We start from the raw sequence: 72,089 nt of genomic DNA, 5'->3' as shown, positions 1-72,089 counted from the left end.
TTGACATTGTCCAGGTCAAGTCTTAACTCAGTCGGATGAAACGTGGAGAAGAAGTGGGCAAAAGTATGCCCCCTGTAAATGTGCAAAAATCATCAAAAATGGGACATTCAAAAATGCGTAGCTCACTTCCTGTTCATTTTAGCATATGGGTCCAAGAGACTTTTATGTAGGTCTTGGGCTCCCTCATACACCTAAAATTTTTCGTAGATCTTGCTTAAACGTACAACCGGGGCTGCTTCGTTAAAATTTTCTAGGGGTCGCTATTGAGTCATTTTTGTAAAAATAGCACAATCAACATTAAAATATTGCTCATTTTACCAGGCCAGATGTGTGTGCCAAGTTTCATGAGTTTCTGTGCATGTTTAGACCCTCAAAACCGGCGTTGTTTTCTTGGCGAACAGCGCTTAGCCACGCCCACAGCAATTCACGAAAACTCACAAACTTCGTGTTGTGACATCATGAAGGCCGAAACCCTCATCTGAGCAAATCTGAGGTAGGTCCAGTTAACGTGTTTGGACAAAAACGTAGAAGAAAATTCGTAAGAAAAAAAAAATGCCACTAGGTGGCGCTATCAGTAAGATGAAATATAAGTTCGTAGATGTCTTTAGGGCTGGACTCTCATCAAATGTGTGAAATTTTGAGAAGATAGGATCATCTCGGTCAAGTTAATGCAGCTTTTATTGTCACGAAAAATCTTCAGACTTTGCGTCACCGTAGCGGCCACGCCCTTTGGCGAAAAGTTACAATATTCGGTGTGGGGCATGATCAACATCTTAAGGCTTTTCTGACCAATTTTCAACTGGATCCCTTCAACGAGCTCAGCACTGTAGCTAAAAACGTAAAGTATGACATTTATTGTTACCACTAGGTGGCGCTATATGTATAACTGAATTTTATCATATAGATGTTTTCAGGCCGTGACTATTACGTTTTCTGAGAAGTTTGAGATTTTTCGGAGCTTGAACATGGGAGTTATTAAGCATTTGCTCTTTCTGGACAAATGAAATTTTCAAGGCAATATTTGATGCCCCGCCCCCGTCATATAGTATTTCAAAAAGTCAAGGTTTTTTGCCCAGTTGTTGTCTCAGGTCTTGAGATGATAAATGCCAATTTTGAAGTCAACTGGATGAAAAATGTTTGCAAAGGGGGAAAAAGCATGACCACAGTGAATGTGCCAAAATAGGCCAAAATTGGACATTAAAAAATTCATAGCTCATTTCCTGTACATTTTAGCTACATGGTCCCAATAGACTTTTTTGTGCGTCTCGGGGTGCTACACGTGCCTGCCAATTTTCGTTGCTCTAGCTCAAACGTGCCGGGCTTGGTTATTATTTTTCTACGCTAGGGGGCGCTATAGAGTCGCGTTGTTATGACGCCTTCATAATATCAAATTTTTCGCCGGGCCCGAAGAGTGCGCAAAGTTCGGTGAGTTTTCGTGAATGTTTAGGTACCCAAAATCGCGATCGTTTGCGGAGAATAAAGAAGAAGAAGAGGAAGAATAATAATAACTAGAGCTGCGAGCAGCTATAAAGGGCCCTCGCAGCCCGGGCCACGTTGGGGTCCTTGCATGTTGGGGTACTTGCACGTTGGGGTACTGGCATATTGGAAGCAAAATTTCTTTGAAAATGGCATAATAAACGTTTACATGTAGAATATTTTTTTGCCAGTGTGTGTGTCAAGCTCAACGGGTTTTGGTGATTGTTAAGACCTGCAAAAATCAGCGTCCTTTTTTATTTTTAGGCAATGAGTTGCCCTGATTGGTATTTTTTTGTAAAAGTGTATATACACATCATCGCTCGTTGTACTCATTGCACAATGTTACTTTTATTGTCTAAAGGGGCAATCAAAAATGAATAAAACAAAATGGAAACGTACATACGTTTGGATCGGTGTGAAGCCAGTGAACAATTTGAGTGGTGGAAACTAAAAGAATATTCATAAATGACTTAGTTATCACACTTAGAATGAGTGTACATTTTTTGTACAAAATACCGTATGTGGGGTATTTTTTTTTCATGCCTCAAGGGCTAGGTGGCGCTGCATATATAACTGAATGTTGTCATAGAGATAACTTCAGGCCTTGACGATAAACATACATGTCAAGTTTGGGATTTTTTGGAGCATGTCCCGGGGAGTTATCAAGCATATCCTTTTACATTGCGAAACACAAATTTCGATGCCCCGCCCTCATCATATAGTATTTCGAAAAGTCAAAATTTTTCCCCCTGTCGTTGGCTCAGGTCTTGACATGGTCCAGGCCAAGTCTTAACTCAGTCGGATGAAACGTGTAGGAGAAGTGGGCAAAAGTCTGCCCCCTGTGAATGTGCAAAAATCGTCAAAAATGGGACATTCAAAAATTCGTAGCTCACTTCCTGTTCATTTTAGCATATGGGTACAAGAGACTTTTTTGTAGGTCTTGGGCTCCCTCATACACCTAAAAATATTCGGCGTTCTTGCTTAAACGTACAACCGGGGCTGCTTCGTTAAAAATTTCGAGGGGGCGCTATTGAGTCATTTTTGTAAAAATAGCACAATCAACAATAAAATATTGCTCATTTTACCAGGCCAGATGTGTGTGCCAAGTTTCAGGAGTTTCTGTGCATGTTTAGACCCTCAAAACTGGCGTTGTTTTCTTGGCGAACAGCGCTTAGCCACGCCTACAGCAATTCGCGAAAACTCACAAACTTCGTGTTGTGACATCATGAAGGCCGAAACCCTCATCTGAGCAATTATGAGGTAGGTCCAGTTAACGTGTTTGGAGAAAAACGTAGAAGAAAATTCGTAAGAAAAAAAATTGCCACTAGGTGGCGCTATCAGTTAGATGAAATATAAGTCAGTAGATGTCTTTAGGGCTGGACTCTCATCAAATGTGTGAAATTTTGAGAAGATAGGATCATCTCAGTCAAGTTTATGCAGCTTTTATTTTCACGAAAAATCTTCAGACTTTGCGTCACCGTAGCGGCCACGCCCTTTGGCGAAAAGTTACAATATTCGGTGTGGGGCATGATCAACATCTTAAGGCTTTTCTGACCAATTTTCAAATGGATCCCTTCAACAAGCTCAGAACAGTAGCTAAAAACGTAAAGTATGACATTTATTGTAACCACTAGGTGGCGCTATATGTATAACTGAATTTTATCATATAGATGTTTTCAGGCCGTGACTATTACGTTGCCTGAGAAGTTTGAGATTTTTTGGAGCTTGAACATGGGAGTTATTAAGCATTTGCTCTTTCTGGACAAATGAAATTTTAAAGGCAATATTTGATGCCCCGCCCCCGTCATATAGTATTTCAAAAAGGCAAGATGTTTTGCCCAGTTTTTCTCTCAGGTCTTGAGATGATAAATGCCAAGTTTGAAGTCAATTGGATGAAAAATGTTTGCAAAGGGGGAAAAAGCATGACCACAGTGAATGTGCCAAAATAGGCCAAAATTGGACATTAAAAAATTCATAGCTCACTTCCTGTACATTTTAGCTACATGGTCCCAATAGACTTTTTTGTGCGTCTCGGGGTGCTACACGTGCCTGCCAATTTTTGTTGCTCTAGCTCAAACGTGCCGGGCTTGGTTTTTATTTTTCTACGCTAGGGGGCGCTATCGAGTCGCATTGTTATGACGACTTAATAATATCAAATTTTTCGCCGGGCCTGAGGAGTGTGCAAAGTTCGGTGAGTTTTCGTGAATGTTTAGGTACCCAAAATCGCGATCGTTTGCGGAGAATAAAGAAGAAGAAGAAGAATAATAATAATAATAATAATAATAATAATAATAATAATAATAATAATTTTTACAAAAACAATAGGGACCTCGCAGCGGTCGCTGCTCGGGCCCTAATAATAATAATAATAATTTTTACAAAAACAATAGGGACCTCGCAGCGGTCGCTGCTCGGGCCCTAACTAGAGCTGCGAGCAGCTATAAAGGGCCCTCACAGCCCGGGCCACGTTGGGGTCCTTGCACGTTGGGGTACTTGCACGTTGGGGTACTGGCACGTTGGGGTACTGGCATATTGGAAGCAAAATTTCTTTGAAAATGGCATAATAAACGTTTACATGTAGAATATTTTTTTTGCCAGTGTCAAGCTCAACGGATTTTGGTGATTGTTAAGACCTGCAAAAATCAGCGTCCTTATTTATTTTTAGGCAATGAGTTGCCCTGATTGGTATTTTTTTGTAAAAGTGTATATACACATCATCGCTCGTTGTACTCATTGCACAATGTTTACTTTTATTGTCCAAAGGGGCAATCAAAAATGAATAAAACAAAATGGAAACGTACATACGTTTGGATCGGTGTGAAGCCAGTGAACAATTTGAGTGGTGGAAACTAAAAGAATATTCATAAATGACTTAGTTATCACACTTAGAATGAGTGTACATTTTTTGTACAAAATACCGTATGTGGGGTATTTTTTTTATTTTTTTTTATATAAGCCTCAACGGCTAGGTGGCGCTGTATTTATAACTGAATGTTGTCATCGAGATACCTTCAGGCCTTGATTATAAGCATACATGTCAAGTGTGGGATTTTTTTTGGAGCATGTACCGTGGAGTTATTAAGCATATCCTTCATTCACGATATTGCTTTTAATGTCCATAGAGGCTATCAAAAATAAATAAAAATATATATATGTTTGGATAAGTCTGATGCCAGTGAACATTTTGAGTGGTGGAAACTAAAATAATATTCATAAATGACTTCGTTATCACACTTAGAATGAGTTTACATTTTTTGTACAAAATACCGTATGTGGGGTATTTTTTTTTCATGCCTCAAGGGCTAGGTGGCGCTGCATATATAACTGAATGTTGTCATAGAGATAACTTCAGGCCTTGACGATAAACATACATGTCAAGTTTGGGATTTTTTGGAGCATGTACCGGGGAGTTATCAAGCATATCCTTTTTCATTGCGAAACACAAATTTTGATGCCCCGCCCTCATCATATAGTATTTCGAAAAGTCAAAATTTTTCTCCCTGTCGTTGGCTCAGGTCTTGACATGGTCCAGGCCAAGTCTTAACTCAGTCGGATGAAACGTGTAGGAGAGGTGGGCAAAAGTCTGCCCCCTGTGAATGTGCAAAAATCGTCAAAAATGGGACATTCAAAAATTCGTAGCTCACTTCCTGTTCATTTTAGCATATGGGTACAAGAGACTTTTTTGTAGGTCTTGGGCTCCCTCATACACCTGAAAATATTCGTCGTTCTTGCTTAAACGTACAACCGGGGCTGCTTCGTTAAAAATTTCGAGGGGGCGCTATTGAGTCATTTTTGTAAAAATAGCACAATCAACAATAAAATATTGCTCATTTTACCAGGCCAGATGTGTGTGCCAAGTTTCAGGAGTTTCTGTGCATGTTTAGACCCTCAAAACTGGCGTTGTTTTCTTGGCGAACAGCGCTTAGCCACGCCCACAGCAATTCGCGAAAACTCACAAACTTCGTGTTGTGACATCATGAAGGCCGAAACCCTCATCTGAGCAAATATGAGGTAGGTCCAGTTAACGTGTTTGGAGAAAAACGTAGAAGAAGATTCGTAAGAAAAAAAATTGCCACTAGGTGGCGCTATCAGTTAGATGAAATGTAAGTTAGTAGATATCTTTAGAGCTGGACTCTCATCAAATGTGTGAAATTTTGAGAAGATAGGATCATCTCGGTCAAGTTAATGCAGCTTTTATTGTCACGAAAAATCTTCAGACTTTGCGTCACCGTAGCGGCCACGCCCTTTGGCGAAAAGTTACAATATTCGGTGTGGGGCATCATCAACATCTTAAGGCTTTTCTGACCAATTTTCAACTGGATCCCTTCAACGAGCTCAGCACAGTAGCTAAAAACGTAATGTATGACATTTATTGTAACCACTAGGTGGCGCTATATGTATAACTGAATTTTGTCATATAGATGTTTTCAGGCCGTGACTATTACGTTGCCTGAGAAGTTTGAGATTTTTTGGAGCTTGTACATGGGAGTTATTCAGCATTTGCTCTTTCTGGACAAATGAAATTTTAAAGGCAATATTTGATGCCCCGCCCCCGTCATATAGTATTTCGAAAAGGCAAGACTTTTTGCCCAGCTGTTCTCTTATGTCTTGAGATGATAAATCCCAAGTTTGAAGTCAATGGGATGAAAAATGTTTGCATAGGGGGAAAAAGCATGACCACAGTGAATGTGCCAAAATAGGCCAAAATTGGACATTAAAAAATTCATAGCTCACTTCCTGTACATTTTAGCTACATGGTCCCAATAGACTTTTTTGTGCGTCTCGGGGTGCTACACATGCCTGCCAATTTTCGTTGCTCTAGCTCAAACGTGCCGGGCTTGGTTTTTATTTTTCTATGCTAGGGGGCGCTATAGAGTCGCGTTGTTATAACGACTTCATAATATCAAATTTTTCGCCGGACCTGAGGAGTGTGCAAAGTTCGGTGAGTTTTCGTGAATATTTAGGTACCCAAAATCGCGATTGTTTGCGGAGAATAAAGAAGAAGAATAATAATAATAATAATAATAATAATAATAATTTTTACAAAAACAATAGGGACCTCGCAGCGGTCGCTGCTCGGGCCCTAATAATAATAATAACTAGAGCTGCGAGCAGCTATAAAGGGCCCTCGCAGCCCGGGCCACGTTGGGGTCCTTGCACGTTGGGGTACTTGCACGTTGGGGTACTGGCACGTTGGGGTACTGGCATATTGGAAGCAAAATTTCTTTGAAAATGGCATAATAAACGTTTACATGTAGAATATTTTTTTGCCAGTGTGTGTGTCAAGCTCAACGGGTTTTGGTGATTGTTAAGACCTGCAAAAATCAGCGTCCTTTTTTATTTTTAGGCAATGAGTTGCCCTGATTGGTATTTTTTTGTAAAAGTGTATATACACATCATCGCTCGTTGTACTCATTGCACAATGTTACTTTTATTGTCCAAAGGGGCAATCAAAAATGAATAAAACAAAATGGAAACGTACATACGTTTGGATCGGTGTGAAGCCAGTGAACAATTTGAGTGGTGGAAACTAAAAGAATATTCATAAATGACTTAGTTATCACACTTAGAATGAGTGTACATTTTTTGTACAAAATACCGTATGTGGGGTATTTATTATTTTTTTTATATAAGCCTCAAGGGCTAGGTGGCGCTGTATTTATAACTGAATGTTGTCATAGAGATACCTTCAGGCCTTGATTATAAGCATACATGTCAAGTGTGGGATTTTTTTTTGGAGCATGTACCGTGGAGTTATTAAGCATATCCTTCATTCACGATATTGCTTTTAATGTCCATAGAGGCTATCAAAAATAAATAAAAATATATATATGTTTGGATAAGTCTGATGCCAGTGAACATTTTGAGTGGTGGAAACTAAAAAAATATTCATAAATGACTTAGTTATCACACTTAGAATGAGTGTACATTTTTTGTACAAAATACCGTATGTGGGGTATTTTTTTTTCATGCCTCAAGGGCTAGGTGGCGCTGCATATATAACTGAATGTTGTCATAGAGATAACTTCAGGCCTTGACGATAAACATACATGTCAAGTTTGGGATTTTTTGGAGCATGTACCGGGGAGTTATCAAGCATATCCTTTTTCATTGTGAAACACAAATTTTGATGCCCCGCCCTCATCATATAGTATTTCGAAAAGTCAAAATTTTTCCCCCTGTCGTTGGCTCAGGTCTTGACATGGTCCAGGCCAAGTCTTAACTCAGTCGGATGAAACGTGTAGGAGAAGTGGGCAAAAGTCTGCCCCCTGTGAATGTGCAAAAATCGTCAAAAATGGGACATTCAAAAATTCGTAGCTCACTTCCTGTTCATTTTAGCATATGGGTACAAGAGACTTTTTTGTAGGTCTTGGGCTCCCTCATACACTTAAAAATATTCGGCGTTCTTGCTTAAACGTACAACCGGGGCTGCTTCGTTAAAAATTTCAAGGGGGCGCTATTGAGTCATTTTTGTAAAAATAGCACAATCAACAATAAAATATTGCTCATTTTACCAGGCCAGATGTGTGTGCCAAGTTTCAGGAGTTTCTGTGCATGTTTAGACCCTCAAAACTGGCGTTGTTTTCTTGGCGAACAGCGCTTAGCCACGCCTACAGCAATTCGCGAAAACTCACAAACTTCGTGTTGTGACATCATGAAGGCCGAAACCCTCCTCTGAGCAAATATGAGGTAGGTCCAGTTAACGTGTTTGGAGAAAAACGTAGAAGAAAATTCGTAAGAAAAAAAATTGCCACTAGGTGGCGCTATCAGTTAGATGAAATGTAAGTTAGTAGATGTCTTTAGAGCTGGACTCTCATCAAATGTGTGAAATTTTGAGAAGATAGGATAATCTCGGTCAAGTTAATGCAGCTTTTATTTTCACGAAAAATCTTCAGATTTTGCGTCACCGTAGCGGCCACGCCCTTTGACGAAAAGTTACAATATTCGGTGTGGGGCATGATCAACATCTTAAGGCTTTTCTGACCAATTTTCAAATGGATCCCTTCAACAAGCTCAGCACAGTAGCTAAAAATGTAAAGTATGACATTTATTGTAACCACTAGGTGGCGCTATATGTATAACTGAATTTTGTCATATAGATGTTTTCAGGCTGTGACTATTACGTTGCCTGAGAAGTTTGAGATTTTTTGGAGCTTGAACATGGGAGTTATTAAGCATTTGCTCTTTCTGGACAAATGAAATTTTAAAGGCAATATTTGATGCTCCGCCCCCGTCGTATAGTATTTCGAAAAGGCAAGATGTTTTGCCCAGCTGTTCTCTTAGGTCTTGAGATGATAAATGCCAAGTTTGAAGTCAATTGGATGAAAAATGTTTGCAAAGGGGGAAAAAGCATGACCACAGTGAATGTGCCAAAATAGGCCAAAATTGGACATTAAAAAATTCATAGCTCACTTCCTGTACATTTTAGCTACATGGTCCCAATAGACTTTTTTGTGCGTCTCGGGGTGCTACACGTGCCTTCCAATTTTCGTTGCTCTAGCTCAAACGTGTCGGGCTTGGTTTTTATTTTTCTACGCTAGGGGGCGCTATAGAGTCGCGTTGTTATAACGACTTCATAATATCAAATTTTTCGCCGGACCTGAGGAGTGTGCAAAGTTTGGTGAGTTTTCGTGAATATTTAGGTACCCAAAATCGCGATTGTTTGCGGAGAATAAAGAAGAAGAAGAAGAATAATAATAACTAGAGCTGCGAGCAGCTATAAAGGGCCCTCGCAGCCCGGGCCACGTTGGGGTCCTTGCACGTTGGGGTACTTGCACGTTGGGGTACTGGCATATTGGAAGCAAAATTTCTTTGAAAATGGCATAATAAACGTTTACATGTAGAATATTTTTTTGCCAGTGTGTGTGTCAAGCTCAACGGGTTTTGGTGATTGTTAAGACCTGCAAAAATCAGCGTCCTTTTTTATTTTTAGGCAATGAGTTGCCCTGATTGGTATTTTTTTGTAAAAGTGTATATACACATCATCGCTCGTTGTACTCATTGCACAATGTTACTTTTATTGTCCAAAGGGGCAATCAAAAATGAATAAAACAAAATGGAAACGTACATACGTTTGGATCGGTGTGAAGCCAGTGAACAATTTGAGTGGTGGAAACTAAAAGAATATTCATAAATGACTTAGTTATCACACTTAGAATGAGTGTACATTTTTTGTACAAAATACCGTATGTGGGGTATTTTTTATTTTTTTTTATTTAAGCCTCAAGGGCTAGGTGGCGCTGTATTTATAACTGAATGTTGTCATAGAGATACCTTCAGGCCTTGATTATAAGCATACATGTCAAGTGTGGGATTTTTTTTTGGAGCATGTACCGTGGAGTTATTAAGCATATCCTTCATTCACGATATTGCTTTTAATGTCCATAGAGGCTATCAAAAATAAATAAAAATATATATATGTTTGGATAAGTCTGATGCCAGTGAACATTTTGAGTGGTGGAAACTAAAAAAATATTCATAAATGACTTAGTTATCACACTTAGAATGAGTGTACATTTTTTGTACAAAATACCGTATGTGGGGTATTTTTTTTTCATGCCTCTAGGGCTAGGTGGCGCTGCATATATAACTGAATGTTGTCATAGAGATAACTTCAGGCCTTGACGATAAACATACATGTCAAGTTTGGGATTTTTTGGAGCATGTACCGGGGAGTTATCAAGCATATCCTTTTTCATTGTGAAACACAAATTTTGATGCCCCGCCCTCATCATATAGTATTTCGAAAAGTCAAAATTTTTCCCCCTGTCGTTGGCTCAGGTCTTGACATGGTCCAGGCCAAGTCTTAACTCAGTCGGATGAAACGTGTAGGAGAAGTGGGCAAAAGTCTGCCCCCTGTGAATGTGCAAAAATCGTCAAAAATGGGACATTCAAAAATTCGTAGCTCACTTCCTGTTCATTTTAGCATATGGGTACAAGAGACGTTTTTGTAGGTCTTGGGCTCCCTCATACACCTAAAAATATTCGGCGTTTTTGCTTAAACGTACAACCGGGGCTGCTTCGTTAAAAATTTCAAGGGGGCGCTATTGAGTCATTTTTGTAAAAATAGCACAATCAACAATAAAATATTGCTCATTTTACCAGGCCAGATGTGTGTGCCAAGTTTCAGGAGTTTCTGTGCATGTTTAGACCCTCAAAACTGGCGTTGTTTTCTTGGCGAACAGCGCTTAGCCACGCCTACAACAATTCGCGAAAACTCACAAACTTCGTGTTGTGACATCATGAAGGCCGAAACCCTCCTCTGAGCAAATATGAGGTAGGTCCAGTTAACGTGTTTGGAGAAAAACGTAGAAGAAAATTCGTAAGAAAAAAAATTGCCACTAGGTGGCGCTATCAGTTAGATGAAATGGAAGTTAGTAGATGTCTTTAGAGCTGGACTCTCATCAAATGTGTGAAATTTTGAGAAGATAGGATCATCTCGGTCAAGTTAATGCAGCTTTTATTTTCACGAAAAATCTTCAGATTTTGCGTCACCGTAGCGGCCACGCCCTTTGATGAAAAGTTACAATATTCGGTGTGGGGCATGATCAACATCTTAAGGCTTTTCTGACCAATTTTCAAATGGATCCCTTCAACAAGCTCAGCACAGTAGCTAAAAACGTAAAGTATGACATTTATTGTAACCACTAGGTGGCGCTATATGTATAACTGAATTTTGTCATATAGATGTTTTCAGGCTGTGACTATTACATTGCCTGAGAAGTTTGAGATTTTTTGGAGCTTCAACATGGGAGTTATTAAGCATTTGCTCTTTCTGGACAAATGAAATTTTAAAGGCAATATTTGATGCCCCGCCCCCGTCATATAGTATTTCGAAAAGGCAAGATTTTTCCCCCAGTTGTTCTCTCAGGTCTTGAGATGATAAATGCCAAGTTTGAAGTCAATTGGATGAAAAATGTTTGCAAAGGGGGAAAAAGCATGACCACAGTGAATGTGCCAAAATAGGCCAAAATTGGACATTAAAAAATTCATAGCTCACTTCCTGTACATTTTAGCTACATGGTCCCAATAGACTTTTTTGTGCGTCTCGGGGTGCTACACGTGCCTGCCAATTTTCGTTGCTCTAGCTCAAACATGCCGGGCTTGGTTTTTATTTTTCTATGCTAGGGGGCGCTATAGAGTCGCGTTGTTATGACGACTTCATAATATCAAATTTTTCGCCGGGCCTGAGGAGTGTGCAAAGTTTGGTGAGTTTTCGTAAATGTTTAGGTACCCAAAATCGTGATCGTTTACGGAGAAGAAGAAGAAGAAGAAGAAGAAGAAGAATAATAATAACTAGAGCTGCGAGCAGCTATAAAGGGCCCTCGCAGCCCGGGCCACGTTGGGGTACTTGCACGTTGGGGTACTTGCACGTTGGGGTACTGGCACGTTGGGGTACTGGCAAGTTTAGGTACGGCACATTGGAAGCAGAATTTCTTTGAAAATGGCATGATAAACCTTGACATGTGGATTTTTTTTTTTTTTGTAAAAATACCGTTAAGTTGGTGTATTTTTTTTTATGCCTCTAGGGCTAGGTGGCGCTGTATATATAATGGAATGTTGTCATAGGGATACCTTCAAGCCTTGACTCTAAACATACATGTCAAGTGTGGGATTTTTTTGGAGCATGTACCGTGGAGTTATTAAGCATATCCTTCATTCACGATATTGCTTTTAATGTCCATTAGAGGCTATCAAAAATAAATAAAAAAGTACATGTTTGGATAAGTCTAATGCCAGTGAACATTTTGAGTGGTGGAAAGTAAAAGAATATTCATAAATGACTTAGTTATCACACTTAGAATGAGTTTACATTTTTTGTACAAAATACCGTATGTGGGGTATTTTTTTGTTTTGCCTCAAGGGCGAGGTGGCGCTGCATATATAACTGAATGTTGTCATAGAGATACCTTCAGGCCTTGACGATAAACATACATGTCAAGTTTGGGATTTTTTGGAGCATGTATCGGGGAGTTATTAAGCATATCCTTTTTCAGTGCGAAACACAAATTTTGATGCCCCGCGCTCATCATATAGTATTTCCAAAAGTCAAGATTTTTCCGTCTGTTGTTGGCTCAGGTCTTGACATGGTCCAGGTCAAGTCATAAGTCAGTCGGATAAAACATGTAGGAGAAGTGGGCAAAAGTATGCCCCCTGAAAATGTGCAAAAATCGTCAAAAATGGGACATTCAAAAATTCGTACCTCACTTCCTGTTCATTTTAGCATATGGGTCCAAGAGACTTTTTTGTAGGTCTTTGGCTCCCTCATACACGTAAAAATTTTCGTAGATCTTGCTTAAACGTAGAATCGGGGCTGCTTCGTTAAAAATTTCTAGGGGGCGCTATTGAGTCATTTTTGTAAAAATAGTACAATCAACAATAAAATATTGTTCATTTTACCAGGCCAGATGTGTGTGCCAAGTTTCATGAGTTTCTGCGCATGTTTAGACCCTCAAAACTGGCGTTGTTTTCTTGGCGAACAGTGCTTAGCCACGCCCACAGCGATTCGCGAAAACTCACAAACTTCGTGTTGTGACATCATGAAGGCCGAAACCCTCATCTGAGCAAATATGAGGTTGGTCCAGTTAACGTGTTTGGAGAAAAATGTACAAGAAAATTCGTAAGAAAAAAAATTGCCACTAGGTGGCGCTATCAGTAAGATGAAATATAAGTTCGTAGATGTCTTAAGGGCTGGACTCTCATCAAATGTGTGAAATTTTGAGAAGATAGGATCATCTCGGTCAAGTTCATGCAGCTTTTATTGTCACGAAAAATTTTCGGACTTTGCGTCACCGTAGCGGCCACGCCCTTTGGCGAAAAGTTACAATATTCGGTGTGGGGCATGATCAACATCTTAAGGCTTTTCTGACCAATTTTCAACTGGATCCCTTCAACGAGCTCGGCACAGTAGCTAAAAACGTAAAGTATGACATTTATTGTTACCACTAGGTGGCGCTATATGTATAACTGAATTTTATCATATAGATGCTTTCAGGCCGTGACTATTACGTTGCCTGAGAAGTTTGAGATTTTTTGGAGCTTGAACATGGGAGTTATCACACTTAGAATGAGTTGACATTTTTTGTACAAAATACCGTATGTGGGGTATTTTTTTTTCACGCCTGAAGGGCTAGGTGGCGCTGCATATATAACTGAATTTTGTCATAGAGATACCTTCAGGCTTTGACTATAAACATACATGTCAAGTTTGGGATTTTTTGGAGCATGTACCGGGGAGTTATTAAGCATATCCTTTTTCAGTGCGAAACACAAAATTTGATGCCCCGCCCTCATCATATAGTATTTCCAAAAGTCAAGATTTTTCTGCCTGTAGTTGGCTCAGGTCTTGACATGGTCCAGGTCAAGTCTAAAGTCAGTCGGATGAAATGTGTAGGAGAAGTGGGCAAAAGTATGCCCCCTGAAAATGTGCAAAAATCGTCAAAAATGGGACATTCAAAAATTCATAGCTCACTTCCTGTTCATTTTAGCACATGGGTCCAAGAGACTTTTTTGTAGGTCTTGGACTCCCTCATACACCTAAAAATTTTCGTAGATCTTGCTTAAACGTACAATCGGGGCTGCTTCGTTAAAGATTTCTAGGGGGCGCTATTGAGTCATTTTTGTAAAAATAGGACAATACATGATAAAATATTGCTCATTTTGCCAGGCCAGATGTGTGTGCCAAGTTTCATGAGTTTCTGCGCATGTTTAGACCATCAAAACTAGCGTTGTTTTCTTGGCGAACAGTGCTTAGCCACGCCCACAGCGATTCGCGAAAACTCACAAACTTCGTGTTGTGACATCATGAAGGCCGAAACCCCCATCTGAGCAAATATGAGGTTGGTCCAGTTAACGTGTTTGGAGAAAAATGTACAAGAAAATTCGTAAGAAAAAAAATTGCCACTAGGTGGCGCTATCAGTTAGATGAAATATAAGTTCGTAGATGTATTTAGGGCTGGACTCTCATCAAATGTGTGAAATTTTGAGAAGATAGGATCATCTCGGTCAAGTTCATGCAGCTTTTATTGTCACGAAAAATCTTCAGACTTTGCGTCACCGTAGCGGCCACGCCCTTTGGCGAAAAGTTACAATATTCGGTGTGGGGCATCATCAACATCTTAAGGCTTTTCTGACCAATTTTCAACTGGATCCCTTCAACGAGCTCGGCACAGTAGCTAAAAACGTAAAGTATGACATTTATTGTTACCACTAGGTGGCGCTATATGTATAACTGAATTTTATCATATAGATGCTTTCAGGCCGTGACTATTACGTTGCCTGAGAAGTTTGAGATTTTTTGGAGCTTGAACATGGGAGTTATCACACTTAGAATGAGTTGACATTTTTTGTACAAAATACCGTATGTGGGGTATTTTTTTTTCACGCCTGAAGGGCTAGGTGGCGCTGCATATATAACTGAATTTTGTCATAGAGATACCTTCAGGCTTTGACTATAAACATACATGTCAAGTTTGGGATTTTTTGGAGCATGTACCGGGGAGTTATTAAGCATATCCTTTTTCAGTGCGAAACACAAAATTTGATGCCCCGCCCTCATCATATAGTATTTCCAAAAGTCAAGATTTTTCTGCCTGTAGTTGGCTCAGGTCTTGACATGGTCCAGGTCAAGTCTAAAGTCAGTCGGATGAAATGTGTAGGAGAAGTGGGCAAAAGTATGCCCCCTGAAAATGTGCAAAAATCGTCAAAAATGGGACATTCAAAAATTCATAGCTCACTTCCTGTTCATTTTAGCACATGGGTCCAAGAGACTTTTTTGTAGGTCTTGGACTCCCTCATACACCTAAAAATTTTCGTAGATCTTGCTTAAACGTACAATCGGGGCTGCTTCGTTAAAGATTTCTAGGGGGCGCTATTGAGTCATTTTTGTAAAAATAGGACAATACATGATAAAATATTGCTCATTTTGCCAGGCCAGATGTGTGTGCCAAGTTTCATGAGTTTCTGCGCATGTTTAGACTATCAAAACTAGCGTTGTTTTCTTGGCGAACAGTGCTTAGCCACGCCCACAGCGATTCGCGAAAACTCACAAACTTCGTGTTGTGACATCATGAAGGCCGAAACCCCCATCTGAGCAAATATGAGGTTGGTCCAGTTAACGTGTTTGGAGAAAAATGTACAAGAAAATTCGTAAGAAAAAAAATTGCCACTAGGTGGCGCTATCAGTTAGATGAAATATAAGTTCGTAGATGTATTTAGGGCTGGACTCTCATCAAATGTGTGAAATTTTGAGAAGATAGGATCATCTCGGTCAAGTTCATGCAGCTTTTATTGTCACGAAAAATCTTCAGACTTTGCGTCACCGTAGCGGCCACGCCCTTTGGCGAAAAGTTACAATATTCGGTGTGGGGCATCATCAACATCTTAAGGCTTTTCTGACCAATTTTCAACTGGATCCCTTCAACGAGCTCAGCACAGTAGCTAAAAACGTAAAGTATGACATTTATTGTAACCACTAGGTGGCGCTATATGTATAACTGAATTTTTTCATATAGGTGTTTTCAGGCCGTGACTATTACGTTGCCTGAGAAGTTTGAGATTTTTTGGAGCTTGTACATGGGAGTTATTCAGCATTTGCTCTTTCTGGACAAATGAAATTTTAAAGGCAATATTTGATGCCCCGCCCCCGTCATATAGTATTTCGAAAACGCAAGATTTTTTGCCTAGTTTTTCTCTTAAGTCTTGAGATGATAAATGCCAAGTTTAAAGTCAATGGGATGAAAAATGTTTGCATAGGGGGAAAAAGCATGACCACAGTGAATGTGCCAAAATAGGCCAAAATTGGACATTAAAAAATTCATAGCTCACTTCCTGTACATTTTAGGAAATGGCTTCCACTGACTTTTTTGTGCGTCTCGTAGTGCTACACGTGCCTGCCAATTTTCGTAGCTCTAGCTCAAACGGGCCGGGATTGGTTTTTATTTTTCTACGCTAGGTGGCGCTATAGAGTCGCGTTGTTATGACAACTACATAATATCAAATTTTTCGCCGGGCCCGAAGAGACTGCAAAGTTTGGTGAGTTTTCGTAAATGTTTAGGCCCTCAAAAATGCGATCGTTTACGGAGAAGAAGAAGAAGAAGAATAATAATAATTCTTACAAAAACAAGAGGGACCTCGCAGCGGTCGCTGCTCGGGCCCTAATAATAATAATAATCCGATCGAAAAACAATAGGGACCTCGCAGCGGTAGCTGCTCGGGCCCTAATAATAATAATAATAATAATAATAATAATAATAATAATAATAATAATAATTTTTACAAAAACAATAGGGACCTCGCAGCGGTCGCTGCTCGGGCCCTAATAAAACGCCTTACTATACATGGTCGTTTTTAAAAAAAAAATAAAACGCCTTACTATACATGGTCGTTTTTAAAAAAAAATAAAACGCCTTACTATCCATGGTCGTTTTTAAAAAAAAAATAAAACGGCTTACTATACATGGTCTTTTTTTTTTTTTTTTTTTAAATAAAATGCATTACTATACATGGTCGTTTTAAAAAAAATAAAAATAAAACGCCTTACTATACATGGTCGTTATTTTAAAAAAATAAAACGACTTACTATACATGGTCTTTTAAAAAAATAAAAAATAAAACGCCTTACTATACATGGTCGTTTTTTTATTAAAATAAAACGCCTTACTATACATGGTCGTTTTTGAAAAAAATAAATAAAACGCCTTACTATACATGGTCGTTTTTTTATTAAAATAAAACGCCTTACTATACATGGTCGTTTTTGAAAAATAAAAATAAAACGCCTTACTATAATGGTCGTTTTTAAAAAAAAAATAAAACGCCTTACTATACATGGTCGTTTTTTGTTTTTTGTTTTTTTTAATTAAAACGCCTTACTATACATGGTCGTTTTTAAAAAAAAAAATAAAACGCCTTACTATACATGGTCGTTTAAAAAAATAAAAAATAAAACGCCTTACTATACATGGTCGTTTTTTTTTTTTTAAATAAAACGCCTTACTATACATGTTCGTTTTTAAAAAAAATAATAATAAAACGCCTTACTATACATGGTCGTTTTTAAAAAAAATAAATAAAACGCCTTACTATACATGGTCGTTTTTTTTTGTTTTTTTTTTCAAAATAAAACGCCTCACTATACATGGTCGTTTTTTTTTAAAAATAAAACGCCTTACTATGCATGGTCGTTTTTAAAAAAAAATAAAACGCCTTACTACACATGGTCGTTTTAAAAAAATAAAATAAAACGCCTTACTATACATGGTCGTTTTTAAAAAAATAAATAAAACGCCTTACTATACATGGTCGTTTTTAAAAAAAAATAAAACGCCTTACTACACATGGTCGTTTTTTTAAAAAAAAATAAAACGCCTTACTATACATGGTCGTTTTTAAAAAAAAATAAAACGCCTTACTACACATGGTCGTTTTAAAAAAAAAAATAAAACGCCTTACTATACATGGTCGTTTTTAAAAAAAAAAATAAAACGCCTTACTATACATCGTCTTTTTTTTTTTTTAAATACAACGCCTTACTATACATGGTCGTTTTAAAAAAATAAATAAAACGCCTTACTATACATGGTCGTTTTAAAAAAAAAATAAAACGCCTCACTATACATGGTCGGTTTAAAAAAAAAATGAAACGCCTTACTATACATGTTTTTTTTTGTTTTTTGTTTTTTAATTAAAACGCCTTACTATACATGGTCGTTTTTAAAAAAAAATAAAACGCCTTACTATACATGGTCGTTTTTTGTTTTTTTTAATAAAACGCCTTACTACACATGGTCGTTTTTTTTTGTTTTTTTTTTAATTAAAGCGCCTTACTATACATGGTCGTTTTTTGTGTTTTTTTTTTTAAATAAAACGCCTTACTATACATGGTCGTTTTAAAAAAAAAATAAAACGCCTTACTATGCATGGTCGTTTTTTTTTTTTTTAAATAAAACGCCTTACTATACATGGTCTTTTTTTTTTTCTTTTTTTTTTAATTAAAACGCCTTACTATACGTGGTCGTTTTTTTTTGTTTTTTTAAATAAAACGTCTTACTATACATGGTCGTTTTTTTTTTAAAATTAAAACGGCTTACTATACATGGTCGTTTTTTTTTTGTTTTTTTGTTTTTTTTAATTAAAACGCCTTACTATACATGGTCGTTTTAAAAAAATAAAATAAAACGCCTTACTATACATGGTTGTTTTTAAAAAAATTAAATAAAACGCCTTACTATACATGGTCTTTTTATTTATTTTTTTTAAATTAAAACGCCTTACTATACATGGTCGTTTTTTTGTTTGTTTATTTTTTAATTAAAACTCCTTACTATACATGGCCGTTTTTTGTTTTTTTTTTGTTTGTTTTTAATTAAAATGCCTTACATGGTCGTTTTTGGAAAAAAAATAAAACGCCTTACTATACATGGTCGTTTTTTCAAAAAAATGAAACGCCTTACTATACATGGTCGTTTTTTCAAAAAAATAAAACGCCTTACTATACATGGTCATTTTTTTCAAAAAAATAAAACGCCTTACTATACATGGTCGTTTTTTAAAAAAAAATAAAACGCCTTACTATACATGGTCGTTTTTTTGTTTTTTTTTGTTTGTTTTTTTAAATTAAAACGCCTTACTATACATGGTCGTTTTTTAAAAAAAAATAAAACGCCTTACTATACATGGTCGTTTTAAAAAAACAAAAAAACAAAACGCCTTACTATACATGGTCGTTTTTAAAAAAAAAATAAAACGCCTTACTATACATGGTCGTTTTTTAAAAAAAATAAAACGCCTTACTATCCATGGTCGTTTTTAAAAAAAATAAAACGGCTTACTATACATGGTCTTTTTTTTTTTTTTTTTTTTAAATAAAATGCATTACTATACATGGTCGTTTTAAACAAAATAAAAATAAAATGCCTTACTATACATGGTCGTTTTTTGTTTTTGTTTTTTTAAGTTAAAACGCCTTACTATACATGGTCGTTTTTTGGGGGGGTTTTTTCAAAATAAAACGCCTCACTATACATGGTCGTTTTTAAAAAAAAATAAAACGCCTTACTACACATGGTCATTTAAAAAAAATAAATAAAACGCCTTACTATACATGGTCGTTTTAAAAAAAAAATAAAACGCCTTACTATACATGGTCGTTTTAAAAAAATAAATAAAACGCCTTACTATACATCGGCTTTTTTTTTTTTTAAATAAAACGCCTTACTATACATGGTCGTTTTAAAAAAATAAATAAAACGCCTTACTATACATGGTCGTTTTTAAAAAAAAATAAAACGCCTTACTATACATGGTCGTTTTTAAAAAAAAAATAAAACGCCTTACTATACATGGTCATTTTTAAAAAAAAATAAAACGCCTTACTACCCATGGTCTTTTTTTTTTTTTTTTTTAAATAAAATGCCTTACTATACATGGTCGTTTTTAAAAAAAATAAAACGCCTTACTATACATGGTCGTTTTTTGTTTTTGTTTTTTTAAGTTAAAACGCCTTACTATACATGGTCGTTTTAAAAAAATAAAATAAAACGCCTTACTATACATGGTCGTTTTTAAAAAAAAATAAAACGCCTTACTATACATGGTCGTTTTTTTGAAAAAATAAAACGCCTTACTATACATGGTCGTTTTTAAAAAAAAAATAAAACGCCTTACTATACATGGTCGTTTTTAAAAAAAATGAAACGCCTTACTATATATGGTCGTTTAAAAAAAATAATAAAACGCCTTACTATACATGGTCGTTATTTAAAAAAAATAAAACGCCTTACTATACATGGTCGTTTAAAAAAAATAATAAAATAAAACGCCTTACTATACATGGTCGTTTTAAAAAAAAATAAAACGCCTTCCTATACATGGTTGTTTAAAAAAAATAAAAATAAAACGCCTTACTATACATGGTTGGTTTTTTAAAAAAAAATAAAATAAAACGCCTTACTATACATGGTCGTTTTTTTTTTTTTTTAAATAAAACGCCTTACTATACATGGTCGTTTTTTTTTGTTTTTTTAAAAAAATAAAACGCCTTACTATACATGGTCATTTTTTTCAAAAAAATAAAACGCCTTACTATACATGGTCGTTTTTTAAAAAAAAATAAAACGCCTTACTATACATGGTCGTTTTTTTGTTTTTTTTTGTTTGTTTTTTTAAATTAAAACGCCTTACTATACATGGTCGTTTTTAAAAAAAAAATAAAACGCCTTACTATACATGGTCGTTTTTAAAAAAATAAATAAAACGCCTTAATATACATGGTCGTTTAAAAAAAAAATAAAACGCCTTACTATCCATGGTCGTTTTAAAAAAAAAATAAAACGGCTTACTATACATGGTCTTTTTTTTTTTTTTTTTTTAAATAAAATGCATTACTATACATGGTCGTTTTAAACAAAATAAAAATAAAACGCCTTACTATACATGGTCGTTTTTTGTTTTTGTTTTTTTAAGTTAAAACGCCTTACTATACATGGTCGTTTTTTTTTGTTTTTTTTTTCAAAATAAAACGCCTCACTATACATGGTCGTTTTTAAAAAAAAATAAAACGCCTTACTACACATGGTCATTTAAAAAAAATAAATAAAACGCCTTACTATACATGGTCGTTTTAAAAAAAAAATAAAACGCCTTACTATACATGGTCGTTTTTAAAAAAAAAATAAAACGCCTTACTATACATCGGCTTTTTTTTTTTTAAATAAAACGCCTTACTATACATGGTCGTTTTAAAAAAATAAATAAAACGCCTTACTATACATGGTCGTTTTAAAAAAAAAAAAAAACGCCTTACTATACATGGTTGTTTTTAAAAAAAAAAATAAAACGCCTTACTATACATGGTCATTTTAAAAAAAAAATAAAACGCCTTACTATCCATGGTCTTTTTTTTTTTTTTTTTTTAAATAAAATGCCTTACTATACATGGTCGTTTTTAAAAAATAAAAAATAAAACGCCTTACTATACATGGTCGTTTTTTGTTTTTGTTTTTTTAAGTTAAAACGCCTTACTATACATGGTCGTTTTTAAAAAAAAAAATAAAACGCCTTACTATACATGGTCGTTTTTAAAAAAAAATAAAACGCCTTACTATACATGGTCGTTTTTTTGAAAAAATAAAACGCCTTACTATACATGGTCGTTTTAAAAAAAAAAATAAAACGCCTTACTATACATGGTCGTTTTTAAAAAAAATGAAACGCCTTACTATATATGGTCGTTTAAAAAAATAAATAAAACGCCTTACTATACATGGTCGTTATTTAAAAAAAATAAAACGCCTTACTATACATGGTCGTTTAAAAAATAAAATAAAATAAAACGCCTTACTATACATGGTCGTTTTAAAAAAAAATAAAACGCCTTCCTATACATGGTTGTTTAAAAAAAATAAAAATAAAACGCCTTACTATACATGGTTGGTTTTTTAAAAAAAAATAAAATAAAACGCCTTACTATACATGGTCGTTTTTTTTTTTTTTAAATAAAACGCCTTACTATACATGGTCGTTTTTTTTTGTTTTTTTTTAAAAATAAAACGGCTTACTATACATGGTCGTTTTTTTTTTTTTTTTTATTAAAACGCCTTACTATACATGGTCGTTTTAAAAAAAAAAATAAAACGCCTTACTATACATGGTCGTTTTAAAAAAAAAAAATAAAACACCTTACTCTACATGGTCGTTTTTAAAAAAAATAAATAAAACGCCTTACTATACATGGTCGTTTTTTTAAAAAATAAAACGCCTTACTATACATCGTCATTTTTTAAAAAAAAAATAAAACGCCTTACTATACATGGTCATTTTTTTTTAAATAAATAAAACGCCTTTCTATACATGGTCGTTTAAAAAAAAACAAAAAATAAAACGCCTTACTGTACATGGTCGTTTTTAAAAAAAAATTAAATAAAACGCCTTACTGTGCATGGTTGTTTAAAAAAATAAATAAATAAAACGCCTTACTATACATGGTCGTTTTAAAAAAAATAAATAAATAAAACGCCTTACTATACATGGTCGTTTTTTTTTTTTTTTTTTTTTTTTAATAAAATGCCTTACTATACATGGTTGCCTTTTTTTTTTTTTTTTTTTTTAACTTATAAATAAAACACCCTACTATACATGGTCGTTTTAAAAAAATAAAATAAAACGCCTTATACATGGTCGTTTAAAAACAAAACAAAAAATAAAATGCCTTACAATACATGGTCGTTTAAAAAAAAAAAAGTTTAAAAAGACACGCCTTACTATACATGGTTGTTTTAAAAAAAACGCCATACTAAACATGGTTTTTAAAAAAACGCATTACTATACATGGTGGTTTAAAAAAAGTTTAAAAAGAAATGCCTTACTATCTATCTATCGCTCTCTCTCTCTCTCTCTCTCTCTCTCTATATATATATATATATATATATATATATATATATATATATATAACATAACATAATGTTATGAAGAGAAATTGTGTTTAGTCCTAAAATTTGTACAAATAATTTATTTGTGCTTTTGCATATTTAAAAAATGCTACACTATATAAACCAATTTATTTGTAATATGGCAGTAGGGTTGTTATAGTTTTGGAATTTTTCATTTGAGTTAGTTTTTATTAGTTTTCAGGGTGGTTCTGTTCGTTTTTATTACTTTAGTTCTTTAAAAAAAAAGAAGCTTAGTTTAGTTTGTTAATTTCAGTATTAGTATTAGTTTAAAAAAAAAAGTGCATTACTTGTGCGCAATATTTAAAAAACACCATGGGCGCAACGTCATCTTTTGGTGCTTTTCTATTGGCTGCTGCTAGATGACGTCACTTCTGTGTGACATACTTTCAAACGTCATTATTCCGGTTTATATCAAAATAAATCTACTAAAAATCACATTTAAAATCATCCCCAAAGGCTCATGCATTCAATTAATTACCAAAGACTAAAACGAAGAACATGTTTGCTGTAATTATAGTTAGTTTTAGTTAGTTTTGTAAACATAATATCTAGTTTCAGTTAATTTTAGTTTTTTAATTAGCATTTTTGTTTTTATTTGGGTAACAATATTGTTTTTTGAATTTTAGTTTTAGTTTTTTCATTAGTTTTAGTTATCTAAAATAACCTTTAATGGCACTTGTTTTTCGATACCCTCCTTTCTTACTTTGACCATCTCCAAACATTTTTGTTTTGTTTTATTTTATTTGAACTGAGTCAAATGCCATTTTTAGCATATGTCGCGGGCCACTGAAAAATGGACGGCGGGCCGCAAATGGCCCCCGGGCCGTAGTTTGGACGCCCCTGTACTATACACATGGTCGTTTTTAAAAAACAAAAACAAAAAAGCCACACTAATGTTTTTTTTTTTTTTTTTTTTTTTTTTTTTTTTTAAGGAGCTGTATTCCTTTGTCCGTAGCAGAACTCACGTACCAGCGCAGACATGACGTCTTGCGTCTTGATTGGTTTACTAGGTCATGTGGGCGTGGTTTCCCGTAAGGTCAATTGCCCGCTTTGCCTAATGGCAAACTACGCCTCTGGCAACAGTCTGACGGTTTTGTGCTCACACCGTTTGCAATTTGAAAACGATAATAGAATGAAAGTTAGAAAAGTTCATGAAAAAAAACCAGACAAAATGCAACATAACCCGAATCAAGTCTACTTGAATATTCATTTTGTGTGGTCAGCTAGCAGCAAACAAACATGACTCCAAAGCAAAGACTTTCTTGTTCTTTTGGCTGGCGGTCCGGAGCAAAAAGAGAAAAAGCGGCAGATGAAAAAGAAGAAGAAGCGTCACGGCGTCAGGCTGTGCTTTTATTTTCTTTCTCGGCAGAGTTCGCAGTCGGCCTGCAGCAACGTGATGCAAAACAAAAAAACACACGTGTGTGTATATATATTTGTATTCTCACAATTGAATATTTATGACAGCCCATAAATTTTGGGACATTGATGCAATCGTCACCTTGTTTTTTCCCTCCAAACAACAACATCAGCGTGAAAGCAACAACACGTCCACCAGAGACGTAGTTTGCCATTAGGCAAGGCAGGCGATTGCTTGGGGGCCCCTTAGCCAGCAGGGGCTCCCACAGGGCCAACAGATTTGACATGAACCGCATATCCTACACATTTAATGACACAGTTTTTTTTTTCTTATGTTTCAACTTTTCTCTCGCATTCCTTTCTTTTTTTTTCCTGGAGTTCAATCTTTTTTTTTTAATATGCAAGAGTACAACTAGTCTTGTAATATGTATTTTTTTAGATCTTACGACATTCTTGTAATACGGCAAAGTTTTTAACTGTAAGATTGTACTTTTTTCTAGTCAAGATCAGTAAAATTCCCCCCCCCCCCCCCCCCTAAAAAAAAGCTCTCATTAAATAAATCTCATAAAAACGTCAACTTTAACTTGACGTTTTGTTCTGGCTTGCTAATTATTTTTTCCAATTTGTCTTCTTGTTAAATTTCAAATTGTTGTACTTCACTGATTTTTTATTTTTTTTTTATTTTAAGATTTTTTATTTTTTTTTTTTTACGTGTAAGAGTACAACTAGTCTTGTAATATACATATATTTTTTTTTAGATCTTACGACATTCTTGTAATACTGCAAGGTTTTTAATTGTATTATTTTTTTTTTAACCATAAAAAAAAAGCTCTCATTAAATAAATCTCATAAAAATGTCAACTTTATCTTGACCTTTTTGTTCTGGCTTTATTTGTTTTCTAATTATTTTCTCCATTTTTTTTCTTGTTAAATTTCAAATTGTTGTACTTCAATGATTTTTTTTTTTTTTAAATATTTTTCTTTTTTGCATTTAAGAAAACTGGTCTTTATATCATACAGTCGTCTTGTAATACTGCAAATTTTTAAACTGCCAAATCAACTTTTTTGTTGAAAAAAATACTGTAAAAAATGTCAACAATCTCGTAACAGAACCACAATTTTCCCCATAAAGTTCACATATTAATTCTATTTTTATATTTTTGTCTTGTTTACATTTAGTAGCTGTAACTTTTGAAAGTTTATTTATTTATTTTTTTGACAACAGTATTTCACAATCTCAAAATATTCAGATAATTTGTTCCCGTAAACTTCTTTCTTTACAGCGACAAAATCTGTGTCAACACAAGTCCAGTTGTATTTTTTTTCTTTTCTAAAAATAAAATCAACAACAATGGCGTTCATGCTCCAAGCTGTCAGGACGACACTTGGCGCTAGCTAATGAGGCGTAATCGCCGGCGGCCTAATTAGCCGCGCTTTGTACTCCGACGCGTTTTCATCCTCATTAGGCGGCGTCGGAACGGATGGCGCTCTCGAAGCGTGGGCGCCGTGAAGTGTTTGTTTCGCATGTCGACGACATGCAAAACGTTTACATGCTACAAGACGCCGGGGCGGGCCCCGTGGGGCCGATCGAGATTCCCTCCAACCAAACCGGTTGCGCTTGTTTGGAGGCTCGCCACGAGCGATTCAAATTGCAAAGCGACTTTTGATGGCACTCGTAAAGCCGTCGTGGGCCGACTGTCCAAACAAGTTGACGTGGTCAAAATATTTAAGCGTCACTACAACTTTTTTCCACTACATTTTTTTCTAAACGTTTTTCTTGTCAAATTCGTTTTTAGTGTTTAGTTTATTTTCTCACAATACAAACGCTTGCATTTCTTGTAAAATTCAAACATTTTTTCATCTTGAAATTGTTCTTAAATATCAGTTTAACATAAAAAATTAAAAAATTAAATAAAAAATAAAAATTGTGCAAAACTACAGAAAATGAAGAAAACAGAAAATTAGAAGTTTTCTCGAACAACTGATCAAAAGTGATTTTTTTGTAAAATGTTTTTATAAAACGTGTAAAATTCTAAGATTTTTTCCTGTTAAAGTTTTACATTTTGTCTTAAAAATAAAAATATTAAGAAAAATAAAAAGTTATTGTTTTTATTATCATATTAACAACTTTTTTCCACATAAAACAACACGTTTTTTTCTCATTCAAGATTTTTGGTGAGAAATTTCACTTTTTTTCAATTTCAAGTTTTTCTTCAGTTGAAAATATTTGTTCAAGCTAATTTTTACAATATAAAAACTTAAAAAAAAAAAAAAACTTTCCTGAAAACATCAACATTTTCTATGTACAACAAAAGCTCTCATTTTTATTTTCTTAAAATTCAAGTTTTTTCGTTATGTACAAGCCAATATTGCAACTTTTTTCGTAAAGAAATGAAATTTTTCAAAAAATGTAAAATTACAGAAAAATCTCAATTATGTTAACGTTGTTCAGTAAATTCTAAAGCCTTTTATTGTGAAACTATGTTTTTTTTTCTTTTTTTTCAAGTAACTCATTTGCTCCCAAAAACGTATAAGTATGTTTTTAAAAAAAAATGTTTCAAGTGTCCCAAAGACATATTTATATGGGGTTTTTTTTTAAGGGGGGGGTTTATGTTAGAGCATACAGAAGGATTTGATGCAGCCTCTCAACTGCAAAGAACGGTTGCAGAAATGGTAGTTAATACACAAACGGCCAGCAGGTGGCAGCAGAGCATAAGAGATCAACCAGGGCCATGTTGAAAAAAAAAACAAGCTCAATTACTCACAATTTTAAATAGATTTGTAAAAATTGATTAAACTTAGGTATATTCTAATGCTAACTGCTGCAAAACGGAAACAGATAGAAATATGCTTTAATCTTTCTTTTAATAGGTTCAGTGTTTTTATAGCAATCGAATACAATATTCTGTGGGCCTTGCAAAATCAGTCAAATTCCAGTAAAACAGCCGTGAGCGAACAGGATTGCTTCTGTGAAAATGGTGGCGAGCGAATGAGGTAATGTTTCAATTTTAGAGTGTCTTGAAATCTGCAAGTTTTGTGGTGATTTTTGGAAGGCAGCACGCGTTAAAATGCGAGCGACGAGCAAATCGTCGATCAGTCTTTCACCGCACGGCTGCGGAACGGCATTGGCCACCACACTATTTGTTTAAGCTTATTAGTCACAACGCACACACCTCCTCTCATCTCATTTGCATATTTTTACATCCCCATCGTCTGCTGCGCCGCTGCGAGTGTAGCTTGGCCTTTTGTTTAAAAAAAAAAAAAAAAAAGTACAATGAGAAGAGCAAATTATCCGGCGCGCATTTAATTGAGTTTGACCAGGTCTCGGCTCGGTGTCGGCGTAATCTCGCCACCGCTCGCCGCTCGCCGCTCGCCGGCTTGCTCGCGTCCCGGCGAGACGTTCAACTTTGAAGCGGCTCGCCCGCACTCGCTGCATTATTCATCACGCCGCCACTAGAGCATCTTCAAATGGCCTGTCCTTTCCTTTTACCTTCCGTCACAATGGCCAGATGCTACGCGCTGCACATGCCGCTTGGTGGGGGCGGGGGAAGGATTTTTTATTTTTTTTTGGGTGGGGGGGGACTCGGGAAACATTCCAGTGGTGAGTAAAGTCTCTGAATCTCTGAATCCGTCGGGATGTTAAACACCAAAAGTCATGCATGATGGAGAGAATTCATGAGGGAAGAGCCAAGAGTCATACTGTTAAGACAATTGAGGTGTAATCTTGGAGGAAAAAAATTGAGTTTTATGAGATGCAGGACCTGAATGTGCATCTATTTTTTTTTTCTCAATAAATCTGAAATTTTTTGCAGTTGTAATAAGTTTTTTCTCATCATTTAAAAAAACAACAACAAAAAAAACAACTTTCTATCACAATGAAATTGTCATTAAAAAAAAAAAAAATAAATCACATTTTTAAAGATTTTGAAAACATTTTTTTTTTTCCCCTGGCAAAGGTATTCTTGTAAAATTGCAAAAATTAAATTAAATTAAAGTGGGAAAACTTTATGAAATTTCTAAAATTTATTCAGGTAAAAAAAAAAAAATCTTTGAAAATATTCTGGTAAAATTATTTAAAAAGGTCTTGCAGGAGTACAAACTAAATAATTATATTAATTAAATTAAATTAAATAAATAGTTCAAAGATCTGATGAAATTAAACATTCTTGTAATGTATAATGTGAAAGTGGAATTTCTTTGCATTTTTAAAAAACTATTTTTAAAAATTGAACAAATTTTTTATTTGAAAATTTTGATTTGAACAAATTGAATTAAAAATCGAACCCGAGTCCTCAGTACTGGGAGGCGGGCATGCTAACCACTCAAGCACCGTGCCGCAAAAAAAATAAATAATAAAATAAAATAAAATATATATATATCCATTCATCCATCCATTTTCTTGACCGCTTATTCCTCACAAGGGTCGCGGGGGCTGCTGGCGCCTATCTCAGCTGGCTCTGGGCAGTAGGCCGGGGACACCCTGGACTGGTTGCCAACCAATCGCAGGGCACACAGAGACGAACAACCATCCACACTCACACGCACACCTAGGGACAGGTGTGTGTGTATATATATATATATATATATATATATATATATATATATATATATATATATATATATATATATATATATATATATATATATATATATATATATATCACATTCCAAAGACATGCATGGCAGGTTAATTGGGCGCTCCGAATTGTCCCTAGGTGTGCGTGTGAGTGTGGATGGTTGTTCGTCTCTGTGTGCCCTGCGATTGGTTGGCAACCAGTCCAGGGTGTCCCCCGCCTACTGCCCAGAGCCAGCTGAGATAGGCGCCAGCAGCCCCCGCGACCCTTGTGAGGAATAAGCGGTCAAGAAAATGGATGGATGGATATATATATATATATATATATATATATATATATATATATATATATATATATATATATATATATATATATATATATATATATATATATGTATATATAAATTCCATTATGTTCATATTTATTTTTCTCTTAAAAGCAAAATATTATTTTGCAACTTTTCTTTCATACTTTTAATTATAACACATTGACTTTATTTTATAATATCAGATATATTTTTTTTTTCCTCCATGAACTTCTTCCCCCTTTTGGACTTATCATACCGATGAAAAGTCTTGTGAGATGTCACGTGCGTACGCTAATTGTCCTCAAAGGAGCAACGACTTGTTTGTGTTTACAGCAGCTGTGGGCGTGACGAGCGCCCCCTGGGGTTGCAATCCCATCGGCTGCCATTTGCCATTAACATATCGTTTGCTCGCTCGCTCAGAAAATTGGAGGTCTCCGAAGACAAAAGCAAACACAGAGAGCCGTCACAAAAATGTCTTTCCAACATACACCATCGTCAAACTACTATAAAACTGTATATATACCAAATACCCTAATATTTTTGTTGGCAAATTGAATGCCTTTTTCTGTACAACTAAAACCATTTTGTGCTTTTTAATTTCATTTTATACTAACACCCCCCCCCCCCCCCCTCCCCAACTTTCTTATCAAGTTATTTGACAATACACCAACTTTTCTTTTTTTACTCAAAATATTTTAGTTTTTTGGTGGCAATTTTGTAATTTTGCAAAATTTCTTATTAAGTCGTTTTTTTCCCTGAATTTTTCAAAATGTATTTGACAATACACCAACTTTTCTTTTTTTCTTAAAAACAAATATATATATATATATATATATATATATATATATATATATATATATATATATATATATATATATATATATATGTATATATATATATATATATATATATATATATTTTTTTTTTTTTTTTTTTTTTGGTGGCAATTTTGCAAAATTTCTTAAGTTTTTTTTTTTCCCCTGAATTTTTCAACATTTCTTTGACAATACACCAACTTTTCTTTTTTTCTCAAAATATTTTTTTGTGGCAATTTTGTAATTTTGAAAAATTTCTAAAGTTTTTTTTCCTGAATTTTTAAAAATGTATTTAACAATACACCAACTTTTCTATTTTCTCAAAATATTTCTTTTTTTGTGTGGCAATCCGATTTTGTTGTCTTTTTCTCCAATGACAGGTTTGAAAACGGGCAGATTTTGTTGATGTTTGTTTATGGGCATGAAAGCATTCAAATGAGCGCATCTCGTAAATCGTCTCTCAAAGAGGCCATTCAAATCCATCAGCGAGGTTTAACGCGCCGCTGCAAATCCATCAGCAGCTGACGGAGGTCTTTTACTGCCACGCCGCTCATCAGCCGCAACACGCACACGATATAAAATATCCGGCAAGACTTTGTGTTCGAGTTTGTATTTTTCATATTTTGAAGGCCAACTACACGCTTTGAAGGTCAGCAGACATCCCGACAGGCGATCGTCCGCCACGGAACGAGCGAACATCTGGCCAACGAGCGCGCCGGCTGCATTTATCCCCCCACTAAATGGCGTCGACGTGCCTGACAGCAACAATGACGGCAAATTTACCTTGGCGGAAATTACCGCAAGCTAGCGAGAGTCTTACGAGTGAAGGAAATACACCGACCGCGTTGACGAGGACGCACTGGCAGGAGCAAAAAGTAACAATCATCCTCACACAAAAAAAATTTGTCTTCTCAAATTAACTAACTTCTTTTTATTATAATTTTTTTAATTAAGATGAAACTGTTATCTTGTAAAATAAAATTATTGTCAAATAATGTGCATTTTTTTTAACAATTAGACCCCTTAAAAGTATTTTTTTCCCTTTTTTCTTAGACAATTAACATATTTTTAATATATAATATTTTGCTTAGAAAAGTTCACATTTTTTCTTTGCAGATGCTGAAATATTTATGTTATATGCATGTTTTTTGTTATGAAACGAAAAATATGAGTTTATTCTCATATAGGAACTTTTTTTAAGCTAGTTTAATAATTTTTTTTATTAAAAAAAATAAGATTAATTTTTTTTCTTGTAGTATATAAATTATTTCTGTAAAAAAATGGAAAAAAATGTTAAACTATTCTATTGGAAATATTCTTTTTGTTTTTACTTTGCTTTTGTCATAATTTTGTTATGATGATGATGATTATTATTATTATTTATTGTCTATTAATTATATATTAAATATATATTATATACTAATTACATATTAATTATACATAATTAATTCTAATTAATATTATAATTATTTTTATTATTATTTTAATTTTTGTTTGAAACATATTTCCACCAATATTTTTTTCATTGTCAACCTTTTTTTTTTTTTTTGGCAATATTCCAATATTTTTCACATTGCATTATTATGGTCCTTATTTTCTTTCTCATATTAAACACACCAAGATTTTTTTTCTTCTTCTTATGTCTGATTTTTCCCCTCAGCCGCTCTGCAGCAGCAACCAACAACAACGAGCCACATGCTGCTTCACCGACATGTTACGGAAATGAATTCCATTTACCGTCTGCGTATGATTTCATTGCGATGAAGATGAAAGTATTGCCGCGTGCGTCGTCGAATTTGCAAATTGCATCGAGGCGGCCAATCTGTCATGACGAGCCGGCAATAAAACGGCGGATGCTGCTGACAAGCGGGACGTTTCCTGCGCGCTGTCACGCTAATCATTCACGACGGCAACATCCAAATGGAGAAATGTTTTTTTTTTTTTTTAAACATCTTTATGGGGTTGTAAAAGATCTAAATGCGACCTCATGGAGGGAAAAAAAAACACACACAAAATGAAGCGTCAGCACAAATGTTGGCTGGCATCAAACACACTTTGGTGCACAGAAGGAAGACTTCACCTCGCCAAGGCAATAAAAACGCACGACATCCCAGGCAGATGCGCTGCAACGTATTTATGAAACGCACGCACACGCACGCACACGCGGGTTGTCACAAACATCAGAGGGCTCGTTAATGGAGGCGGACAGCTCGGCTGCGGCAAGAGGAAATGCGCATCGGCGTCCCGCGGCAACTCTTAAAATGGGAACCGAGTGCAAAACACGGCAGCGACTCGACATACGAGAATCGCACGTCGGGTGTTGGAAAAAAAAAAAAAAAAAGCAAAAAAACGACCACATACAGCTTGGACGTAGAAAAAGTCAAATTAGCTTCATGCTAACCACAATGCAAAACACCATAGCAAGTGGAGATATGTTGCCAATAAGAGTTTTCCATGGATTATTATTTTTTTTTTTGGTTGGATGCGAAAAAAATAAATCAATAAAAAATATGGATGGGTGAGTACAAATACCAGGTATCGATACGGGGCTGATGTCGGGTCTTATTTAAATGTCTCGGTACAGAAAATAGAAATTGGAAGAATAGAAAATTGCTATTAATTGTATGCAACTTTAAGGAAAAATGTTATATTGAGATATATTGGTCTTTCTTGAAAATGATCCATTAGATTTATTGGGGAAATTTTATATATCAAAATATTAGCATTCACTGCCATTGACGGAAATAGACGTCAAAGATCAGTTTTTAATCACTGCCATTGATAAAAGTGAAAGATACGTTTGAACAGGAGTGGCAGTGAATGACTCGCTCACTAGCACCCCCTGGAATGTTACAAAAATCAGCTAGTTTGACTGATCGACACAAAAATAGCAAATTGGCAATCATCAATTGGTATTGTTTCGGTGGTGTTTTGGTTAAAGAGTTGAGTATTTTGTAAATAAATACAAATAAATGTCTTCGGAAATATTAGTAAAAAAACAACAAAAAAACAAACAAACAAAAAAACATGAGCTGTGATTTTTTATTTTTTTTTTTAAAGCTTAATGTTGAACAAGTGAGCATATACTTCCAATAAGAGCTTTGTGTGAAATATATTTGCTGACTGCTAATTAAAAAATAAATAAATAAATAAAAAACAATTGAAAAAATATTACAAAGAAAATTTAGGGAATTTACGAGAATAAAGCTACTATATAATGAGGAAAAAAAATATATAATTTCACAAGAAAAATGTCCTCATATTACAAGGAATCTGCTCCTGTGATTGTTGACAGTTGGAACAATAAAAATCTTCTAGAAGGAGCCACATGCTGCTTCACCGACAATGACGTGATTATCCGATGCCTATTCTGGTAAATTTTCAATCCAGATAAACGCCAACATTTCCGACTCTCTTGTGCCTGATTTGAAAAGTGTGGCCTTCCTTTTGGGGGTGGGGGGCAACAAAGCTTTACAATGTCAACATGCCCCCCCCCCACACACACACATGTTGACTGGTGGCGGTGGCACGTCCCCCCGGCCCTGCTTAGCATTCCAGCGCAGGTCTTTTCCTAAAGGTTAGCAAACCTAATTAGACATTTATGCGGGATCTTCAAAGGTCTCCGTTATTAATGATGTGCTGCTTTGGGTTGCCACCGCATCCGCCGCGCCGACACCACTCGCAGGATGCACACGCACAATGCCTGCCCGCTAACTGCTAAACGCCGATGCGCACACGTACATGCAACCGCACACAGGAAGTATCCTGTGCAATGGGAACAATTTCATTTGTTGCAAATAATTTGTCTTTTTGGGGGCCTCGACATGCCCCAAAACTTCACCAATTTTGCCAAGTGAACATTTTCATTCACTGCCATTGACGGAAATAGACGTCAAAGATCAGTTTTTCATCACTGCCATTGACGGTTATAAACGTGAAAGATATGCTCGAACAGGAGTGGCAATGAATAACTCGCTCACTAGCGACCCCTAGAATGTTAGGAAAATCAGCTAGTTTGACTGATCAACACAAAATTCTTTTATTAATATGTATTAACTGATTGTATTAATGATGAAATAAGTCAAAAGATACAAAGAATAAGGGGTAGAATTAGATAAATTTTCAACTTCTTCCTACTCCCTTTGAACATGTAAACTATCACTAATGATTGTATAAGTTTCTTCTTTCTTTTAAATTTTTTTCTGCCACTTGTTTGTTTATATTTTCAACAAACAAACAAAAACAAACAAATAAAATTAGCAGAATGTGTCTATGAGTACGTCCAAAAAAAAAGTTTGAAATTTCGAGGAAAAAAATGCCCCCAACGGTAATTTGACTGATCAATACAAAATTGGGTGGACGTGTCGATCACAACAAGACATGAAAAGGTCTGAAGGACCCAAACAGTGCCAAAAAACGAACAGGAAGTCGGCCATTTTGCTTTGAAACAGCTACATTTGGACAAATGCCATGAAAAACATGCCTGGAAAATTATAGAAAGAAAATTAGTCCCCTACAGTACTTTGTCCGTAAAGTCGGCCATTTTGCTTTGAAACAGACCATCCATCCATCCATCCATCCATCCATCCATCCATCCATCCATCCATCCATCCATCCATCCAATGCTATTTGAATAAGCTAAATCAAATAATGTTTTAGTGTTTTTAGTGATATTAAACATTGAGCTGAACAACGACAACCTATCAAACGAGGAATTACCTGGGAAAAAAAAAAAAAAAAAGTTTCCCGCCTTGCTCACGCTCCTCATTCTTGTCACGTTAATTCATACTTAAGCAGCAAAAACAAACAATCTCTCGGCGAGTCTTTCCCTCCTGCTAAACTCAACTTTGATTTAATGAAGTTATCTTGCGTTTCTGCGGCCATGTTTACAGTTGCTTGTGCCGAAATGGATTTGACAAGAGAGCAAAGCCCCGCCCCCTCCACCCAAGCCCGTCCAAATCAAATTCAATTTCCATTTATTACTCCCATTCGGACTTGAATCAATTATGAATGACAGCTAATTAGCGCCGGGCGGCGGCCATCGCTCTCTGCACTGTCAAAGTCGACTAAATCAAGTCCGTGTCACGCCCGCCCCGGACACCAAAGGGAAAAAAAAAAAAAAAAAACAGAAAAGGAAATTTTCTCCATTCTGCAGATTAGAGGAAGGAGACTCCACTAATCATCCGTGTGTGCGCTTGTAATAAGGCGCGAGAAGATGAAGAGGAGCGAAAAGTCATTTCTCATTTCAGTAGCAGCAGGAGGAAGTTGTCAGCTTTTTGTTTTGTTTTTTTGAAGGATGACGGCAAGCAAGCAAGCAAACGGGAGTGCGAGGACCCGCCGGAGCTTTTCCCGACGACCGTCTTGACGGATGTCGTGCGCGAGCATCAAGCCTTGACTGAGAGGAACGTCCTCCATCAAATTTTTAATCGTAATTAGTCGCATGACAATAGTTAACTCATGATTAATCACATTTTATAACTGTTCTAAATGTGTAACAAAACATACAATAAAATACTTTTTTCGAAGTCATACTCTTGTTAACAAAAGGGCAACAATATTAACCTAATTGAAATAGGGTTGCATTTTTTACTCATTAACACAGCAATTTAATAATAATACATAAAATTGAGTTAAAATAAAAAAAGATGTATTGTACTGTAAAAAAAACGTGTGTGATATTGATTTGTGTTGAGGTCATTTTTCTGCCACGAGATGGCATAATTGCATCTGTAAGACGTTGGTGACAGCTCAGTACATTTTTTCTTTTCATATTGAGAGCTATCTCATCTTTAAAATTGTAAAATACAGGTTGAGCCCAGTTTCCACAAATATAAGCATTATTATTACATTTATTGCTAAATTTTGACGTGGACGAAAAACACTAAAAGTAAAATTCAAAAAACAATTTTGTTAAAGTAAAATAAAAACAAACATGCTTTTTAAAAAAAGGAAACCTAACTAAAACTACATTTTATGTTTACAAAACTATAATTATAGCAAAAAAAAAAAAAGTTTAGTCTTTGGTAATTAATTTAATGCATGAGCCTTTTGGGATGATTTTAAATGTGATTTGAAGTCAATTTATTTTGATATTAACCGGAAAAAGGACGTTTGAAAGTGTGTCACACAGAAGTGACGTCATCTAGCAGCGGCCAATAGAAAAGCACCTTCAGATGACATCACTCCCACGCTGTTTTAATATTGCGCACAAGTAATACTCGCAGTGTTTGCGCAGCGTCTCTCGGAGGACGTCATTACAGCTGCGATCATGAAATGTTGGAGATGAGGACCGGCGCTTGGAATATGGATCCTCGCGAATACGCAGGCTGAACTCGCCAGTCCCGCCTCCGGCCATGCGATTGCTCAGTCCAACTTAAAGGAATCGATAACGCGATACGCGCTTCGCCGTCCACTCCCACTCGGGTCGACATCGGCTCCACTTTTCATCTTACAGCTCCTTTAATCACTCGTCATCGAGTCATGACAAACTTGTCGTGGAGTCAAGTCGCGCGCAAACTCGGTTACGTCGTGCGCACCTTTGGCGCGAGCCTTCTAACGTGCTTACCTGCAGGGTTACGATGCAGTCAGGCAGCTTAAACCCAAACATATCACCAAATATGTTCTGCTCTAGGAAGTAACAATATCCAAACATCATGATCACCATATGAAGTTCACGATACGATCATTTATCACAATATTGTGGAGAGGTTGGTGGAAAAAATAAAAAAATAAAATAAAAGAGCTCATATAATATTGTGCTTTTGTACAAAACAGCAACTTATATAAAGCGTGAATTTTAAGTGTTGTATTGCTTTAAAGGGATATTTTACTTATTTAGCCATTTTTTGGCGGGCAAACATTAATATTTTGCCTATAATAAATTTGATACCTTTAAAAACACATTTTGCAACTTGCGCTTGACTGAAAATGACATCACAAGGGCTCAGGTAACCAATCACAGCTCAGCTTGTGAATGTCACATGACCAAACCGTGAAAACAGGTGAGCTGTGATTGATTACCTGAGCCCTTGTGATGTCATTTTCAGTCGACAGCAAGTTGCAAAATGTGTTTTTAAAGGTACTAATTGTACGTGAAGAATATGAACTTTTTATTGCTATAATGGGATAAATAAGTGAAGTATCCCTTTGAGGCTGCAAAATCCATTTAATGACCTTTTTCTTTTATGTAACCTGCACAAAAGAATACAGTTTTAAAATATTTCCAATACTTATAAAAGTCCTCAAATTTCAAGGTGAAAGAACGACATTTTGATCAGTTCCATTGCTGTCAAAAAGCTTAAATTGTTCACAGCTGAAAAGTTGGAGTTGCCCATCTGAAAATGACTCACTCGGATCTTTGTGCTGAAGATGAAGGCTGCCGTAATGGATATAATTACGCGAAAGAAAAAGAAGGTCCTGCGAGTTGAAATTAGCGTCGGTTTTACCCCGCGTGTTGGAGCCTTTCAAAAGGACAACAGGAGCCCGAGTGACTCGACCGCGATTGAAGACAAGCGTCACGGAACCCAAATCAATCGCCTTTGTACCGGCTGCCTTGAAAGGCCCCTTTTCAGGTGAACCCCCCGCGTCTACGGGGGCCACTTTGACGAATCTAAAAGGCCAAGTGGGTGGGGGGGAAAAAATAAAAAATAAAAAAACAACACAAAACGAACGTCTCGGCTGAAGTGGCTCAGCTGAGTCGAACACTTTAGCGCACAAAAAGGCTCAGCGAGGGAACAAAAGTTAGACTTTAGTCTTTCTTGGCACTTCCCTTCGTCAGTCAGGCGCAATTTCGCCGGCGTCTGACCTTCAGCCCAATTAGCGAGCCGGAAGAGGGGCGGGGACGCTCTTGCCACGCAATTACCCCGCGAGCTGACACCCACGCTGCTAACGCTCATCATTATGCACGCTGTATTTTTTTTTTTTCTTTATACATTTGAAATGAGGAACTTTTGCTCGGGTACAATGTGCCGCTGATTGGCTGTCAGCGATTTCACTGGCCGCCCAATAATGCATATTTATGACCTGAAAGCCGTCCAGGAAATATGATCTTTATTTAGAAAAACACATTGCCGCACACGCTCACACGTGAATTACGACGAGCGTTCGCACCCGCCGCCGTATAAAATATTCCATTGTAAATTGCATCATGTAATGAAAATTTACAGGTCAGTAATACTGGAGGTCTTCTTACACGGGGAGAATAATACAGGAACAAGAAACATCATAATATGCAACTTGTTAAAGCATACAAGAACTGCACAATAACATGGCAAAACTTCAGGTTACATTTTTTACATAAATTAAATGTAATTAGGGCTGGACAATTATAGAAAAAAAAATTGATGGAACTCTCGATTAATGAAACTATTATTCATTGATTTTAAAATGTCTTGTTTCTTGCTTAGTTTTACAGTAAACTGGGTGTCATTAACTCATTTGCTCCCAAAAACGTATAAATATGTTCTATTCTAAATATCACCATGTTCCCAAAGACGTATTTTTTTTCTTTTTGTTTGTTTTTTTAATGCTCGAGCATAGAGAGGGCTTTTGATGCAGCCTCTGAACTGCAGAGAACGGTCGAAGCAATGGTACTTATTACAAACACAGAGTAGAGTATAAGAGATCAACCAGGGCCATGTTGCAGGCCCTGCAGGCTCACCTGTTTTCTGGGGTTGGTCAGCAAACTGAGCTATGATTGGTCATTACCTACTTCCTCAGCACAGGTGATGTCATCATCAGTCGACAGCAACAGGAAAACAATTGTTTTTAAAGGTATTAATTGTACATGACAAATAATGAAGTGACCACATTAATAACAGACAAAATATTAACTTTTTGCTGCTGAAAATGGCTCAATGAGTCACGTATTCCTTTTAACATTACCTTTTTAAACGGCGCAATGCACCTTTAAGAGGAATTGTTGCTCCATAACGAATGGAATGGGTAAAAATCGAAATCGAATCAAACTCTTGTGAATCGAAATGGAACCAATTGAGGAAATTAGAATGGATACCCAGCTGTAAACAGAAGCATGCTAAACAAAAGTCTGGGAAAGGGGCAGAGGAAAGGAATGATGAATGCAAAAGTCTGAAAAAGCAGCACAAAGGAAAAATAGGAAGCACAAAACCCCCAAAATGAAGCTCAGATACGAGCATGACAAATTGTGACAGCAGTGAACCTGAAAAAGAGTCCCAAGCGTGAGAGAAGCAAACCATTTGAGTGCAGTCTCGTCACACCTGATATTCGGTCCTCAGAAGACGGTGTCCTCCTCGCCTCCACCGCCGTACCAGGGCGACAGTCTGGCCCAGGTAGACTTGAGAGCGGGGGCGGGCCTCTCGCCGCCGCCGCCGCCGCCCGACTCGAGCGAGCTGAGCGAGCCGGCCGAGGACCCCGAGCCCTCGTAAGCGTACGTCGTCGGGCGGTCGAAGGGCGGCGCGAGCGGGTCGGCGTCCGCCTCGGCCAGCCGGTCCAGGATGAACTGCCTGAAGACGTCGTCCTCGGGTCCCACCAGGTGGGACTCGCGCAGGGACATGCGGATGCTGGCCCGGACCTCCTCCCGCGCCAGACGCCTCTCGCGCCTCCTGGGGTGCGGGCGCAGCGGGACGAACGGGGGGTCCCGGCCCACCTGGGCGTAGTGCAACACCTTCTGGGATACGGTGTCGGGCAGCTCCAGCTCGCCGGCCTTCTTGCGCGCCATCTTTTGCTTGCGCCTGCGTCGCCACAGCAACAGCGTGACGACCGAGGAGGCTGCAGACACAAAATGGCGTCGTTAGATCAGGGAGTCGTCGGGTTCATAAATGGACACAATCCTCATCTTTTTCGGCTGTCAACAAGGTCACGATGTGCTTGACGTGCACTTTTGATTCTTCTTATGTGTGACTATGGTCTTCACAAGGGGTGGGAATCTCTGGCTACCTTACGATACGATACGATATGCGATACAAGGCTCACGATACTGATTTTCATCATATGACGATACCGCGATTCTCGCTATATTGCTCAGGTAATAAATCCACAATAATCTACAATAAAACTAACCATGAAATAATAATAATAATAATAATAATAATAATAATAATAATAATAATAATAATAATAATAATAATAATAATAATAATAAATATCAATAAATAATTTAAAAATAAATAATAAAAATTTAAAAGTAATACTTCATAATATAATAACAATTATATAAATATAATATAAATACATAACATAAATATATATAATATATATAAAATGCAAATTAAAAAAATAATTACAATATCAATAAATAATACAAATAAAACAACAAAATCAAATAAAAATAAAATACAAATACAAATTTTTAAAAAAGTAATAATTCAAAATATAATAAAATCATATAAATATAAATACAGAACATATATATATAATGTATATAAAATGTAATTGAATAAAAATAAATAGTAATAATAATAATTATAAAAAACAATAATAATAATAATAATACAAAAACTAAGCCCATGCGTCTTCTTCCCCTGAAGACTTCCATCCATTTCCCCACCACTCTTATGGTGCTCCCCCAGGTGGCCCGCCAAGTAATTGCTCAATAAGTCATGAACAATGGAGCCGTTATGGTGGCTATATATTAACCACAAATATCGAGATACTTGCGTAGGCGTATCGATAATCTGTCGGGAGACAAAGTGTCCCGATTTATAGCGATATCGATATATCGTCACACTCCTAGTCTTCACGGTATGCTTCAGGCTATTGTCCATCTGCACTGTTAAGCACCGTCTGATGATTGATTGATTGATCGATTGATAGACTAATTCTGAATATTCCCCAAGACATTTGAGAATTCACCCTGTTGCTTTCACGACATCAAGAAATTCAAAATGGTCGCCACGGAACAGCTGACCAGCCACTTGTTCCATTACTTTCATTTTCCATCCATCCATTTTCTTGACCGCTTATTCCTCACAAGGGTCGCGGGGGCTGCTGGTGCCTATCTCAGCTGGCTCTGGGCAGTAGGCGGGGGACACCCTGGACTGGTTGCCAACCAATCGCAGGGCACACAGAGACGAACAACCATCCACACTCACACGCACACCTAGGGACAATTCGGAGCACCCAATTAACCTGCCATGCATGTCTTTGGAATGTGGGAGGAAACCGGAGTACCCTGAGAAGACCCACGCGGGCACGGGGAGAACATGCAAACTCCACCCAGGAAGGTCCGAGCCAGGACTCGAACCGGAGATTACTTTCATTTTATTTATTCCAAAGTGAGAATCATATTTGAAAACATTTGTTCACCTGATTTGGAAGTCAAGCAGAAAGTCTTGCTCGTTTCATGTCATATCCATTGTGGAGATATGTGGAGCCAAAAAGATGACAATAGTGTCCATGGGCCTGACTGAAGGTTTTTTAGTTGGTTATGGTTGGGAAACACACGTTAAAGGGATACTTGACTCGTTGAATAATTGTCAGCAGTGGAAAGTTAATATTTCGTCTATAATTAATGTGGTAACTTCATTATTTCCCATGTACAATTAATACCTTTAAAAAGTAATTTTTCTACTTGCTGTCGACAAATGATGACATCACCTGTGCTGAGGAAGTAGGTAACGACCAATCATGGCTCACCTGTTTTCTGGGTCTGGTCAGTAAACTGAGCAATGATTGGTCGACAGGTCATGAGTTCAAGAGGTGTGTCCCAAAACTTTTGTCCACACAGCGTATGCTCCCAAACAAGGGTGTAAAAAAAAAAAAAAAAAAAAAAAGAGCACCTTCGAGGGAGATAAGCCGTTGCACTCAACATTTGTTTTTCTTTTCTTTTTTTTTCTTTTTGTAGCACACCTCTCATCCGTCAGGGGTGTTAGCATAGCGGGCATGGCCATTAATCTTTCATAGCGTGGGCGCGGGGACCACACCAAGCAGCAGAGGTCATAATGAAGCTCGTCACTATGCCGGAGACGTCGTCAGCGTGGCGGGGACGACGACGGCGCTCGCTCGCTCACTCGGCTGCAATGCGTCACAAAGACGGCTCGAGACGGCTTTGCGAGAGCGCCAGCGCGTGTTCGTTGCGTCTGTTAGTGGGACGTTCCCGCCGTGAGCGGACGTTTGCGTACTTGCCATGACGACGGCAGGAGCAGGTGGATGCTCTAGCGCAGCGGATCTGCTGGGAAAGAAAAACCAACAAATCTGCACCCTTTTTTTTAAGTGGGGGTCAGTGGAAGGGGGCATGGGGCATGGGGGAAAATGCTTTTAATTAAGATGACAAAACACTGTGATACTTTGATTTATATGTACAATGGACCCCCACTTGTCGCGGGGGAGTGGGAATGGGCACAACTGCGAATAGTGAAAATACTGAGTAATTACAAGAAGAGGGTTCTGTAAAAAACGGAAGTTGGGTCCCCCAAAAAAAGTCAATACAGTACACGGGGGATCAGGTAAATAAAAACAAAGTGAAGAAGTGGGGGCTTGAGAACGAAAAGTTGTGAATAAGTAAAAAAAAAAAAAAAAAAAAAGTAAAACATCAGGGGATCAGGTATAAAAAATTTTAATAAGTGTGAAATTAGGTTACAAAAAAAGTTTAAAAAATCAGGGGATCAGGTAAAAAAAAAAAGTGAATAAGTGGGGGATTGGTTTAAAAAGAAGTGAAAATCAGGGGATCACATAAAAAAATGAATAAATGAAGGATTGGGTAAAAAAAAAAAAAAAAAACAGTGAAAAATCCGAGGATCAGAGGTAAAACATTGAATAAGTGGGGGATTGAGTAAAAAAGTAAAATAAAAAATCAAGGAATCAGGTAAATAAAAATGAATAAGTGGGGGATTAGGCACAAAAAAAGCAAAAAAAAAAAAAAAAAAGCATTGGAGCAGGTAAAAAAATGAATAAGTGGGGGATTATGTAAAAAAAAAAAAGTGAAAAATTAGAGGATCAGGTAAAATATTAAATACGTGGGAGATTGGGTAAAAAAAAAAGTAAAATAATCAAGGGATCAGGTAGAAAAATGAATAAGTGGGAGATTGGGTACAAAAAAAGTAAAAAAAAAAAAATCAGGCGATCAGGTAAAAAAAAATGAATAAGTGGGGGATACGGCACAAAAAAAAGTAAAAAAAAAAAAAAAAGCATTGGAAAAAGCATTGGAGCAGGTAAAAAAATGAATAAGTGGGGGATTATGTAAAAAAAAAAAAGTGAAAAATCAGGGGATCAGGTAAAAAAAATGAATAAGTGGGGGGTTGCTTAAAAAAAATAAAAAGTGAAAAATCAGGGGATCGGGTAAAAAAAAATTGAATAAGTGGGGTATTGGGTAAAAAAACAAAAAAGTAAAAAATGAAATCAGGGGATCAGGTAGAAAAAATTGAATAAGTGGGATATTGGGTAAAAAAAAAAAATCAGGGGATTACGTAAAAAAAATTAGGTGGTGGATTGGGTAAAAAAACAAAAAAAAACAAAGTGAAAAATCAGAGGATCAGGTTAAAAAAAAAAGTGGAAAAAGTGGGGGGATTGGGTAAAAAAAAAAAAAGAAAAATTAGGGGATCACGTAAAAAAATGAATGAGTGGGGGATTGGGTAAAAAAAAAAAGTAAAAAAAAATAATCAGGTGATCAGGTAAAAAAAAATGAATAAGTGGGGGGTTGCTTAAAAAAAATAAAAAGTGAAAAATCAGGGGATCGGGTAAAAAAAAATTGAATAAGTGGGATATTGGGTAAAAAAAAAAAATCAGGGGATTACGTAAAAAAAATTAGGTGGTGGATTGGGTAGAAAAACAAAAAAAAACAAAGTGAAAAATCAGAGGATCAGGTAAAAAAAAAAAAAGTGGAAAAAGTGGGGGGATTGGGTAAAAAAAAAAAGAAAAATTAGGGGATCACGTAAAAAAATGAATGAGTGGGGGATTGGGTAAAAAAAAAGGGAACAAATAAGGGATCACAAAAAAGAAATGTAAATAAGTAGGGTTTTAAAAAAGTGAATAACTGGTGGAATAGGTAAAGAAAGTGGAGGATTGGGTAAAAAAGGAAGATGAATAAGTGGGGGATTGGTTATTCTGATGTCACGTCTGAGACTCCGGAGGACACTGATCCTCCTCAAGATAAAATTAGTAATCAGACGCTGTGTGGTCCTCTCTGTTTCCACCGCTTAACATGTCACATCTCATTCAGCAAAATCCTTTTCAACCCCGAAAAAAACAATCCATTGGCAGAGAGTTCACCTCCGAACTAACAGGTGCGGCGACGTCGCCGTCGTCATGAAAAGACGAGCACTTGAGTGATTTTATTTTTTTGTTCAAGGCTTTTTTGTGCTGCATATTGATGTCGCGCTTTGTCACACCGTGCTTCCTTTTCAGGCTTTCACTTTGCGCAGTGCTTTATTTTTCAGCACAATGCTGTCATTCTCACACTTCCTTTTTCGAGCTTGTGAAGTCCGATTTTTGTCTGCGGCTCACCTGCGGCCACGAGCAGGCAGACGAGAAGCGTGACGAAGGTCTGCGGGCTGACCCCCATGGACAGGGCCAGGGCCGCCACCCCTCCGGAAGGACAGTGCCCGGCGGGCCGGCAGCTGCACACGCTAACGGTTAGCGTGGTGGTACTGGACAGGGCGGGCGAGCCGCTGTCCGTCACCACCACGGGGAGGAGGTAGCGGCTGCGCTCCCTGCGGGTGAACGTGCTCCTGCGTGCCACCACGCCCGCCGTGTTGTCTACAGGCCACAGCGAGGGGAGAGGGAGAGCAAAGGAGAGGAGGGGAGTTTGTTATACTTTTCAGTCAACGTGCTTGAAAAAAACATGTGAGTGCTGATATTTTTAGTGTGTGTGGGGGGGAATAATCTGCCGGGGTGAATATGGAACACATTTCAAAGCTGAGTGAGAAAATGAAATATTCAGCGTGTGTAAAAGCACATTTGGAATATCCCGTTTCAATACTTGCTGGAGCTTTACGAAGGGAACGCGGCACCAAAACGGACGGCGGATTGAGCAGCGGCAACAGCTCGAGCGCCTTCCTTTTTCCAAAAACAGCAAAAGTCACTTTTTGGCTGCACTTATTGTTGGTCAACGCTCAGCAGATTGACGTGAGAGATCAGGTCAGGTTTTCACGATGACTTGAATTGTGTATATAAAAAACAGATTTGAGCATTTAAAAGTCATGGTTTGAGCTTATTTTCAAAACGTGTTAATTTAAAACTCCTTATTTTTTTGGGCAATTTTACCAAAAACTATTTTACCAAAAAAAGGTGCACCGTAACTTTGAAGCAGTTGCTGAACCATTTGGAGTATCAGCATAGTATTGTATTTTTTGTTTGTTTCTTTTTTCGGAATATTTGCCCGCCGGATGTTTTTTTTTTTTTTTTTTTTTTTTTTTAGGGATTGGCAAGTACAGAGGCAGACCGGCCATCGAGAATTCCCATAGTTAACTTGTGATTAATCGTAAATTAATCACATGTATCTGTTCGAAATGCACAATAAAATATATTTTTCAAGTGTTTCATACTTTTTGTTAATTAACATAAAAGTGAGCAAATATGGTTACCAAATACAAATGTAGTATCTTTTATAGTTTATTGGTACAGCAATTGTATAGTAATCGTAAATTAATCACGTATCTGTTCGTAATGCACAATAAAATATATTTTTCAAGTCCTTCACACTTTTGTTAACATAAAAGTAAACAAACATGGTTACCAAATACAAACGTATCTTTTAGTTTAGCGATAGAGTAATTGTATAGCAAGCAATTCATAAAGTTATAGTTATGGTTAAAAGATGTGTGAAAGATTGAATCATACTTTGGTGTTGAGATAATGTACTGCCACTATGTGGCATTAGTGATTCATGTTGGGCATTGGTGGAAGGAACACTACATTTTTTCTTTTCTAATTCAGAGCAACCGGTATTTGGAACTTGAAGCTGACTCCTGGACTTCAGTTGATTCCGTTCAGTTTACTGTAAATTACAACATTTATTATTTATTATATACTGACCCGAGGAAACCCTGAATTATCAGTTATCTTTTTTGTTTTTTTTTTGAGGGGAGAGATTTTATTAAACATCCCTAATAAAAAGGTCAGCTTCCTGCCAATAGATTTCCATTCTATTGAATGTGTTTCTCAAGTTTAATAGTTTGCTGCCTTCAACCTTCCGCTGTCATATTCTGACAATTTTTTTTTTGTCATTTGGTGACTAGCAATAAAACACAAACGCACACACACACACATATATATATATATATACATATATATATATATATATATATATATATATATATATATATATATATATATATATATATATATATATATATATATATATATATATATATATGAGAGAAATGCTACAATATGTGCAAGAGTTGGAGGCGAAGGGACCTTGGTTGTCCCGAATGGTGAAGTTGGGATTGATGTGCTTGTCGGGGACCATGGAGAAGTAGAAATGGTGACCCTCGGACGGCTCGTCTGGATCGGTGGCGCTGAGCAGCTGAATGAGCTGAGACACACAAAACAAAACAAAACAAAAAAAAGACAATGCGAGAGGCTGAGAGGCCAGGACTGAAACGCGGCTCGGGAAATCTGCGAGGGCCGGCGTGCTTCAAAAAACAAATTGGATGGATGTGGACAGGAACGCTGCGTGGGTTTGCCGGCGCCCGCGGCAAGTCCAACAACAACACAACAACAACACTACATGACATATGGTTGCTAACGACTAACGCTACTGACTGGACCAAGGTGACGGAAAGAAATGTAACGAGCGCAGTAAATAATCATCAACAGGGCAGGTTGTAGTTGAGTTGACTTGTAGACACATTATTGCTGACGACTAACTCCACCGATGTTCGTAAATGCATCATAAATGAGATAAGAGGCGCCGTCAACACATTATCATCACTGGCTTATAGCTGACTTGACTTGTTCATCGATGGTGACGGCATAAATTCGTCCACGTGACATAATGCTACTGACTATGTCACAACTAGTGACTGCCATTAATCGTGCTAACAGTAGACATGAATAGTTGTAGGCATCTATGGGGTATATGCCACGGAAGAGGCGGGACTGTTTTTGCTGCATCAAAATACTTGTGCTTCCAACTTTGTGCCCCTCGGTTGCGCGTTCACAACCCGGACCGGACACAAACTGATGTGCAAAATCACGTCCCGCCTCTTCCGTGGCATATACCCCATAGGTAGCCACAATGGGGAAATAATTACGGTTGAGAGAAATCTGAGGATTTGTACAATTTTGTTTTAAAAAATGGCTCAAAACATTTAGTCGATAAGTTGTCGATTAAAGAAGAAATATCGACACTTATCGGCATATCGGCACTCGATCACGTCCGTACCTCTCCCGCCTGCGTCCCCTCACAGATATACGGCTGGTAACGTCCGGCCAGCTGCGGCGCGTTGTCGTTTATGTCCAGCACCTTGATGGACGCCAGTACCGAGGAGGATAAACGCTTCTGCGCTAAGAGAGGAGGAGCGGCCGGACGTTAGCTAGCATATCAATACTTGACCATCCACATTCCTCTGGAGACTGATAAATGTGTTGCACGGTGTGGCACTTACTGGATTCTTTGGCAACGACGGTCACGTTGTGCCAGGCGGACGTCTCGCGGTCTAGAGGCTTGGTGAGGGTGATGGTTCCGTTGAGTGGGTCGATCCTGAAAGACTTTGCCGCCTTGTTGTGTTTATCGAAGGAGTATCTGGCGGAGGGATCACAGATTTGGCCTTGACACTATTGGATTCTTTTAGAGTCAATTACGCGATTATTTCATCAATTAATCAAATATTTATCTTCCATTAACTCTTTGACCGCCAAAAACGTTTAATAACGATGAGTAAAATCATGATGTATGCCGCCATAAAATGACGTCAACTACGTTTTGTTTTTTTGTTAATCAATAGGCAGTGCAATGTCTAAGTGCACCGCTGCCTGGTCAATGGATTATGGAATCAAAAACACTCACTAACTATGGCCAACATATGGAAGCATTGTATCTCTTTTCAATGGGCTGCCGGTGTATGAAATTACAATGAAACATGACGAAATCTGATGAAATCGAACTTTGTCAAGGATGACGTAAATCAGTGGTGTGCAAACTACGGCCCAGGGGCCATTTGCGGCCCGCCATGTATTTTTTAGCGGCCCTCAGCATATACAAAAAATTAATTTTGACACAACCTGTTTTTCTGGATATGCCAAGAAACTATTTAAATCTAAAACATAAATATTTCTTTTTGTATTTTAATTAATTAAGTCAGTGATTTCAGTTCCAGAAGCAAAACTGCTTTCCTCCATGTTCCGCTGTCTGTGTCAAGGTCTAATTTGTGAACACATCACATTAATGATCAACTAAGATCCTCAAGTGATTTAAAATTTGTCATTTTATTACCGACAACTCTTCCTTTGATTCTGAATGTGGAGATTGTTTCAGAGATGGGGCAGATCTATTCTTGTGGGATACAGGTGTGTGGGCCACCCCAAAATCAAGAACATTTCTGAACTGTCCCGTTTAAAAATAACTAGCTAAACTATTGTACAATATTAATTGACTTATTCGTTTTAGCATGTTTAATAAAATCAGACAATTTCAAATTGGCCCTAGCATCCTTCGATTATACTGTATGCGGCCCTCAAAGGAAAAAGTTTGGACACCCCTGACGTAAATGATCAAAGCCTTTGTCATATTAAACTTTTTTTTATAACGTGTGGCAGTAAAAAAGTTCAAATGTATTGCAAAACTATGTTTCTCAGAATCACAATGCGTAAATATACGTATACTGTCCCAATACTTTTGCCCATATATGAGAGACACTGAACCGTGTCGTTGTGTGTGGAACAAATAGAGCCATAAAAACGTCTTAGTGCAAGACAATGGAGGCATCCGTATCAGTCCAAACAAGCAGCACGTTGACATCACAGTACAGTAGCGCCACAATCATCTATTATGCGTCACGCCAACGTAATGAACCGCTAACAACGCGGGAAACGAGAGCAAAACTTCATCATTTTTAGTGGAACTTTGCAAAGCCCTAAAATGTCAGCCAGGATGTATTCATCACGGCGGCGGCGTCACCAAAGGGACACTAATGGACGGCGGGCGGCGGATGATGTGCGGCACCTGCCACTGGCAAGCTCGCCGCCGACGGACTCCAGGCAGGAAAACGTGCCTCACTTGCAAATGACATCAAATCTCAATTCCGTACGCCGCCTCGCAGGGCGCTTTATTACATTCCCACGTCCTGGCTAACGTCGCTTTGTGATAATACCGCAATAGATAGGAAAAGCCTGTGAGGTAGGAAGGGGGAAAAAAAAATCCTGATGATTTATTCAGCGGGGCTCATTTCCAACTAAACTAATATGAGATAAATATGACCGTGTACGGGTGGGGATGCAGAGATCAAGGGTAAAAAAGGGATGCACCCAGGAAGTAACACCATTTGAAATGGAATCATTTTTCACCGCGTGGAGGAAAATAATCTGCGCATCATTTGTTCTTTCCATTTTCAAACATCAATCAAATCAAACAAATGACACTTTTTGTGATAAATATGAAAAATTGCCCACAGGACTGAGCATGAGTTCAGTATTGATTTGTTGTGTTTATGTGAAACGCCTGAAGTTTGGTTACAAACGATAGTAACAACACGTTAGCTTGGTAGCGGCTGCAATCAGTTAAGCCAAGTAACAACTTCATGACCAACATTAGAATATGAATACAAATTCCAACTACGGGCTCCAGGTGGAGGAGTGGAACCGTCACTTTCCTTTGGTGCCGGTTCACTTCTCCGCCTGGGAGAAGCATGATGTGAGTGAGTGAGTGAGTGAGTGAGTGAGTGAGTGAGTGAGTGAGTGAGTGAGTCAAACATCAAAATATATTGCACATAAAATTTAAAGACGACGGAACTCACTCTAAAAACAACCTGACCAAAATTGGGTAAAAAAAAGAAAAAGAAAAAGGGACCAACCTAACTTTTTGGGTTATTCACTTAATTCATTAAATTAATTAACGACCCACAAAGCAACCCCCAACAACAGTTGCTTTGTGGGTCAATCATTAATTTAATTTGAGCCTTTTTGGGTTAAATAACTGACAAAGCTGGGTAGGTTCATGCTTGACCCAATTCAATTGGGTTATTCAATTAACCCAAACTTGGGTCAAATGAATAACCCAAAAAACAACCCAATTAATTGACAAAATGTAATAAACACATTTAAATAACTTACAGTTGAGTCAATTCGTTTTTGACCCAATTCAATTGGGTTATTCAATTAACCCAAACTTGGGTCAAATGAATAACCCAAAAAACAACCCAATGAATTGACAAAGTGTAATCAACACATTTAAATAACTTACAGTTGAGTCAATTCGTTTTTGACCCAATTCAATTGGGTTATGAAATCAACCCAATAGTTGGGTCAAATAAATAACCCAAAAAACAACCCAATGAATTGACAAATTAGCATAAGCACATTTAAATAACTTACAGTTGAGTTGATTAATTTTGACCCAATTCAATCGGGTTATTAAATTAACCAAAAAAGTTGGGTCAAATGAATAAGCGACAAACAGCCCAACAGAATGGATTACTTTGTGGGTTATTAAATAACTCAAAGAGCTGAATCGGCTCATTTTGAAACCAATTTGGGTTATTTTTGACCCAATTGTTTTTAGAGAGTGTACTCAAGTTAGAAAAAATTAAACCACTGTGACATGATTCACAGTTTGAACATTTCATTCAGTGATTCTTTCACCAACCACTAGAGTGAGCTTGTTGCTTAAAAGTTACCTGACGGCCTCGTTGGCGGCGTCGGTGTCCCGGGCGCTGACCACGCCTACCGCGATCCCCGCCGCCGCGTTCTCCGCCACCTTCCACTCGTAGAGCGGCGAAAGGAAGACGGGCGGCTCGTCCACGTCGTCCACCATGATCTTCAGCGTGGTCCGGTCCGAGAACTCGTCCGGGGGCAGGAAACGGGGGTCCACTTCCTCGTTGACGGCCTCCACCACCATCACGTAGCGCCGCTTGGTCTCGTAGTCCAATGGCTGAATTATTGAAAAGAATCAAGTTAAAAGCCATTTCCAGTTGTTTCCCAAATAGGACGAGACTTTTCATCGGCGTGGAGACTCCATCACCTTGGCCAGCAGGACCACTCCCTCTTGTGTCAGCGGGTCAGTGTGGACAGTGAAGGTGGCGTTCTCTTCCAGGTCCACCTGCAGGCTGTAGTTCATCTTGGCGTTGACGCCGATGTCGGCATCGTCCGCCTTGACCCTGCCCACGGTGGTCCCGACCACAGCGTCTTCGGGAATGGCGAAGGTGTATAAATCTGATATGAAGATGACGGATATGTGTCAACGGAACATCCATGACGCCAAGACGCTGATACGTAATGTTTACAATTCTCATTTATGGATTTTATTATGGATGGTTCTAATTTGCAAGAATGTGACCAAACAGAGGGCACAGTTGTGGCAATACAACATTTATAAGCGGCAACGTGACGACGGGCCGCCCTCCTGCAGAATTGATTTCTTTCCCGGAGCATCCGTTCGGCGAGCTTTATCACCGGGAACGTTTGTTTCCAAAGGTCATGATGAGACTTGTGAAGGATTGGAGCCGTCCAAGGGGCGACATGTAGATGAGCCAGACGAGCACGCCCTCTTCTTAGCCCCAAAGTCTTTTTGCTTTTCATTCCAAAGGCGCAAGTCGATGATGGATTGATAAGATTGCGGATGGACGGATGATAGATAAATGGATGAAAGGATCAAGGCTAAATGAATAGATAGATGTATACGATATATGGATGGATGGAGAATGTAAAATATAGCAACAATGTTGCTTTTCTGTCCATTTTGGGTGAACGGTATTTAAATTAATGACACAAACAAATGGGGACCAAACTGTGAGCCTTGCGGTGGTCCACAAATTAAATGATCACATAACCTTATTTATTGATTGATTGAATTTTTAGTTTTTATTTTATTTTTCTTCTTCTTCTTATTATTATTATTATTATTCTTATTATTATTATTTCAATCTCTGGTGTAATAACCTTATTTATTGATTGATTGATTGAATTAGTTTTTTATTTTATTATCTGTTCTCATTGCTGCTGGACATGTAAATTTCCCAGAGGGAGCCATCCCAAAGGGATCAATAAAGTCAAGTCCAAGTCTAAGTCATAATATGTTTTTTTATGTATCTCTACTTATTTGTGTAAAATATGTGTATCCATATGCAGAATAAAATGTTTTGGGTTAGGGACTCACGGTGCTGGAAGATGGGCCCGTTGTCGTTGATATCGCTCAGGCTGACGCTGACGGTGGCGGAGGCCGAGTAGCCGCCGCTGAGGCCCAGCATGTCCTTCACCTGCACCACCACCAGGTACTGCTCCTTGGCCTCGCGGTCCATGTCGGGCCAGGAGGTCACGATGATCCCTACGGAGACCACCAATGACTGCCCCAAGCTCAATAATAACAAATGTACGGGAATAAACCAATTCTTCATGAATGAATGTGTTGTTATAAAATGCATCTGAAGAAATGAAAGGTCGACTGTGTCGGGTAAACGATGCTTGGGGCAAAACGGCCACCTAAAGCTGTTTTTGGGTTCAAGCGCAACCGAGTCTTCCTTCAGTCACATCCCGCATCGCTTTGCATTTAAACACTTGGCGGCTCATTAAAGGTCAACGCCGTGTGTGGGAAGCGCTGCCAGGCATAACAATAATCTGTCCAAGGGTGGGGGAGCACCTCAGCATCAATATATGAGAGCTAACTTTAGAAAGTGAAGAAGGAAAAACAACTTTTCTCCTGTCTTTGGAATGATCCATCCATCTATTTTGGTCCATCTCTGATTATTGTCGAGAAAAGGAATACTACACCCTGGCTAGGTCGCCAATAAATTACGAATTTCCATGACCATCTTGCTAATAGCTTTTTGAGTCCAGGGCTGCACGGACGTTGCTCATCACCTGGATTGGCCACCAATCAAATACAGCGGAGCATTTGCAAAATGTGACCATCAACCAACTAGTTTTTAGAGCTTCTTCCAAGTTCTCGGAATTCACATCATTCAGTCAACTGTGTGTACCACTACGCTATCAGTCACCACTTGACCTGTCGTTTAGTGTCCGTACCTGTTTTTGGCTCCACAGAGAAGTAGGGCTCCCCCTGCAGGATGGAGTAGATAAGCTTGGCATTGTTGCCAAACATGGGATCGTCAGCATCTGTTGCCGTCACCTGGACCACGGTGGTGCCTGGTGGGGGTGGGCAATGTCACAGTCAGCTAGCTGGGGGCAGCAGTTCCACACAACCAGGGAATAAAGGGATTACGACAGGCTTTTTTTTGCCGCATGTAAAACTTGAAAGAAGCCACGTCCGCCTAATTTCTGGCCACCGCCGGCTCGAAAAGCTCATGAAAACTGGTCTTATATAACCAGCTGGGTGTTACTTTTAAATGAAACAGTTGGAGGTCAATCCTACAACCGCCTATGACATTGAGAAGAGCCACAAATGAGTGATTTGATTTGATTTTTTACTACAGGAAATGTGTCAGATGAATTTGTGTATCTTCCATCAAGCATTATTATTATTATTATTATTATTATTATTTTTTTTTTTTTTTTATTTTGTTTAACTAAGCAGGTTAAGATAAGCAAGTGTTTTTCAAGGTGAGGTAGCGGTGATTGCTTTTACAAAAACAAAACGTGCTTTAATTTGAGCCAGGCAAATCCCTGGCATTATGTACCAGTGCCGCCAGGCCTGGCTGGGAAGGCATGTAAACAAAACGTCCGCACGGGGGTTGCCTTGTTAGCCTCATCCTTCGCAGCCAACCTCAGAGTTTTCAAAATCTCCTCTTCCTGCCTCTTCCCGCATGTTTCGTATTCGAAAGCCGTCCGCGTTCAACCCTCACCCCACTCCCTCATTCCGAGCCAAATACATTATGATTTATTAGGAGGGATATATTACACTGCAAAAAGCAGATTACACATAAATTGAAATGCTAATGTTTGCGCTATGAAAGGGCAGCGGCTGTAATAACATTACTTAAGAAGAAAAAGGCATCCGGGCCGCAAAACAGAAAGCAATACATTTAACTTCCTGCATGTGGACAGATGACAGACATTCATATAACCTTCTGCTTTTAATCTGCAGCCAGGATATAAATTTGCCGTGAAAAGTGCATCTGCGGAAATAATAATAAAGCACATATTTACGATGACTGTGGTGAGGATGAGATGCTGTAGGGCAGCGCAAAGCGGTTGCTCTGCTAACAAAGTGAATGATGTGCTAATATGCTTATGGAAGTATGAAACCAACGTCACGACGCTACAAACTTGTGGTTTTGAAAAGCTAACATTGCTGCGCTAACAAGCCTACAGTAGAGCAAATGTCATATGATTATGGCAGCATAATTTGCAGTCATAAAAAAACTCCTTATGGTAGTTAACTCAGTTTTTGCAAAGCTAGCATCACTAACATACTATTGGTGGACCAAAGTTAATGTGATTTAATGTGACAATACTTACTAGTACTATTTATTACTTATAGTTGTGCAAACTAATGTTGCTATGCCAACATACTTAGCTTATTGCTAAGCTAATGTTGCTATGCTAACATTGCATTGCAAAGCTGATGTTGCTAACATGTAAAGTAGAGGTAGAGCAATTTATCGATTAACTGACAACTAATCAATTATCAACTTAATTGACAACTATTTTGATGACTGTTTTAGAACTTTAAAATTGACCAGATGCTCACAATTTCAGCGTCTTAAAAGTAAATATTCACATATTTCTGCAGACCTCCATGTAAGAGTTGAATCAAAATTTGCATTTTCAAACATGCTTTTACTTTGGAAAAGAATGAACCGAATGTTCGCCTATTTTCTGACATGACCAAACCAAGTGAATGATAACTAATTTATATAATTTTCATTTTCTGCATTTCCAATTTGAAATATTGTTCTGTTTTTGAACAAAAGGATGTTAACTACAAAACGGTGATCACTTAAGAGAAATAAAATCATTAACACTTCACAATCAATTTTTAAACAATCACTCATTGCAGCATTAGTGTAAAGTTCAAATTGCTTTGCTAACAGGAGTATTGTCGCGTAACGTTAATGTCACTTTTATCTTTTGAAAATAATGCGAAACTGACATACTTATGGTAGTGCTAAGCTAATGTGGCTATGCTAGCAAAATTCTAATATTGCAAATGTAATTGTTGCATTGCTAACATCACAATGAGTCAATGTCAACGTACCGGTCGGACACATCTCGGGGACGCTGGCCACGTACGGCTGGTTGTGGAACTGCGGCGCGTTGTCATTGATGTCCTGCACCTTGATGATGAACTCCGACTGGGGCTCCTCCGGCTCCTTGGAGAACCTGTTGATGGCTTGCGCTTGGAGCACGTAGAAGGCCTTCTCCTCGCGGTCCAGCTTCTTCAGCGTCCGTATCTCGCCCGAGTACTCGTCGATCTCAAACGCGTCACCGGCGCCTTCCCCTGACAGGATGTACTGAATGCCAAACTCCCCGCGGTCAGAATCGGATTTCAGCTGCGTGACGAGATTTGTTCAATGAGTTTGGAGCGTGAAGGACATGGCGGCGGTTCAGTACCTGGCCGATGACGCGAGGCGTGGGGTCCTCCTCCGGGACAAACAGCTGCTTCCAGATCCAGCCTCTCTTCAGGCGATGGTGCCGCCCGGCGGACTTGGGGCCCGGGGCCAGGACCGGGCGGGGGGCTCCCGGGCCCTCGGCGATGCCGTTGGTGTGGCTCAGCAGGGACAGCAGCGTCAGGGCTGCCAACACACTCCTCACTTTAGTATCCTCTACAGCTCCCATGTTTACTTTAAAGTGGAAGAGACATGAGACAAAATTTAAACCCTCTGATCCTTAAATTACCCCCAATTTAAATGCTCATTTTCTGGGCCTACCAAAGAATGAAACAACAGGAGGTTGTCAGCGTCCAATCCCTTACGCCAGCGGTCCAATCTGTCGCCATCCCGGCAGCGGCGTTTCCCATCTTGTGTGCGTATTCATGGCCCTGCAAATTTACAAGAAGCGCCAACGTTAGCGACAGCGGGAGAATCTTCTGTACAGTTCACAGAGATTGCAGAATGAGCATATTAAAGATGCAACGGTCTCAAAGCCAAAACATTAATTACGCCAAATCCTCTCTGCACTTTGTAGTACAAATGCACGTTCAAAAGATTGGGGGCTGGGGGAAGTTTATTGTGGAGAAATTGGCTCGGTTTCATTAAATGCGCGCTTGGCAATTAAGAGCACATGATAAATGTTTAGTAAACAAGCATAGCGCTATAAGATAGGAATAAAGAGAGTTGATTAAACAGTGATGGATGATTTTAGTGTAAAAGCAAACATGAAGCACACTTTGTAACAATTAAAATGAATGGAACGAATAATTTCACAAACATCACAGGATGGTCTTTAATTTTCCCATTTAGCCACTAACGCTAAAATTTTGACATGATAAATGATGACATATGTAACAAGTGAAATGAAATAACAAATATGCTGTGATGTCAGAGGGTGGTCCGCTCATGTTACTGAAATAAAGCTAATGTCGCTATGCTAACATAGTTAGAGTTGTTGTGTAACTCTAGTGTTGCTACGCTAACATAGTTATGGTATTGCAAAGTTAATGTTACTAAATACACGTACGGCTGTGGCATGCTAATGTTGCTAACACAACCTAAAGGTAAAACTGCTAAATGCTAACACTGCTAACACTGTTTGTATGTCAGTGTAAAGTAAGTGGGCCTCATTCACGAATAAATGTGTAGGAATGTTCTTCTTCTGACAAAGGACGTGCTGGTGGGATGGCTGTGTTATGCTCTTGTTAGCGCAAAGCTAACATTGCAAAGTAGCCGTGTAAGGTGCCATTGAATTCAACAAAGAGTGAGTAAACAACAATAGAGGACATCTTTCTTCCCGAGTTTTACCCCAGTGGCTCCAAGCGGTGCGACTTTGCCTCCCCTCGCACTCCTGACCTCGTTGTAATCACAGCATCGACGCACGTCTAGCCGGGGAGGCATTGATCGCATTACAAGTCTTCATTAGTCAGCTGCGGGCTCGCATGCACCGTCACGCCAGACCCAAGAAAACCACGCACAATACCAGACCTTGTCTACTGTCCCAAGTGGACAAAAGGCCTGTTTTCAGTGAGCCACAGCCAAAAAGGGAAAAACAGCAGCAAGACAAGAAGGCTTTTTGTTTTTACACATCGGAGTTTCCGTTGGGCAACATCTTGACAGTTTCAGATGGACCAAAACTGTGGTTTGACATGTTTAGAGATCAGATCGACGTTGTAGATTTCCAACCCTATATATACGCGCCTATATATGTCGTGAATTTGGGGAAAAAAAATACATTTTATTTTTCAATAAAGTGGTGAATATGCATAGGAAACTGGTGGGGTTCAGTACGTCCAACAAGGTTAAGAACCACTGGTCAAAACTCTGTAAAATGGCTGTCAACATCGGGATCACTTTTTAAGGATGTGCAGACGTTCCGTACAGTCAAGAGTTTTTCAAACGTGAAAACAAACTTTCCTACTTAACCCACGTGAGCTGAATCCGCTCGTGATGTCTGGTGGCACGATAATAACAGCGGCAACGCTGTGATTGATTTACAACAGGAACCTTTACTTTTACATCCATCAATTACAAAGGGGTAAAGACGCGCCCGTGTGCCCTACGGTCAATTTTCCTCCTGTCAGACGAGACGCCGACATGGCATCCGGCGGGCGAGGAGCTCGCCCCGCGCTTGGCAGCCATTCATTACGGCTAATAGGCCCCTCAACCCTCCAAACCGCCCGCCCGCCCGTCCTCGCTGGCTGCTATTTACGGCGGCAGCGTACGTATGCGAGCGACGGCAGGCTGCCACATGACAGCGTGACAACGAGCGGCGGTCGCACAATGTTAAGCACCGCACGCACCGAGACCGTCACATTATGCTCCCGCCCGCATTGCTGCATCCTCGGGAAATGCCGTTCCGCCACCCGAGTCGGGACATTACAACGCTCGGGTACAAGCAGCACTGACATTGAGGAGGGGGAGGCAGGGGGGACGTGTCGGTGCATTGCACAATGTCAAAGCTGATATGTGCGCCGCTTTGTGCACACATTGCACTGCGGAAATGATCAGATTAACCTTGTTGCAACCTGAACTTCCTGCCCGTAAAAACAGGAAAAGCCCTTGTTAAAGGAGACAAATTATGCAAAAGGGACTTTTTAAGTCTGCTCCGTTTTGTTTATTTCTATTGTGCAAGGTTGAAGTTGTCAATAAGGATAAGAAAAACGAAAACCAAAGACAAAAACAAGCCCTGAAGGCGGTAACAGCTCTTGAGCAGGGACATATAGCATTATGGAAAATGAACTTTTGAAGTTCATTTCTAATGTACAATGTGGCTGTTATAATTAGAAAAAGAAAGACATTTTATAACAAAACACTGATGCCAAAAATTAGCCAAGGTTAGAGGAAAAGCTATTTAGCAGTGACATATTAAGTCCAGCAGTTGTTTTTATTTCTATTGTGCAAGGTGGGAGTTTTAATTAAGGATTAAAAAAAAGAGGTCAAGAGAATACAACAGGAACATCGAAAACAAGACACGCAAACAGGGAAAGCCCTCGTTAAAAGGGGAAATGTCTGGGAAAAGTGACTTTCTAATTTTAGTCATTTATTTCTATTGTGCAAAGTGGTGGCTAGCGTTTACACAAAGAAATACCAAATTAAAACAAAACCCCAAAGGCAAAAATAATCCCAGATAAACTAGAAAAAAAACCTTGTAAAAAAATGGAACATACAGTATTAGGGAAACGTGATGTTTTAAGTGCAGCTGTTTTGTTTCTTTCTGTTGTTCAAGTTGGAGTTATCGTTAAAAAGAGGTTATTACAACAAAGCACCAAAGGCACAAACAAGGCCCAGAGAAACAGAAAAGGGCACTTATAATTTAAGTCAAGTCTATCTGTTTATTTCTATTGTGCAAGATGACAATTATTGTTGAAGATGGGAAATAGGCCACTATTAAAAATATATAAATAAATAAATAAATAAATAAATAAATAAATACATAAAAAAAAGAAGCCTAGAATAACAAAGAGCACTTATTAATGGTAAAATGTTTGGAAAAGTAACGTTTTTTTTTTCTCTTGCTTATTTCTATTGCTTGTTGAATTTCATACAAAACTGTTTTTCCCTGTTAAATATTTGCAGATACTTTTTCTGGACAATGTTAGTAAGTCAGCTAATGGTTGCAAAAGGTGCAAAAAATAAAAAATAAAAAATCAACTGTTCAGCCTGACTTCTTTTGGATCAACCTTCCAAGACAAAACGTCCTAATTGGTCATTTGGGACACGTAGTTTTTTTTTTTAGTTGAGCAATGTAAAAACAATCAGCGCCGCCACGCCGCTTGTTGTCTTACAAGCGGGACCCAAATGAGCAAAAACAACAGGGAAATGTCAAAGCATCATGTACTTGTTAGTAAGCAATTTGCCGCTATTTATTTACGCACGCACGGAGCGGAAACAGTTGGCGGTGAGAATTCCCACTGACGTTAATCAGGCGCCGTGAAACCACATCAACACGTTTTTTTTAAGTTTATTTGCTTTTGAGGGGAAAATGAATCCACAGATGCCACAAAAGTTAACTTTACAGAAATACACGGTAAAAACCTGATTACGTAGTCATGAAAGTTTTCCAAAAGAAAATGTCTGAATGACTTTTCACTCAATGTAGAGAACACAAATACATTAGCAATAGTGCTGGCACTAGCACGCTAACACATTTTGGGGTATATTCACTAAGAATGCGCTGCGTCGGGTAATAGTGCAAAATATTGCCCCCAAACTGCACCCACAGTCTGCTCCCAGTCATCCACCTATTTACTAAGGACATTGCTCTAATCATACACCGGCGCAAACACGCCCACAAAACTGACAGCTTGGAGCAAATTTGAACCTGATTTACCACACATGGCAATGGATTGCGTCAAGAACATGGTAGTATAGGAACAGTTGCGAGAAAGTTGACATTATCAGAAAGCTAGGTTGGACTGAGAGTAAGCGTTTATAGCGCCATTAAACTGTACAGAGCAGAGAGGACGACAACAACGTCATTCATTCATAAAGCACAAATTATTGGTGCGATCGTTTTTTGAAAATATATTTTCAGAGGTTGCCGTGGGCGTACTGTATGCATCTGGCACGTAAAAATGATCGTAAAATGCCTCCCCGCCATTGCCGATCAGCCCGAGTTACGTTATGTGTCCTAAACCAACGTAGAAAAATGTTTCCCTCCCTCCCTCTACCTCTCTCTCCCTCTCCCTCCTTCCCTCCCTCTCTCTCTCTCTCTCTCTCTCTCTCTCTCTCTCTCTCTCTCTCTCTCTCTCTCTCTCTCTGTGATCAGCCAGAAAGTGACGTGCACCGTGCAGAGATGCACTGCTGTCATGATCCCGGGATCGAGGTTGCGGCAGGTTAATACACGCTTTCCATAAACGTTATTTGCGTCACACAAACTTGGTGTGGCTATTCGCGCTGGCCTTAGTGTATTAGACGCTGCATATCAATGAGTCTCAGTTGCATTGGGGTGAGCATATTTTGCATCAAATGTATGCAAATTACCTAATTTACATATGCGCAAATAACACCGGTGCACCGGGGCGCAATCTGGTTGGCAGAGCACTTAGTGACGGATTTCCCCATCTGCGCGTGTTTAGTGAATTAGGCGCTCCCGGATTGCTCCATTTTTACCGGTTCGCGCCGTGCCAAGGCGACGCAAACCTTTAGTGAATAGGCCCCCTTTGTGTTTAGTGGAAAGAAGTTCATCAAAATTGTTTTCTTTTATTATCTGAAACATCAAAACCATTTCTATCATTTCTAATTTAAAAGTAAAAAAAAATGGTCTGGATTGACGATGTATTTTGTGTTTTTGGTGTATGATACATGAACTATATTTTGGCTAGCTTGAATTTACTTAAAAGCAAATGGACAGCAACTCAGACACTGCTAACGTAGCTTAGCATGTGCTGAGGAAAAGACTCGTGTTTGAATCCTTGAAGTTCTCCAAACACAACTTTGTACTATCATTTTAGCGCTGATGCTAGAATGCTAACAGTCGTAGCAAGTCAAAACAGAAGTTCCATAGAAATCCTGACTGCAAGCCAGGAAGTCAACAAGTTCAAGTGATTATAAGATGAAATGACATCTTATTGTCATGAACAACAACAACAACAAAAAAGCACGTAAAGAACCGACAGAAATCACATATTGTTTACGTTAAAGAAACCAGGTTGCGCTGCAAACAAAAGAGCCACCTGACTGCTTCCAAATTGCGTTCAGCTATTATGACCTTTTCCGTCTTTGTGTCGAGGCCTCTATTGCAAGCCCGCATCACATTTCTTCGTAAGCCATTACCTCCCCCCTGCGTGTTTGGAAATCGTATCTAATTATCTCCCAACAAAAGATCGGCAAAGTACCCGCGCGCCACACCCACCTGTTTGTTTGCTTGTGCCGCTCTCGAGACCACCTGGGGGGACAACGGGCCACGCAATCTGCTTCGAGTGATTGAATCGCCACAATGGGCCCCAACGGCAAATGGTCATCAAGACGGAGAAGAAACGAACAACCCCTTTTCTCATCCTCATCGCACCACCCCACACATCTTCTTTCTCGGCCTGCTTTTGTGTCAAAGAACAAACACTGGCGCTATTGTGCTGGACACTCGCGGCCTTCATGCAAATAGTGGGCTCTCGAAGACCCCGCACGCCCCCCCCACCGCCAACCCGGACGTACCAATGGATTTCTATTTCTCTCGCTGTCATTCTGCGGAACAATTGAGCGCTTTCTTGGAACGGGGATGGATGATAATTCCCCCCACTGTCAGGCAAACGCTTGCGCGAGTGATAGGAGGGGGAGAAACAGGCGAGGAGGTTGCGATTTGCAACGCACGCCTCCACTTGATAAAACTGACCAACGAAATTGAGTTTTTTTTTGTTTTGTTTTTAATGGAATGTTGCACCTCAGAATCAGCTGAAACAACTATAATTATTATTTTTTTTTTTTTTAGAATTTTGAACCTGGATAACGATCCCCAGATTGCAAAGCAATTCATTTTTGCAAGGTGGCGCTAAAAAGTCAAGTGAAAGAGACAAAAGAATGGGACCAAATCTTTCGGGATGCGCAACCGTAAGCCGGACACTGGTTTGTCCTCCTCGTAAAGAAAATGAGCCGCGGTTGATTTTAAGTGACCCAACATCAGCCCCACCCCACGATTGTCACAACTGGTTTGTACTGACCAAGAGGGGTTCAGTTAAAAATCTCACATATCAATGAAATCTCCACAAATGGCTATCTGACTACGTCATATCCTCGCCGTCTTCTTTGACAGCAGCGAAAAGGCGGCGCTAGCAAAAAATACCAAAACGCCGGATATCTTTTAATATTGAATGGATGGAAAAAAAACACAATTTCCTGGCCAAAAGCAGTCGAGACTCGTTTTACGGTTTCTGCACACTTTGCCAGGTTTGATGTGGACGTGAGCAGTCGGGGCAAAGCAGCCATAGAATGTCTCGCGGGGGACGGAAAACCATAAAAGCAAGAGGTGAGCAGCAGGTGTTGTATCATTGAAGACATTTTTTAGTTATTTGCTTTTCAAAGTAAGTTGTGTTTTGTGACACGTTGCACTTTTACAGAAGCATGTCACTGCTTTGTCGTTTTAAAACGTGGTACTGTAAATAAATTGTACTAAATAAATTTTCAAAAAGATTATTTTTATTTTACTCCGGTCTCCTCCCACATTCCAAAGACATGCATGGCAGGTTAATTGGGCGCTCCGAATTGTCCCTAGGTGTGCGTGTGAGTGTGGATGGTTGTTCGTCTCTGTGTGCCCTGCGATTGGTTGGCAACCAGTCCAGGGTGTCCCCCGCCTACTGCCCAGAGCCAGCTGAGATAGGCGCCAGCAGCCCCCGCGACCCTTGTGAGGAATAAGCGGTCAAGAAAATGGATGGATGGATATTTTTATTTTTACCATTTAGTTACACAAACGTGATCTATAAACCATGCAAAACTTCATTGTTGATAAAAATGTCCAGCAAGTCTGATGTACAGCGTTCCCTGATATTCCGCTGGGGTTAGGTCCCAAAAAAATACCCGCAACAAATGAAATCCACCAAGTATTTAGCTTTATGTTTTACATTTATTATAAATATTTTAAGGCTCTAAAACCCCTTAACCACATAATTTATACACTTTTCTAATCGATGCATTTACATTTTCTCACATTTCTCTCTCGTTCATTCTCGATGTTCAAACCTTCATAAATTTTATAAAATAGGTACATTACTGTAAAAAAATCTATGCAAAATTGGAAAAAAAAATCTGCGAAAACAGAGAGGCCATAAAAAGTGAACCGCACTTTCCTTGTCAGCTGCTACTTTCAAAGTCATGTGCAAAACAGTTTACCAGTTGCAGCTCGCAACAGCGCTAAAATTAACATCAAGCATCCCACTACAAGCAAGGCTAGTTTGCCAAACGAAGAAAACTCATTAAATTCCTGAATGGACAATTGATCATCATCATCCACCCTCTTGAATGCCCATCATGCTAAAGAAAACACTACGTTGGCCTCGATGATTTTAGTCACTGCGGTGGAGTTAAAAGTCAAGTGCATTCATTCCAACAGAGCTAATTATACGCCTACATGTAATGGATGCCATCATTATACCTTTTTTAAAAAAAACAGGGCGGCGTAAATGTCGCCCCGGGTGCGAGCGAGCGGGCGCCCGGAGTTTGTCGATTCTGACGGCGAATCAAAGGAAGAAATGTCAAGACCCGCTATGGTGACATTTAAACCCCGGCCCGCGCGTAAGCCTTGTCTAATTGAGCCTCACCTCATTAGAATGACGCCAGATGAAAGATTTGGTCGGGAATTTATTTACATTCCATGAACGTGGCGGCGACTGCCGGGTGACATTTGAGGGCTGGACACATAATGAGTGCGAAGAAACGTTCAGCATATTCGCCGCCAGACTGAAAAGTCGCCGTGATTGCGCCGTAGAACGTATAATGTGGACTGGGACGGTGATATAAGCGTTGTATACAATGTGTTACTAGTTAGCACATCTGCCTTACAGTTCCGAGGTTACCGGTTTGAATCTGAAAAACAAACAAAAAATACCGGTAACATGTTTTTTTCTAAAAACCAAAAAAGCGAAAATCAACAGGTAATTGACGCCACCCCAACATTGACTTTTAGATGCCACAACATAGCAGCAAAGTTTTATATTAGATAGACATTTGGACTAAGTAGATAGGAAAGTTTTTCAGTGAACAACTGAGAATCAATTTAAAAAAAAAAATAAAAAAATTGCGAGCAATTGCATTTGTGAATAGTGAGTTGGGAATAAAAAGTCGGTTTGGTCGACACAAAAATGCATGCGTCGAAGCTATTTTAATAATTTAAAAAAACATATTTGCGGCACTTGCCGTGATGCCTGGAACGAATATTTCAGTTCTGCACGGACACTTATTGCTGACGGACTCCATTCACCACTATTAACTAAGATGCTTCTTAGGGTTTGCTTGTGGTCTCTTTAGACTGAAAAGGGAGAGAATTAACATCGCTACATTTTAGGTTTGTAACAAAACAATCCGCGTCAAAATCGCTAAACAAATAAAGCGCTTTAATGAATTTATTGCCACTGGTCAGACACAGGTAAGATGGCGGGTGACCCGACGCATCAGCAACAGGAAGGCGTATCTACTTCCTGTTAAACAGAGAAAGACTTCCGGCGAGTGGGCGAGTTTTTATTTTTTATTTTTTATTTTTTTCCCCCTCACTCGCATTTGCACGGACGCTGGCGGTAGACGCAAACTCACTTCGGACGTCTATGGATTTGATTGGGATGGGATGGAACGGAACGATGGTGCCGGCACGGGATCTTGGAGCATAACGCGAGTTATTTGGAAAACCTTTTTGTGCGTGCACTTTACCGTTAGTATGCTGCATCATTTTTTTTTTTTTTTTTTTTTTGAAGAGCTCAGAATTGTTCATTCGGTAGTCTTACCGATTCAACGTCTTGTCATCATTGCTCTTTTCTTTTTTTTTTTTTTTTTTTTTTTTTTTTTTTTTTTTTTTGTGTGTGTGTGTATGTGTGCGTGCGTTTGCGTGCGTTTGCGTGCGTGCGTGCGTTTGCGTGTGTGCGTTTGCGTGCGTTTGCGTGCGTGCGTGTGCGTGCGTGCAAATACGTATAAATTTATACTCATTCATTCACCTAAAACCTTATAAATATCCCATTACCCTTCGCCTTAACCAGGTACTTCAGAATCTTGCCAGAGTCGTGAGATTTAAATGGTCAGGAGACCAGAGAAAAGGTCAGAAAAAAAAAGAAATAAAGAGAAAAGAAAGGTAAATCAAAGTGACATCCAGCACCGACCAAACACTTCCTGCCTTCCCCATGATTACAAAATCAAAGTCTTACGCCAACCCCGGAAGCCTCTAAATTCCAGCAAATTTAGCGAGATCTCAAGAGCCCAGAGGAAAAACTAAAGAGAGGAAGGAGGGAAGGATCGATAAGGCAGAGTGAGATCAATAGAAGCCAGTACATCCAATCCATCAAAGTGAAGTCCAGCACCAACAAGACCCCTCCTGCGTGGTTACAAAACCGGAGTCTTATGCCAACCCCAGAAACCTCATACTTCTAATAAATTAAGATCTCAAGTGACCAGAGGAAAAACTAAAGAGAGGAAGGAGGGAAGGATAGATAAAGTAAAGTGAGAACCACAGACACCAGCACCAACTGATTCAAGGGGCTGTGGGAGGGAGAGGGTACTTCTGTTGAGTTTCAGTAGATGCTGGTGCGACGGATCTGGCATGCATAAGGACCACCACCAAAGAAAGAAGCCGTCAACCGCGGTCCAGCAAAGCGAGCAACCCCCCCCCCCCCCCCCGGAATCCCCAGGCCGCGGCAGCACCAAGGCCACCCCCAAGCCACCCGAGCGGACACCGGTCGGCGAGCCGACCCAGACACCCGGAACACCCCCGCCCCAGCCCCGGCCCACACCCCCGAGCCCAAGGCCGCAGAACGAGGCCCAGCGGGCCCCCACAGCGCCCCACCGGTCCCCAGCCCCCATCCCCCCACGACCCCCCCGCACCCCACCCAAACCCGCCATCCACCACGACCCAGGCCCCACCACCCCCGACCCCCAAACCCCCGAACACACCCCGACCCCCAGCACCCAACCCCCCACCCACCCATACCTCCACCCCCCCCCAAACAAGCCGCCCCCCCCGACGGCCGCCACCCCCCCCCCGCGAACCCGGCCCCCCGCGAGAACCCCCCACCCCCCCCCGGAAACCGGCACCGGGCAGCAGCGCAGAGAGGGAAGATGTGCCCACCCCACCTCCAGCCGCGCGAGATTTGCACAGCGGCGGGAGGGGGGAAGCAGAGGAGGAAGCACCAGGGGAGAAGGCGGAACACCAGAACACCGAGCCCGGTGGGGAGAGGCCCCGGTCGTCACGCCAGAGTACTAGTGACACCTAACCCTGTTACTGAGTCCGCCAGCTCGCCGACTGGCGAGCTCTACCCTTACACCGTGAATGTGGCCCCACCCAGTGTATATACAAGTGTGTGCGTGTGGTGCATTAAAATTGGGAGCAGGTGAGTCGGAGCAGAGGGAAAAAATTTCCCCTACTCCGACACACCCGTATCCCCCCCAAAAAAATGAATATGTATATGTGTGGTGCATTAAAAAAGGGAATGGAGGGACAAAGTGGTGGGGCAGGGACACAAATGGGGGGGACCACAGCGCTGCCAGGCACTGCAGTCCATCCCCTCCGATGGCTCCCCGCCCCAACTCACCCCTCCCCTTGGACGTGAGGTGCATTAAAATTGGAGGGGAGTTGAAGGGTGAAGACGGTGTTTCCACCCTTCCCCACCCCACCAAGAAATGTGTTGTGTGCCCTATGTGTATATTTACAAAGTGTATAGTGCAAGCTAGTGAAGTGAGTAAGAGGAGCGACCAGCGGGGCCTCACCCAACCCGGCGGGTGTAGGTGGCACGCCCGCCCCCCAGCACCCCCACCCCCTGCCGCCCCCCACCTCATCCACCCGGCACCACAATGGGCGGACAGCCAGCGCAGCAGGGCTACCGGACAGCCCACCGGCCACCGGAGCCCGCCCGGGGCGCCAGGAGTTATACCGGAGTGGGGCAGGCCCCAAACCCTCGCCCGGCCCCCGGAGCCCGACGCCCGGGCCGGGGAGGGAGCCCCAGGCCCAGGGAGAGGGAGGGGGAGGGGCCGCAGGGCAGACAGGGAAGGGGGGTGGGGGGGGGGGAAGCGGGGAGAAGACGACAAGAAGGCGAAAGGGCGGCTGCAGGGCAGGAGGCGGGGGGGGAGAGGAGGAGGGAGGGCGACAAGGGAAAAGGGACCGGGAGGCAGAGGAGGATGGGCGGGAGGAGGCGAGGAGGTATGCTGCATCAATTGCCATTTGTAGGCTTTGACAACTCAATATGTTTGAACGAGACAAGCGAATATGTCAGGCTTAGTAAACATATGATGAAAATGAAGTGCATTAATATTGTGATCAAATTGGATTTTTCATTATGTTGGACTGTGAAGTGATTTTCAGGATAAGTAATTCGAGTTTATTCAGAGCTAATGCTAATCGCGATTGTTAATCGTTTAGCATAGGCTAATTTTGTTGGTGTTTGTGTATGTGCATGTGTGCAGAGAAGATAAGGAACAATAAGTATTCATATCCGCTAAATTCAACTCAGGTTCAACCTTAGTGGACTTAAAAAAATAAAAATAAAATAAATATATTTATTTTTTTTAGGTTTTTTGGGAGGTGGGGCTATTAGTCAATTAATCATTGGAATAATTGATAGGCAAGTTGATTTAAAAAAAAAAGTCATTAGTGACAGCACTAGTGAGTTGTGAATATGCCGAGAACATTGGAAGGCAACGACATAGGGACAAAGAAAAGTCTAGCATTTAGCTGATACAAACACTAAGAGCTACTCTGAACATTAGCATCAATTTTTTTATGAAATTAGCAATTTTATGATATTTTTTGCCATTATCTGAACTATGAAAAATAATTTGGCTATTTTTTTTCCATCTAAACATGAAACTAATAACTGGAGACGCATACTGCATGGAGACTACGGAAAAGCTAACATAGCTTAGGCAACGATAGCAACTTATTTGTGCTCTAAAAAATTTTGATCTTTAAAGAAGGAGACATTTTACATAAACGTGAAATACAAGTCTGACCATTAGCATGCTAAAAATGACTTTTTGCAAGTCTGTTGTTTTTCGAAAAGTTTAAACACGGAGGCATAAACAGAAAATGTAACAGATGGCCTCCAGATTGCGTCCCCGGCATGTTTTATTGAGGTGATTATTGCCAAGCTCATTCCTGCCCAAATCTTGCCCGACTTATTTCCTCATTAAGCGCGGATGCAAAGTTCACCGGCGGATGTTGTCGCAGCCATCGCGGCGGTCGGATGTGCCCTTCAAAGCTCGCATCGGCATGTGCGCGTCGTCGTCCTCGTCAACGCCACCGCGAGGCGGGATAAACCGCGGTTGGCATTCCGCTCAGCCGGCCGCGGCGGATTTGATGAGGATGTCGCATTAAAAATGCATGCGCCTCATATGTTCTTTGGCCTTTGTCTCTCCAGCCGTGGGAAACGAGCGGACACCGGTGACAAATAAGGACGAAGCTGACGCCGCCCTCGTTTGTCAAACGCACCCCCGCATACCAGTGATGGAGTAGGGGGAGATATTGCCTCGGAAACGGAAAATGAGACGTGATTTCCACAGTCCTGATTATTTCTATTGTGTAAGGTAGAGGTTACATGGAGAACGAGATACATGAGGTACGCGGACGGACACACTTAAGCCACCAGCAGTTATCACCATTACACATTATTTATTTAATGAGAGTGCGCATTTACTAGGGTTTAAAAATAAATAAATTTTCTTTTTCAACCACAATATCGATTCTTGGGCCCAACTATAATCGGCCGATTATTTTCCCCTTACAATGTTATCAAAGAACACCAAAGTTTCCAACGTTGTGAAAGTACCCTGAATGCACCATTGTGCTTTTGTAGCGTTAGCAATTAGCAAGTGTGTAGCGTATGTTATATTCTGGTTATTCTGTTGTCCCTAAGTATCGTTTTAAGTCTTTTTTTTTTTTAATGACACCGCAGTTGGAGTTAACTGCAAATCTAAACACTCAAAGTTAAGAATTACATCCACTGTATGTTTAAATACAAAACATGCTTCGTTTTGAAAACATCGCTTGCCTAGCGCTAACAGGAAGTTAGCCCACGCTAACAGGAAGTTGGCATCGACTTCGGGAGTGTTTTTCCCTTCAAATAATGAATATCCATGCACAAATCTTGTGGGAACACATACCCACAGATGAGATAACACTACGCAACGGCACAAACTCTTCCCAATACGTGAAAAAATTAGATTTTAACGATTTTAATAGAATTCAATCACAACTTTCTTCTGTACTCACTTTAAGTGTGCACGCCATGGATGCACGGCTCCACGCTGCCCCCAATAGGCCAAAACGCACAGGAACAATCAAGTCAAGTCATCTTCATTTATATTGGCCTTTCAAACAGCCTTTGGTGTCAGTATTCGTATTATATATATTTTTAATAAATAAATCGGCAGATTAATCGGTTATTGGTATTTTTTTCTGCCAAAAATCTGTATCGGCCTAAAAAAATGCATATCGGTTGGGCCTTAATCAATTCATAAAACAAATGAACTGATTATTTTATGTATCTCTTTTTCACATCCATTCTAAAAAAAAATTTTAGAGGACTATTTTTTCGTATCTTACTGTTCTCTACAGGGTCAGGTCATCTTTTACCATCATAGTTATTAATTTATGAAAATATACCTCACTGCCATCTCAGCATCTGCTGCACTTGCCTCCCTCGATGCGCAAAACGGGCAAGGTTACAAAGTATTTACACAAATAAGTTGAGCGCGATCGATGAGACGTGCCACGCCGCCGCACCCTCCGGGATGTTCGCCTCCCCCGGAAGAATGCACAATCCCGCCGGCCCGCCCTCATTGGAGACGCAGATTGCGTCGGACTGATCAATGAGAAGCGCCGGCGAGCCATCAATCTCGCCGAACGGGAAGGTTGGCGGCATTAGCATGTATTAGCCGCCGTGTCCTGACAACGTCCTCTAAGTTGGCGGGAAGTGATCCGCCCGCGGGACACCAACGCACGTGCGCACCTGCGCCGAGCGAGGACCGGGGAGGCGTCGTTTAAAAGATGGTGGGGGGCGATCACGTACCTGTCATCACATAAAGCCTCTTTTGGGGAAAATATACTCCTACCCACCCATGTTACAGGAAGTTAACTCTTTTTCTGCCACATTATTAAAAAAAACAAAAAAAAACATAAGTGCCAGCCGATTTTGAGCATTTGAACTCATATTTCAAGGCAAACAGAATATTGTCTGCTTTTTCTAAAAGTGCAATGTGGGGTCCAAATGAAAGATCACATTCCATTCTTTCATTAGAAAAACAAAGTATGTTTCTACATTATTTCGTAATCACCATTTGAAAATAGGTAATTTGAGTGAAATTGAGCGAAAATTGAAAAGATGAGAAAACAAGCTTTTTGTGAAAAGATACATTTTCTGCACAACAGTGACTTTGACACTAATATTTTTTTGTTTAATGATGCTCTGTGAATTAGGTTTAACGTGAGAAAGGCTTCGATCATTTACGCCATCCTTCAAAACGTTCCATTTCATCAGATTTCGTCAGATTCCGTCATGTTTCATTGTAATTCGATACACTGGCAGCCCATTGAAAAGAGATACAATGCTGCCATCTGCTGGCCATAGTTCGTGGGTCTTTTTGATTCCACAACTCCATTGACCAACAGCACTGCACTTAGATGTTGCACTTCCCATTGATAAAAAAAAAATAATAATAATAATAATAATAATAAAATAAAATAAAAAAAATTCTTGAACGAGCTCAACTCAGTTTTATTTATAAAGCACTTGAAAACAGCCAGGGCTGCATACAAAGTGCTGTACATGGTGCAAAAAGTCAGTCATGCAATAAAGATAGGTAAAACAAAAATAACCACAAAATACATTAATAATCAGTAGGTAGGTAAGTAGGTAAGCAAAATAAATGAAAACAAAAAATAAGATAAATTAATTAACTCATTCACTGCCAGCCATTCTTGAAAATTTCAAAATTTTCAATACCCACGTGATATTACGTTCAATAATTATATATAAACCGAATCTACCAAATGACAGAATAGACTCCCTACATTTTGTCCCGTCCCGTTCTTTTATAATTGACAGTAGAAAAATTTAGGTTTGCCAAAATACAGCCATTTCTCCCATGGACTCTGAAACTGTGTTTATTTCGTATAAAATGGGGCAATGATGTCATCTACCGGTGGTTGGGCATCAGTAAAGTTGTTTCCAAGTTTGATATTTCCAGTGGAGCATGCTCAGATTCGCCCCCATCTAGCACCGCTCTAAAAAATACAATTGACAAGTATACTTGTCAAAGGCAGTGAATGTTAATAAACATCATAAGTAGGTAAATAAATAAATTGTTTACATTAAAAGAAAAGAGTAAAAAATGAAAAAAAAAATCTCGAATGTTAGTTTTTTTTATGGTCATGCTTATTACAAAATAATGTAATAAATTATGTGAATTACTTGTAACATTTATTGATTTTATTTTTTTCATTAGTAATTTATTTTTGTATGTTTTGAGAAATAAATGGTCTTTTTATTGATTTCCATGTGGATGGGATCATAATATATACTGCTAATTATTATTATTATTATTATTATTATTATTATGAGTACTAGTAGTAGTAGCAGTGGTGGTGGTATATTTAGTATTTATTTTTCAATTACTTTTATAATGAAATTTCATATTTTACAAGTATATGGGGATCCTCTAATGTTATTTTTTTATGGTCATACTTATTACCAAATAATGTAATAATAAATAATTATGTGAATTACTTATAATATTTATTTATTTGTTTGACATTAGTAATTTATTTTGAGTTGAGTTATTATAAGTAGTATTATTAGCAGTGGTGGTGG

The 72,089-nt window shown here is 38.9% G+C and overlaps 1 protein-coding gene across 4 annotated transcripts; it reads right to left on the bottom strand.

The window, feature by feature from the left end:
- Positions 1-38,025: 38,025 nt before the first annotated feature.
- On the bottom strand, positions 38,026-61,613 carry cdh19 (cadherin 19, type 2). Of its 4 annotated transcripts, none has more exons than XM_077509346.1 (14): positions 61,454-61,613; positions 55,876-55,985; positions 55,559-55,788; positions 55,203-55,497; positions 53,072-53,191; positions 52,206-52,373; positions 51,072-51,262; positions 50,728-50,981; positions 47,503-47,639; positions 47,280-47,401; positions 46,310-46,427; positions 44,396-44,647; positions 42,076-42,125; positions 39,634-39,724 (listed from the first exon to the last, which is right to left on the bottom strand). In XM_077509346.1, exons 3-13 carry the CDS (start codon positions 55,781-55,783, stop codon positions 42,109-42,111), a joined length of 1,899 nt encoding a protein of 632 aa, XP_077365472.1. In that variant the 5' UTR covers positions 55,784-55,788; positions 55,876-55,985; positions 61,454-61,613; the 3' UTR covers positions 39,634-39,724; positions 42,076-42,108. The 4 variants fall into 4 exon arrangements, with proteins under 4 accessions (XP_077365471.1, XP_077365472.1, XP_077365474.1 ...); XM_077509348.1 differs by having other exon boundaries at positions 39,641-39,724; positions 42,076-42,122; XM_077509345.1 differs by lacking the exon at positions 42,076-42,125 and having other exon boundaries at positions 38,026-39,724.
- Between the last annotated feature and the right edge of the window lie 10,476 nt (positions 61,614-72,089).

Source organism: Festucalex cinctus, chromosome 20, assembly GCF_051991245.1.
Source record: "Festucalex cinctus isolate MCC-2025b chromosome 20, RoL_Fcin_1.0, whole genome shotgun sequence".
Lineage (NCBI taxonomy): Eukaryota > Metazoa > Chordata > Actinopteri > Syngnathiformes > Syngnathidae > Festucalex > Festucalex cinctus.
This window is presented reverse-complemented; position numbering and strand designations above follow the sequence as displayed.

Excerpts from the sequence above, each read along its gene's own strand:
- cdh19 (XM_077509345.1), bottom strand. The coding sequence starts at position 55,783 with ATGGGAGCTGTAGAGGATACTAAAGTGAGGAGTGTGTTGGCAGCCCTG. Across the intron at positions 47,640-50,727 it reads GCCGCCAACGAGGCCGTCAG|ATACTCCTTCGATAAACACA; the intron begins GTAACTTTTAAG and ends TCCCTCCGCCAG. Across the intron at positions 47,402-47,502 it reads CGTCGTTGCCAAAGAATCCA|CGCAGAAGCGTTTATCCTCC; the intron begins GTAAGTGCCACA and ends CTCCTCTCTTAG.